The sequence below is a fragment of the Mus musculus genome, chromosome 1 (genome assembly GCF_000001635.26).
Source record: "Mus musculus strain C57BL/6J chromosome 1, GRCm38.p6 C57BL/6J".
Classification (NCBI taxonomy): domain Eukaryota; kingdom Metazoa; phylum Chordata; class Mammalia; order Rodentia; family Muridae; genus Mus; species Mus musculus.
In genome coordinates this window covers 107,394,466-107,466,554 of record NC_000067.6, presented here as the reverse complement: position 1 = coordinate 107,466,554, position 72,089 = coordinate 107,394,466, and the positions used below count along the sequence as shown (strand labels likewise).

Here is a 72,089-nt window from a genome sequence, read left to right as displayed (position 1 = left end):
TGAAAATGAAGAAGTAAAAATATCACTATTTGCAGTTGATATGATAGTATACTTAGGTGACCGCAAACATTTCACCAAAGAACTTCTAAACCTGACAAACAACTTCATCAAAGTGGCTGGATATAAAATTAATTCAAACTAATCAGTAGCCTTCCTAAATTCAAAGGATAAGGGGGCTAATTAGAAAATTAGGAAAATGACATCCTTCATAATAGTTACAAATAATATAAAATATCTTGGTGTGCCTATAACCAAACAAGTAAAACATCTGTACATGAACTTCAAGTTTGAAGGATGAAATTGAAGAAGACCTCAGAAGATGGAAAGATCTCCCATGCTCATTGATTGGCAGGATTAATATAGTAAAAATGGCCATCTTGCCCAAAGTAATCTACAGATTCAATGCAATTCCCATCAGAATTCCAAATCAATTCTTCATAGAGTTAGAAGAGCAATTTGCAAATTAATTTAGAGCAACAAAAAACCCAGAATAGCAAAAACTATTCTCAAAAATAAAATAATTTCTGGGGGAATCACCATCCCTGACCTCAAGCTGTATTATAAAGCAATAGTGATAAAAACTGCTTGGTACAGTGACAGGTAGGTAGATCAATGGAACAGAATTGAAGACCCAGAAATGAACCCACATAATCATGATAACTTCTATCTTTGACAAAGAGGCTAAAACCATCCAGTGGTGGGAAAAACAGCATTTTTATCAAATGGTGCTGTTTCAACTGGTGGTCAGCATGTGGAAGAATGCAAATTGATCCATTCTTACCTGCTTGTACAAAGCTCAAGTCCAAGCAGATCAAGGACCTCCATATAAAACCAGATGTACTGAATCTAATAGAAGTGAAAGTGGGAAAGAGCCTTGAACACAAGGACATGGGAGGAAATTTCCTGAACAGAACACCAACAGTATATGCTCTGAGATCAAGAATCAACAAATGGAACCTCATAAAATCGCAAAGCTTCTGTAAGGCAAAGGACACTGTCAATAGGACAAAATGGCAAACAACAGATTGGGAAAAGATTTTTACCAATCCCACATCCAATAGAGGTCTAATATCCAATATATAAAAAGAACGCAAAAAGTTAGACTTCAGAGAACCAAATAACTCTATTAAAAATGGGGTACAGAATGAAACATTTAATCCTCAACTGAGGAAATTCTAATGGTGGAGAAACACCTCCACCATTAAAAATGTTTACCATACTTAGTCATCAAGGAAAAGCAAATCAAAACAACCCTGAGATTCCACCTCACACCAGCCAGAATGGCTAAGATAAAAAACTCAGGTGACAGCAGATGCTGGTAAGGATGTGGAGAGAGAGGAACATTCCTCCATTGCTGGTGGGATTGTAAGCTGGTACTGTGAAAGTCAGTTTGGCGATTTCTCAAAAAATTGGGCATAGTAGTACCTGAGGACCCAGCTATACCACTCCTGGGCATATACCCAAAAGATGGTCCAACATGTAATAAGGACACATGCTCCACTATGTTCATAGCAGCCATATTTATAATACCCAGAACCTGGAAAGAATCCAGTGTGGGGTCCTCAATGGAGGAGTTAAAGAAAAGACTGAAGGAGCAGAAGGAGTTTGCAACCCCATAGTCAGAACTATATCAACCAACCAGACCATCCAGAGCTCCCAGGGACTAAGCCAACAACCAAGGAGTACACAGGGCTCCATCTGCATGTGTAGCAGAGTAGGGCATTATCAGGCATCAGTGGAAGGAGAGGTCCTTGGTCCTATGAAGGAAGGCTAGATACATGCACCAGTGTAGGAGAATCGAGGGTAGGGAGGTGGGAGTGCTTGGGTAGGTGGAGGAACACCCTCATAGAAGCAGGGGGAGGGGAGATGGGAGGGGTTTACGGGAGGGGGGAACTAGGTCAGGGAATAACACTTGAAATGTAAATAAAGTAAAAAATAAATAAATAAACAGTAATAAAAAAGAACCCAGATATTTCTCAACAGAGGAATGGATAGAGAAAATGTGGTACGTTTACATAATGGAATAGTAATCAGCTGTTAAAAACAATGACTTCCCCATAATCAGAATCCAAACGCTGACAACATTGCATACACTAGCAAGATTTTATCGAAAGGACCCAGATGTAGCTGTCTCTTGTGAGACTATGCCGGGGCCTAGCAAACACAGAAGTGGATGATCACAGTCAGCTATTGGATGGGTCACAGGGCTCCCAATGGAGGAGCTAGAGAAAGTACCCAAGGAGCTAAAGGGATCTGCAACCCTATAGGTGGAACAACATTATGAACTAACCAGTACCCCGGAGCTCTTGACTCTAGCTGCATATGTATCAAAAGATGGCCTAGTCGGCCATCACTGCAAAGAGAGGCCCATTGGACTTGCAAACTTTATATGCCCCAGTACAGGGGAACGCCAGGGCCAAAAAGGGGGAGTGGGTGGGTAGGGGAGTGGGAGTGGGTGGGTATGGGGGACTTTTGGTATAGCATTGGAAATGTAAATGAGCTAAATACCTAATAAAAAATGGAAAAAAAAAACAATGACTTCAATGAAATTTACAGGCAAATGGATGGAACTTGAAAATAATCATCCTGAGTGAGGTAACTCAGTCACAAAAGAACGCACATGGTATGCACTCAATGATAAGTGGATATTAACCATTCCCATATGCTGTCACCAAACCCAGAAGCTATTGTAGATACCGGGAAGTGATTGCTGACAGAAGCCTATTATAGCTGTCTCCTGAGAGCCTCTGCCAGAGCCTGACAAATACAAAAGTGGATGCTTGTGACCAACCATTGGACTGAGTGAGGGGTCCCCAGTGGAGGAGTTGGAGAAGGAACTGAAGGAACTGAGGGGGTCTGCAGCCCCATGGAGGTAGCAGCAGTGTCAACAGGCCATATCCCCATGAGCTCCCTGAGAGTGGACCACCAACCAAAGAGTACACATGGAGCCATAGGGCTCAGGCTGCATATGTGGCAGAGGATGGCCTTGTTGGGATCAGTAGGAAGAGAGGCCCTTGGGCCTGAGGGTATTCGATGTCCCGGTATAAGGGAATGACAGAGCAGGAAGACCAGAGTGGGTGGGTGGGGGAGAACCCTCATAAAGGCAGGGGAAGGGGAAATTTTATAGAATGTTTCTGAAAGGAAGACCTGGAAAGGAGAAAGTATTTGAACTGTAAATAAAGAAAAATATCCAATAAAAAAGTAAAGTTTGTTATTTTCACATATTATGTACATCTAATACATATTTACATGTATATAAAAACCAAAACCATATTAAAATGAAGAATGACCTTGCATTGTTGTGTGTGTGTGTGTGTGTGTGTGTAAAACCACATTGATTTCAATGCATCGCCATTGAATCTATTCTGTAACAAATGCAATTTTACTCAGTGAAAAAAAGCAATACTGATGTTGCTTACTGGGCATTTAGAACATGCAAATTTTCTCATTTTAGCTGTCGGCTATTCTTTCAGATTCACTATTAGACAATCGTACTCTACAAATGAAGACACTGAGTTAGAAGAGAGTATATCTTCCACATAGGATCACAGAACTCAGAAAGGAGAGGGGAAGGGGGAGAAGGCTGTCTCCTGTCTCAGAACACCAAGCCTTGACTGCACACTTCTAATGCTATACACTGTGCATTGGTGGACATCCAGTGCTGATTCCTCTTCATTCAAGTTCCCCATCCACTGCAGCCTCTTGTTTCACTCTCACTGAAAACAGACAAGGATTCAGTGAGTTGGGAACAGATGACCAGTTGAAACTATGAAAACAGGGCTCTGAACTAAAGGCAGCTAAGCTGTCAAGCCCAATTCAAAATGGAGGAATATATAGTTTGCTTAACAGCATAGAGGATTTTAACCTACCTCCTCTGTTTTTAAAGAATGACCTTTTCCACTCTTGCTACAGCTCTAACAAGGAGTCTCCAAGGACCAAGAGTCTGTGTTGCTGTCACTATTGCTTGATGTGACAAGTGTCTGCCAGTTCATCTTTTCTTTTTTTTTTTAAATTAGGTATTTTCCTCATTTACATTTTCAATGCTATCCCAAAGGTCACCCATACCCACCCCCCCCAATCTCCTACCCACCCACTCCCCCTTTTTGGCCCTGGCGTTCCCCTGTACTGGGGCATATAAAGTTTGCAAGTCCAATGGGCCTCTCTTTGCAGTGATGGCCGACTAGGCCATCTTTTGATACATATGCAGCTAAAGACAAGAGCTCCGGGGTACTGGTTAGTTCATATTGTTGTTCCACCTATAGAGTTGCAGTTCCCTATAGCTCCTTGGGTAATTTCTCTAGCTCCTCCATTAGGGGCCATGTGACCCATCCAATAGCTGACTGTGATCATCCACTTCTGTGTTTGCTAGGCCCCGGCATAATCTCACAAGAGACAGCTATATCTGGGTCCTTTCAGCGATATCTTGCTGGTGTATGCAATGGTGTCAGCATTTGGAAGCTGATTATGGGATGGATCCCTGCATATGGCAGTCACTAGATGGTCCATCCTTTCGTCACACTTCCAAATTTTGTCTCTGTAACTCCTTCTATGGGTGTTTTGTTCCCATTTCTAAGAAAGGGTAAAGTGTCCACACTTTGGTCTTCGTTCTTCTTGAATTTCATGCGTTTGGCAAGTTGTATCTTATATCTTGGGTATCCTAAGTTTCTGGGCTATTATCCACTTATCAGTGAGTACATATTGTGTGAGTTCCTTTGTGATTGGGTTACTTCACTCAGGATGATACCCTCCAGGTCCATCCATTTGCCTAGGAATTTCATAAATTCATTTTTTAATAGCTGAGTAGTATTCCATTGTGTAAATGTACCACATTTTCTGTATCCATTCCTCTGTTGAGGGGCATCTGGGTTCTTTCCAGCTTCTGGCTATTATAAACAAGGCTGCTATGAACATAGTGGAGCATGTGTTCTTCTTACCGGTACTGTGTTGCTGTCACTATTGCTTGATGTGACAAGTGTCTGCCAGTTCATCTTTTCTTGTTCTTTAAACCATGATATCATGAGGAATGGGTAGGTTAATTAGACCAGGGATTTTTGAAAAGAATAAAATAAGAAACAAGTATATAATAACAAGGAACCATAACAACGTAATCATTCCAGGAAACACATAGAATAGGAAAATTTCCCTAAGAAAATCTCACTTTTTTTAAAAACTGGAAATAGATTTTTTATACAATATAATCTGATTATGCTCCTAGGTGTTGCCCCAGGGGCATGGCCTTCCATGCACTGGCAGGCTATGGCCGACCTGTTTTTATCTTGTGGAGACTCTCTGGTCCAAAATGTTTCCACCCAGCTCACTAAATTCCCACTGGCGGCTCACTGCCATGCTAACCCTATGCTTCAAATTCTCCACGGCCTTTGTGGTACACCTCAGGCTAGTCTACACTTTGCTGCCATGCCTTTCTCTCTTAAACTCTGATGATCTGCCCCATGAAAGAAAACACAACACAAATTTAGTTCACAAATGACAGTAACTCAATCACTGGGCACAACAACTAAAATCCTAATCTTGTAAGCCTTATTAAATCTAAACCCTCTACCGGCAAATGACGGATCTGCCACTGAAACTGGGAGACACTAGTATCTACATCTTGCCCTGTCGCTATCTCTGTCCAAAAAAAAAAAAAATACCCAACTATCTCCAACTATCTCCTGCTTCCTCTCTTTCCCTCTCCAACCCGGAAGTCCCGCCTACTCACCCAGTGATTGCCTTCTTTGTTCATTAGGAGATTGGTTCACAAGAAGTAACCTGAGTATGACTCATTCAGTGTTGACAGCCCCTCCCAGGAGAGCAGAATTAGCATCAACATACAAACAGTACCAGGCCCATCCACAACAGTTTCCTTTAGTTACTTATTTTTATGTCCATGTCTACTTTTCCTAAGACTACACTGAAACTGTATCCTTTCTTTTCTTCTAGTTTGTTTCTCCTTCCAAGCACTTACACACATTGCTCCCTTACTCTCTCTTCAATTCTTGACTTTTTATGATATTTATTCTTGCTACACACTCAGTATGTTTAATGCTGTTTACATATATAATTTAGGGCTGACTACTTAGGGTTAGATAATACATCAGAAGCTTGTCCCTGAAAAGAATGGCTTCCTCCCAGCAGACATTAATTGTCCATAGCTTTTCATCTAGATGATACCTTATGAGATTCCCTCTCATCAAGGATAGTAAGTCACATGAGAACATTTTACCTGTTTTTCTAGCTCATAATATTTATTATCTTTAAGGATATTAATAGCTAGGAGTAATGTCTATTATCTATAAAGCCTAATTAATAGCTAATAGTGAGTGGGTGTATTCTTGCAACTAAGAGGTTATTTTATCTATTTATTCATTCATTCATTCACTTTACATCCTGATCACAGTAGCCCCTCTTCTTCTCCGAGTCTTACTCTCAGTGTATTACCAACACTTACCCCCTTCCCTTCTCATGAGAGAAAGGGAAGCCCCCTCCCCGAATACACCCTAGCACAGCAAGTCGCCTCAAGACAATGCATATCTTCACCCACTGAGGCAAGACAAGGCAGTCCAGCTGGGGAAGGGAATCCAAAGGCAGGCAATAGAGTAAGAGATAGCCCCTGATCCAATTGTTACAGGGCCCACACAAAGACCAAGCTGCACATCTGCTAGAAATGTGTAGGTGGCTTAGGTCCAGTCCATACTCCCTGGTTGGTGATTCAATCTCTGTAAGCCCCCATGGACACAGGTGAGTTGATTCTGTAGGTCTTCTTGTGGTGTCCTTGACCACTCTAGCTCCCTCAATCCTTCTCCCCCTCTTCCACAAGGCTCCCCAAACTCCACATAATGTTGGATGTGTTTCCATCAGCTGCTGGATGAAGCCTCTCTGAAGAAAATTATGCTAGGCTCCTGTCTGCAAGAATAGCAGAGTATCATTAAGAGTGTCGAGTGTTGACACTCTCCCATGGGATGGGTCTCAAGTTGGGCCAATCATTGGTTGGCCATTTCCTCAAACTCTGTTCTCTTTATACTTGCACATCTTGTAGGCCGGAAAATTGTGGGTCAGTGGTTTTGTGAGTGAGTTGGTATCCCCCTACTGGAAGTCCTACCAGTGACTACAAGAGGTGGCCACTTCGGTCTACAAATCCCTAGATGCTAGAAGTGTCAGGTAAGGTCACCCCCATATACTCTTGGAAGACTCCCCTGTCCCATGTTTCTGGCTCATCCTAGTGATCACTGCCCCCAACCCCACAACTGAGTTTTCTTCTCTCTCCTAACCCTCTTGCCACACCTCATTCACACCCCTGTTCCCCTCCCCACGCCCTCTACCACCCAATTCCCTTCCTCCATCCACCTCCAATGTCTGTTGTATTTCCCCTTCTGAGTGAAATTCAAGGAACCTCTCTTGGGCCCTCTGTGTTACTTAGCTTCTCTAGGTCTGGATAATAGCATGGTTATCCTGTACTTTATGGCTGATATCCACTTATAAGTAAGTACAGAATAGCTCCATTCAGTTGCCTGCAAATTTAATGATGTCCTTCTTTTTAATAGCTGAGTAGTTTTCCATTGTGTAGATGTACCACATTTTCTTTATCCATTGGTGATAATGGTGGTAATTAACCCTTTTTCTAGGGTTGAGAGACATCTAACTTGTTTTAGGTTTCTGTCAAAAAAAAAAAAAAAAAAAGCTGCTACGAACATAGTTGAACAAATGTCCTTATGGTTGGTGGAGCATGTTTTAGGTATATGGCCAGGAGCAGTATCTCTGGGTCTTTAGGTAGAAGTATGACCAGTTTTCTGAGAAACCACCAAATAGATTTCCAAAGGGGTTATGCAAATTTGCAACTTACTAGAAATGTAGTACTCTCCTTGCTCCACATTCTCACCAATACAGGCTGTCGCTTTAGGTTTTTGAACTTAGCCATTCTGATGAGTGTAAGATGGAATCTCAGAGTTGTTTTGTTTTTCATTTCTCTGATGACCAAGGATATTAGATATTTCTTTACGTGCTTCTTGGTCATTAGAGATTCCTATGTTGAACGTTTTCTGTTTAGATCTGTGCTTCAATTTTAAATTGGTTTATTTGAATGGTTGATGTCTAGTTTCTTGAGTTTTTAAATATGTTTTGAATATCTGCCCTCTGTTTGATATGGACTTAGTGTGTTAGGATATCCAGGGCTAGCTGTAGTACGATAGCTGAGGTCCGGTGTTGTCATATTGCCCTGTTCCTGTTGATTGTGTTCTTAAGCTGACCTTCAATAGGCAGGGGATTGATTGGGAAGGGGTCTAACCTGGATGTTCCTCAGGCCACAGAAGGTCTCCTTGAGAAGGCAGGCAGAGCCATGGTCCAGATAATCTGTCTGGGAGTTCTAATGGCACAGAGCAGTGCATATCATACCCCTAGAACTGGTATTCATCAAATGATCTCTAGCTTTTGCATCTGATTCTCTTCTGACTCCAATTGGTGACTTCTACTTACAATGCCCTAATTTATGCATTATAATAATTTTAAATGGTTTATTAACATATATTGATTATAAGTACTGAATTTCATTTTGACTTTCTGTGCATGGTCTTTTTTGGTAATTGTCAACCCCCATCGACCTGTCTTTTCCACCCTTACTGACCCTTTTCAACTACTTTCTTCTTCCCAATCAGTCTGCTTTATACTCTTTATACTTCCATTTCTTTTTCATTCTTTTACGCTTTTTATTTTCCTTTATGTTTTCTCTTTTTATTGTTTTCTTTTACTTTGTGTGTATTTGTTTCTGTTTAACTGGGGTTGTTTACAGGAACTATCATATTTAAAGATGCATGGGATTTAGATCTTCAAGATTGTTAATTATCTATATGAATTTTTATATATGTGCATCTCTTGATATTCTTAAAACTGATTCTCACTCTACTAAACCAGCATAATACCTAAATATATTCTAAATATTTGTCCTGTGGCCATGCTTCTTTTTCAAATCAGATCCAGGCTGAAAACTACTTCCACTGGGAAAGCATATAGTGACAGATTACTCTGGAGATGTGGGATGCAGAGGTGATCTGGACTCATATGTAGATGTTAGCAGCATGGAAACCAACAAAACGGACCTAGGATTTGTTCATACCATTCACCAATGAACCTTGATTATCCCAAGAGAGCCAGTGTGTTTGGACCAGGCTGAGACATTTCTTAGATATTTCATATATTCATATATTCTAGATGCTAAATCTCTCTCTTAGGTTTGCAACTGAAAAAGTTTCTTCCCCATTCAATGGGCTGCCCTTTCACTCAGTTGTTTCAGAAACTTTTTAGTTTTATGAAGTCTGTTTTTAACAACAACAAAAAAAATGTTGGAGTTAGCTCCTGAGAAAAGGTGGTCCTATTCAGGAAGTCCTCCCCACACCTGTATCAACTAGGACACTGCCTATCTTTTCTTCCACCTGTTTCAGTGTTTCCATTGAGGCCTTTGACCTACTTGGGGTTGATTTTTGTGAAGAGTGATAGATATTGTTCTAATTATATTCTTCTATATGTGGACATGCAGTTTTCCTAGCAGCATTAATGAAGATGCTGTTTCTCCAGTGTATGTATTTAGCAGCTTTATCAAATATTAGATGGCGATAGCTGTATGCACTTATGTTTAGGTGTTCTGGTCCATTTGTCTGTATGTCTATTTTTATGCCAATACTATTCTGTTTTTATTAGTATAGCTCTGTAATATACTTTAAAGTCTGGAACAATATTTTTTCCAACTTTGTTTTTTGGGCTTAGAGGTTGTTTTGGCTATGCCTGGTCTTTTGTGGTTCTATATAAATTTTATATATTTTTTCTATTTCTGTGAAAAATATTGTGGAGATTTTCTATTGCAAATGGACTTAATCTGTAAATAATGAATTTATTTGATATATATATAGAAAGGATGTTGATTTTGTGTCCTTCCAATTTGATGATTTGCTGATCATTTCTAGATATTTTCTCGTGGATTTGGTATACCTTTCTATATGGTCATTCAGGTTGTACACCAATGCAAGACTTGAGAATTAGATATTGTGATGATTTGTATATCCTTGGACCGGAGAGTGGCACCATCTGAAGGTGTGGCCTTGTTGGAATAGGTATGACCTGGTTGAAATGGGTGTGTCACTGTGGGTGTGGGTATAAGATCCTCACCCTAGTTGCCTGGAAGTCAGTCTTCCACTAGCAGCCTTTGGATGAAGATGTAGAACTCTCAGCTCTGCCTGCACCATGCCTGCCTGAATACTGCCATGCTCCCACCTTGATAATAATGGACTTAACCTCTGAACCTGTAAGCCAACCCCAATTAAATGTTATTTTTTATAAGACTTGCCTTGGTCATGGTGTCTGTTCACATTAAAACTCTAAATAAGACAGAAGTTGGTACCGGGAGTGGGGTATTGCTGTGATAGGCCTGACCATGCTTTTATTTGAAAGAATGTGGATATTTGGACTTTGGATTTAGAACTCAGTGGAATGCTTTAAATGGGGCTTAATGGGTCATCCTAGTAGGAATATGGAAGACTTTGTTGCTGGGAGTAATTTGAACTGTGTTGACCTGGCCCAAGGGATTTCAAAGGAGAAGAATTTCAGAATGTTGCATAAAGACTGTTTTTGTGGTATTTTGGTGAAGAATGTGGCTACTTTTTACGCTTGTCTGAAAAGTCTGCCTGAGGCTAAGGTGAAGAGACTTGGATTAATTGCATTAATTGCATTGACAAAGGAAGTTTCAAAAAAGCTCAACAGAGACTTTGTTCTCTGGTTAAGTCTCACAAAGAGAAGTTTGAACAAGCATAGCAAGCTTAGAAAGGCAAAATATAAAATATATGGTTCCAGTATTAAAGGCATACCAGGAAGTGAAATGGAACAAAATCCTGTGTTCTAGGAAATAACAGATTAAGGGAGTGGGACCTTGGGGCAAGATCCTACCCTGCTGAATTTAGAACCAGGCATGGTGATACACACCTTTATTCCCATGAGACAGGCATGCTGATCTCTGCATTCAAGGTCAATCTATAGAGCAAGAACCAGGATAGCCAAGATTAGGCAGTGAAGGATTTAGAAAACATAAAGCTAGTGATAATGTAATAGTACAAGGGGATCATGTTCTAGTTACTGTAAGCAGCAGAACGTGGCAGCTTCAGCCATGTGGCTCTGGCTCTAGAGTTAAGAATGGAAGGAACTACTGGGACAATTGATGCTGGTTAGCTGGAGCTAAGACATTAGCAATGATTAAGAAGAGACCAGCTATGATATAGCTGTCTCTTGTGAGACTAGTCCGGAGCCTAGCAAACACAGAAGTGGATGCTCACAGTCAACTATTGGATGGATCACAGGGCCCCCAATGGAGGAGCTAAAGAAAGTATCCAAGGAGCTAAAGAGATCTGCAACCCTGTAGGTGCAACATTATGAACTAACCAATACCCCAGAGCTCTTGACTCTAGCTGCATATGTATCAAAAGATGGCCTAGTTGGCCATCACTGGAAAGAGAGGCCCACTGGACAGGCAAACTTTATATGCCCCAGTACAGGGGAATGCCAGGGCCAAAAAATGGGAATTGGTGGGTAGGGGAGTGGGGGTGGGAGGGTGTGGGAGACTTTTGGGATAGCATTGGAAATGTAATTGAGGAAAATACGTAATAAAAAACATATATATATAAAGAAGAGACCAGCATCACTGAGTTGAAATCTGGGAGTTGTTTTCTGGGAGCACAAAGAAGCTGTTTTCCAGAGATAGCCAAGGTTGTACCCGGTGCTGCAGCTGGACTTGGTAATGTGTAAGAGTCACCCAGGTGGTACTGGTTTTGAAGGCATGAAGGTGTCATGAAGAACAGCTGAGGCTTGGCACTGTGAGAAGTCATGGAAGGCCATTGGAGAAGGTGTAGCCTCAGCTGCAGTTGATGGCCCAGATCTGAAGGGGTCAGGGAAAGGATTTGATGCTTGGCACCATGAAGAGAGCCTATGAGAGGCTATTGGTGAAGCCTGGTTGGAGTGGAACACCCCAGTGTATTGGAGATGTCAAGAACAGCAGCCAAAGTGGAGTGGATCAAACTGAGCTGAGAGTGCTACAGAGGGCAGAGATGGAGAAGTGATGCCAGCCCTTAGGAGGAATCCAAAAGATCAAGTGGAATCCCAGACACTGAAACAAGAAGCTGTAATATTGAAATTGCCTTGGAGACTTAAAGATGATAAAGATGCCAGAGCCATGGGATACATGCTGAGGAAAGCTGCTAACAGAGAGTGGAACCAGCCCAGGAGAAAGCAGTTTGTTGCAGTCAACAAAGATGAAAAAGGAGTGGAGAGCTGAAGACCACTTTGACATCAGCCATGGAGATGCAGAGTTTGGAGTTTGTCTAGCTGGTTTCCTGCCTTGCTTTGGGGATTACAGTTAATTAAGTTGAAGGAATCTCAGTAGAGACCTTGAACTTTGGACTTTTAACATTGTTGCAACTGCTATAGACTATGAGGACTTTGAAAGTTGGACTAAATGCATTTTGCATTATGCTATGTTTAAGTATGGCCCCCATAGACTCATGTTTTTAAACAAGTCTATGGGGATCAGTGAGTGGAATGTAATGATTTGTATATCCTTGGACCAGGGAGTGGCACCATCTGAAGGTGTGACCTGGTTGGAATGGGAGTGTCACTGTGGGTGTGGGTATAAAATCCTCACCCTAGTTGCCTGGACGTAAATCTTCCACTAGCAGCCTTTGGATGAAGATGTAGAACTCTCAGCTCTGCCTGCACCATGCCTGCCTGGATACTGCCATGATGATAATGGGCTTAACCTCTGAACCTGTAAGCCAGCCCCATTTAAATGTTGTTTTTATAAGACCTGCCTTGGTCATGGTGTCTGTTCACAACAGTAAAACCCTAACTAAGACAGATATGGTGCAGAATGTTGAGTTTTTAGAAACATACCAGACTGGATCCATGCACAGGTATATAACCTGGGCTATGCCTGGAGGTTAGATATGTTGCAAGTATGCTAAGGTCTGAGGGTCTTACCTGATTAATCTGACCAACAGAATATCTGATGGGGAAAACTGGATGTTGGGATGGCTCAGGTAGGATTGATCATACTGGGATGCTGTACAGAGTGTCCAGTTCAGGCTAGGTCTACAGATTTAAGAGGTTTCAATTGGGCTAGAGTTCAGGACTAGACATGAGTAGGGAGAATGGGACCTGGGAAAATACTGTAGGTTGGATGCAGCTCAAGCATCTGACATGCAAGAGGAGGGGAAGAAAGTGAAAGGGGCCTGCTTGCATCTGTGCAATGTGTGGTGAGTGCAGGATCTCTGGTAGTAAGTGGAGTAAGAATCAAGCAATGTTCTGAGGAAGGGAGACAGCCTCAGGGGAAGGACCTATCCCTGGTAAGCAGCTATAAGTATAGGACAACTAGAATGAAGGAAGAAACAGGGTACAGTATAGACAACCTACCTGGGTCTGCACTACCCACCGTAGTAGCTACGAAGTCTTTAGTAACAAGGAGGACTGGGAACAGGTGAGTCTCAAAAAATAAAAATAGAAATAGAAATTAAAAAATAAAAATAAAAATAAAAGCCAACTGACCAAGGAGACCAGATGGAATAGAAGAAGAGAGGAGGGAAAACATAGGTAGCCTACTTAGGGCTATCCCTGTTTCTCATTCTTAACTTTAAATCTTTTTACTCATAATTATCTCATTCAGTAGTATGCATGTAAAAGTAATATAATGTGTCATAGATAGGCATTATCGAACCAGATTAATTGTGTGCTACAAAAGCATTCTTTTCCTTCTTCACTTCCTCTTTCCATTACCTAAAAAATAAATACCTAAAAAAATAAAAGCTGGTATACTCAAAAAGAAGAGGTGAGCAGTCACACTGTGCAGGTGTTATACATCTTTATTATGAGAAACATGAGAAAATACTCAGGATCTCAAAAGAATACGAAATAATATTCTGCAAATAACAACTGCCAACATTTAAAAAATACTTAATATTTGAAAATTATGTACATATTAGGTCTTACCCAGGAATGCCAAAGGCTATAAATTTGAAGTTATTAATGAAATACTTTGGTTGCTTACCAATCTTAATTCTGTATTTTTGAGTCCCTGATTTTTACAGTGATTGTGAAGTCAAGCATACTGAAGGAAATACTAGCATCATCTTGTTTCTCAAGAATGAGTTAGCCTTCATTCTGGTTTCTGAGAAACAAATGGGCTTACTTTTTAGATTGTTGTATCATGAATCAGGAATGTCTCTGAAAACTCAGGAATTTAAATGTAAAAGTTTCTACAGGCAGCCCCTGCATTCTCTTTGTGAGTGGATCAAACCCCAGATGGGTCAATAGTATTAGACAAAGGGAAGTAAATGGAGTAGAAATGATGAGAGCAGGCATTTAGACTATCAACCAGGTATCGAAAAGAGTTAAGTCACCAGTATCATTTGCTGACCATCAATGCACTGAAACAAATCAAAGCAAACCCATGTATTTCCAATTACAATTCTATTCACTTATGATGCTTCTTGATGCCTGTTACTGTATAGGAAACCAAATCGAATTTCAAGGACAAGAGACTTTGCCAGTAAATAAGATGATGTCATTCTTCTTGATGACAAACAGAAAGGGGCGGTCGGCTCTGAACACTGTGGACTCAGGAAGCTGCTTTTCAACAATGTTATTTTCTGTGGCAGCAGTGGCTTCAGTGCCCTCCTCTGAGACCTCTATGAATGACTTGTGCATTAGCTTTGATACGTAGAGACGACCTCCAGAGGCAATTCCAGAGAGATCTGCACTGGACTCATCAAAGATATCTTTCAAGCCTAAGGATTTCAAGTGGTGCGTCATTTCATAATTCTTCTCTATCTTGAACTGGGGGAGAAACACGTTCACATACTGAGATTTCATTTTCCTCCTATTGGTCCAGTCCATCAGATTCTGGAAACTCAGCTTGCTTTCAATCTATAGAGATTTAAAAGTTTGGAAACATACTGTTAGGGGAAGAGTGCAATGAAACTACAATGACATCTGGTGTTCTGTGGTGACACCCTTCTGGGTTTTTCTACAGCAGTGCATGAAATGGATCTGGAGGAAATTACAGAGAGAACGTGAGTAAATGTTTTAAACAGGTTGCTTGTTTAACTCATGAAGCTATGACAAGCCATGGTTTGTGTGTACTAACTGACATGTCCAATCCCTGTGCATATTGGGAAAGACAGAGAAAGTGGAATAATAGGCAGGCATCCAGAACAAGGAGGGGTACATGGGACCATTTGGAGGGAGAAAGGGTAGGGAAAATGGCATAATTATACTCTCTACTCTCTAAACTTAAAAAAATAGTTAACATTAATAAAAATAAATATCATTTAAAATAGAATTAGGGATATTGGTTCTGTGAAGTATTTTAAAGATACTATAATGAGGTAGCAGTAGACATACAAGAAAAATAGGGAAGTGAGGGGTCACCAAAGGAAAAGAGAGCTTAGTTGTCATCTAATCATTGTCCTATCATGAAAGACTTATAAAGATTAAATGTTTATACAGCTTGAAAAATAAACCAGAGGAAAGCTGGAGAGTTGGCTTAACAGTTTGACTCTCAGCACGCATACATGGCTTATAACAATCTATAGTTAGTTTCAGGGAATCTGATGCCTTCTTATGCCAAGGACACCAGCCACACATGTGGCACAGACATTCAATCATGCAAAATACCCATACATATAAAATAAAAATTTAACGATAAAATAATAAATGAAAAATAAACCTAGATGGCCTGAAGTAAAGACCCAGAATCCCATCTTCTGGGAATGGAGTGACAGATCTCTCCCAGTATGATAATCACTCTCAGGAAGCATAGATTCACTATGCTTTTTTTTTTCATACTAAGAGATACATGGACATCTCTTAAACTAAAATGCCCTGAAATTTTAAAAATACTTCTCATATACATCAAACCTACCTTTTATAAAGGATCAGAACTTACATAGTCCAATGTTCATATGAAATTTCTATGTATAAATAATCTAGTTTGTTAGTAATCTTCTTATTCTGAATTCCCCCTTTTCTCCTTGATTCTAGCCTTCTATAGTGTCAATTCCCTTACTATGTAACACACATGTGCACATGAACGCACTCACGCGTGCGCATGCACACACACACACACACACACACACACACACACACGGAAAATAAACATAACCGAGAGTATTCTGCACACAATAGTCCATTGTAGGGCAACTGTGACTTACTTCACATAGGCCATCCTCAGGCAGCATAATGTACATGCTTATGCCACCATGATATTGGAGCTCAAGAACCTGCATTGGTGGCTGCTGAATGGTAGACAAATTGAACCGCCGTTCTTGATGCATCATATTAACTACTTTTCCAGGACACTGGAAGTCAGATCACAAAGAGGTGTTTACAAGCCTATATTAGCTTACTCATTGACCAAGTACACGTAAAAATATGGATTTGGTTAGAAGGCTTTGGACATTTTCTGATACATTGCAAGTGTTCGTTGTAAGATGCCTTCATCTTAATTAAGTTAGTCCTTTAGTTGAAACATTTCAGCTAGTTAACTTCAGCTAAGGTACCTCACATTTTTGCCTCCAGACCCTCATCTATATGATAGAGACAATCCATCGATGATGAATGGTCCTTACTGCATGCAATGGTGGGGACTCTGTGGGTTAATATAGAGTTACTAGGTGAAAGATTGCTTTGTGCTGCGTGTGTTAGCTGAAATGTTTCTATAAGTAATAATAAAAATAAAAATTAATTAATTATATAAATTAATAGAAATTAAATTAATTAAAAAATAAATTCTATACTACATGACAATACATAAATAATTCTGTAGGCTTCTTCTCACATCAAACCAAAGTAAGCACTAGAGCAATAACATCATGTAATTTAAGAATAAAGTCCTAGGAAAATTAAAATTTGCATAAAATGATAGATTACATCTGTTATTAATGTAAGAAGCAATCTATTTCTTATCTTGAAGATACCTTTCATAAATTTAGAAATATCATACGGGTGTAACAAGTTCTTTTTCCTTTTGACATTAAAATAGACAAACTTGTCGACAATTCTGTAATATCCATTTTTAGAACAAAATGTCTATACAAGAGGACAGTAAATTCTGTGTCTTTGAACCTAAGGACCCTATCCTTCTAGTAAAATTCTTCTTTTGGTCTTCAAAAGAACATACAGGAAACAACAAATAGTACAAAGACCCATTGAGAGAAATGAGAGTGTGCTTGCCCCTGGTCGGGGCTGGGATGGCTCAGCCACACAGTGCCATGGACTCAATGGGAGAGTCACACATCTTACAAAGGCATTTCACTAACGCCTTGTTTGTGTGTTACTTTTGTGACATGTGTACTACTATTCTCCTCTTTTCACTGTCTTGTACATTAACAGCACCAATTGTGAAATTGGCATTCAAGACTGAATAGCCTATGCAGTAAAAGCTATAATGTAAGGGGATGTGGCCAGCATGATGGGTTTTTTAAAGAAAGCCAAAATAATTTTTAAAAGCTCCAATAGAATCCCAAGACCATCTAGGAGACAAGAATGCTACACGGCCTACATTTATTGTTGAAAGTGAGGCAACTCACATAATGTGTGAGGTGGAGAGTGGGTGGACAAAAATGCAGAACAAGTATTTAGTTCTAAACCCGTCCATCTCAGCCATTGAAGGGCTGACATGACCTCTGGAAGTTTTTATACTGCAAGTGCAAGAGAGGACATGTCAAAGGTGTGTGCTACTATGATTTATTGTATTCACTTGTTGTTCGTATACAATTCTGAAAGTGTTTCTGTGCTTAACTTTTTCCCTCACAGAGTCACTAAGGTCAGGAATTTTCTCAATCAGATTTTGAATTCACCTCAGGATTAGTATGTAGGTCACCAAAGTCAAGCCACCAAAGATAAACCACTGCTGATTGTTACAGTACTTCCATGTTTAAAATTCCTGATGTGGAACGATATATAAAGAAGATGTCAATCTATTTTTGTAATATGTAAGAAATAAAAGTAAGACTTAATTTTAAACCTATGCAACAGTATTTCTCTGCAGTTAACATAAAATACTGACTGATTAAAATACAATTGGGATATCATTTGATTTAATAATAACTTCAAGGTATGGTGAGTCCAACCACATTTAAACATGTCCAAGACAATAATGCCACCTCTAGAAAGCAAGAGAGGGATCTTACCACATTTGGCAATACAGATAAAATGTGTGCAAAGACCACAGTTCTCACTAAGGAATAATTGGAGGTGGGTTCCTTAATAGTTATGTACATACCGTGGGAGACCTAAAACGGCAACTGAGGGTATCAGTCTTGGTGAAGGCCGATTTCCATTTGCCTTTGAAGTAAACAGCGTTCACCAGCACCATGACAGCCGACGAGCTGAGGCTGCTGTCGCCCAACACCTTCTTGATCTTTCCTTTTGAAAATAAGTTGAATGGAACAAGGCCCATCTATAGTGAAACACATTTTTAAATGTGCTCACAGACTGTTAATGAGCATGTTTTAAAATATCATTATTATTCAAATAACTGATGTCAGTAGCAACATTATAGTAATAAAATTGCCTGGTATTTTCTAAACCCTCTAAGGACATTATTTGGTTTAACTCTCTTGAATTCTTTACAAAAAATCTATGCTGCCGTTGTTTTGGTTTCCTGTTAGGGGAACTGAAACACAGGGACATGAGATAGTTGATACAGTCACTCAAGCAAGAAATCAAGTGTAATCATCACTGTGGCTGTGGTAGCCCCAGAGATGTTGACTCGCTATCCCAGATTCAACCTGTAACACAACCTCATACAGTGAGATGACATAATGAAGACATGAGCTTCCCATTATGAAGAAATCAAGCCTCAGAGAAGGCATTCAAGCAAAGTCTGGAGAATTGCATTTCCAGAAAGAAACAGAAACTCACATATCTCCAAAGCTGACTGAAAAGTATACTGAAAGAATAGGGCCACACAAACACCAAATGAGATGGAGCAATTTGAGAACTTTCCTGTAACTTAATAATAAACTTATAGAAGTCGACTTTTTGGTTGAGGTAAACACCACAAAAGAGAAGTGAAAGCCAAGAAGGTCCCCTGTTCAGAGTGCTGCTTACAGAAAACTTTTAGGTAACCCCAAAAATAACCATGAGATTTCAGAAATGTCATTTTGAGAACAAGGAAGTGCTGATAGCCAGAGCAGGACTCATCAGCCAACTGGAGAGAAGCCCTTGTGGGTGGGCTTCCATGGGACACTGCCACAGCAATTGCACAGGAAATGACAAGTTGTCAGAAGTCACAACTATCTGACAAATTGAAACAACTCAGTGTTTCCCAGAAAAAATAAATTATTATTAATAATCAATCAATTGCTGATCTGTGAAAATGATAAGTTCAACATTTGTCTCAAGATTGAGGTGTTTGGTCATCTTACCTAGAACAATAAACCAATGTTATCTATTTATGACCTAGTTTTAAACACAAAATTAGACTCAGTCATGTGGAAGAGATAAAAATATATTACTAAAAGAAAAAAAATGCAAATATCACTAAAGAACCAAAAGGCCATGACAGCATTATTCTTGTCTGGGAAGAAGTGCCCAAAGCCCCTTCATGGCACTGGCCAAACCACACTGAAACTGTGCAACTCCAAGTGGAATTTAATTCCATTCCATTAAAAAGGCTGATACCTCCCAATTCACATTAGCAAGACTTTTGTTAGTTATATCATTTATTCTCAGAGATTAAATCATATCTATGAAAGCTTCAAATGGGAGGGAAGTGCTTCAGAGACTGCCACTTAGTTTTCCTAAACCAAGTTATGTCATTTCTTTTGATTCATTAGTTATATACATATTATATTTGAGATTTGTAATAGGGAGTAAGCCAACACACAGTAATGACATAATGATAAATGAAGAAAGGAAATGGAGAAATTATCTTCTTATTCCCAAGAGAACATATGTGCTGCTAAATGGAGTGTAAGTCACATGGCTCATAGTTCTGAGGTGATCCAAAACTCACATAGGTGAATAATTTTACAGTTCAAATCAGAACCCACCATAAGTAAATAAGTAGTATTAACTTTAGCATCATTTGATTAGCAACACAAAAAATTAATAGGTTTTTGTGTTTTGTGTTCGAGGAGCACTTTGTCTAAAATTCAGATGAAGTATTGCAGTTTTTCAGAAAGTACTACCTTTGATAACTATGTTATTTGATAAAAAGGTTTTTTTAAATATTGAAATAAATCAAACAAATAGTCTAAAAAACCAACAATCATTTTTTGGACTAGGAGGTACTTCTTATATATATTTATATATATTTTAATATTTTTGCATAGAACTTTCCATGTTTCAAGTAACCTGACCTTAATATTTACATATAACCAACAAATAGTGTAAAACAAACAAACATATTTCACTTGCCATGTGTCTCATTTTCAATCCATTTATTAATTTTAAATCTGGTATCTTGTACATCATTTGTGAAGTCAACTCTTTCCACTTTAGCATTGTATAAGTTTTCAGCACACTCAATGTAGTTCTGCAAATAAGAATATCGATTTTGTATTAATAAATACCACTGACCAAGTACAAAGAAATGTGAAGTTGATTCTTGATTTCCACTGCCTCCAAAAAGTGAAAACATGACCAGCACTATCATACAGGCATGTTAAATATCAATTTGACTTTTTCTGGATTGGGTTGGGGGCTGCTGGCTAAAGTTCACTACCTCAGCTTCAACATGTCTTTCTCATCGTAATACCCCAGTGTCCTCATTATCTACCTTTCTAGCTAAAGGCTTTCAAGGCTACTTATTACACATAAGATCAGACCGCAAACTCTCTACACAGCCTAAATGGCTTCACACCTCATTTCCTCCTTTCTAGTTATCTCTCCACATCGGTGCTTTAATTATACTGGAGTCCTTATACTTCCTCTAGTGATTCATCCATGAGTCCCGCTTTGCTGCAAACTTTGTGCATCACTCCTTCCACTCCAATGCTCCTCGTAGTCAGCAAGTGTGCTACTTCTTTCCATGAGAGACACTTCCTTAGTCCTTCCAGTGGCTTATAACAATGCCTTCACTTTCATTTCAAAGAAAAATTAGTATCTGAACGCTTGTATAGAGCACATTGTGATAACTTGATACATACAATTAATTAACATATAACTGCCAAATCATGATAATGAGCACCCCTATCTTTTCAAACATAATTACATCAGTTGTCACAATGTGTTTTATCTGCATTTGAAATATTCCAAATCCTCCATACACATGAAATTCTGTGAAGTTGAGACCATGCATGCTTTGTTTACTATTGCACTCCTAATATAAAATGCACTGACTTTTTCTACTTTCTGAGTGTTCCAAAGTACATAAATTTAATTTTATTATGTTACTCAATTTATCAGCATTCTAGGAATGTAGCAAACATGTGCATAAATATCTTGTAACAAAGATTTTCATATTTGGAAGAAAAGTATTTAATATAAGTTTTATTGCTCTATATTTACCAGTAGTTTCCTAGTAAAGACTATACAATGTTCTATACCAATGCTGAGAATTGACTGGCAATCTCTGGTCTATCTGGATGATGAGATCAGACTATTCATTTACAGATAAACTTCAATCTATCAATCCATTCATCTATCCATCTACCAATCTACTCATAGACACAAATTAGAAAGATTAATTTTAAAACCCCATCCACATTTAGAGAAGTAATTATGGTCAGTGTAAGCTGTCAGCAAGAAGAAAGCCTAAGAAAGGCAGGGGTTGCAAAATTACATAGGCATTGCTATAGTCTACCACTTTTAGATAGTCCTGGAAGAGTTACAAGCCATTTGACACTTACACATTTTTCTTTAAATTCAATTAACATGCCATACCAATCTCTTTCTAAGATAGCATATTTTTAAAAGGAGTTATTTGTCTAAATAAATCCTTTCACAAGGTCTCTAACTCCTCTACATCTATCACTATGAGCTAATAGAATTATATTCTTCTATGCCACAAATCATTCCAGCATGTTTCCTTAGTCTCTGAAGAATGCTTGCTGAAGCACTCACTAGAATGAAACCCAGCTATTTAACCTTGTCTTTCCCAGCTCCTCTATCAGATCTTTCCACAGACAACAGGATTCCCACATTTTCTATTAGCAAAAAAAGATTGTAGACTTCTTTTACTTTCAGTTTATTTATTTTTTTGAAGGATGTTTTATAGATTCTTGGTTACTTTGCTACTTCTCCAGCAGCATGTCTGCCTGCATGGCTTTATACTTCCTATTTTAATAACAATGGACTAAATCTCTGAAACTATAAGCAAGCCCCCAATGAAATTTTGTTTTGTTTTTTTGTTTTTTTGATTATAGTTGCCTTGGTCACTGTGTCTGTTCAAAGCAATAAAACATTGATTAAGACAGAAGTTGATACCAGGTATGGGGTATTGCTCTGATAGTCAGGACAATGCTGCCTATTGACCAAATGTGGACTTTGGGCCTTGCAATTAGGAAATCAGTTGAATGCTTTAAGATGGGCCATATTAGTAGAGGCACGGAAGACTGGTGCTTAGAGCAATGTATAGTATGACAGCCTGACTCAAGAGGTTTCACAGGAGAAGAAATTAGTAAGTGGCCTAGAGACCATTCTTCTGATATTTTGGTGAAGAATGTTCCTGCTTTCTGCCCTTAGCCAAAAAAAAAAAAAAAATGCCTGAAGCTATTTTGAAGAGTTATAAATTAATAGCACTGGCAGAGAAGATCTAGTATCTACTAGGATGCTTGGTTATTAACGGCCACTCTTATGCAGGTATATAATGAAAAGGAGCACACTAAACAAGGAAAAAATACAAAATGTACAGTTTAAGGTGAAAAAGGGCACACCAAGTATATTGGAGGTATGACCAGTACTTGAGATAAAAGGTTTAAAGAAGAGCCTGAAACTAAATGGAATAAAGGAAGTGGTGATCTAGAGCCAGACCCCATGCAGCTAAGCTTCTAACTTAAGCAAAGCAAATGAAGAAAAGTTTAAGCAGTGAAGAAAACCATTCACAACAGAGCTGAGGCAAATGAAACTGAACATAGAGGCTAAGGCCCAGCCTCAGCAAGCCACAGAAGTTGGCAGCTTTAGCAGTGTGATTCTGGTCTTAATAGTTAAGAATACAAGAAATGGGTTATAAAATCTTTCTTCTCTGGTTAAAAAAAAAAAAAAAAAGAAAAGAAAAGAAAAAAGAAAAAGCTGGAGCCAGGCTTCCGTCATGGAAGACCAGTGACATGGAATAGATGGGAAGGAGACCTGCTATCAGCATGAGGAACAAGCCCAAATGTGTTACAGTCAACAAAGCTGAATGGGGTTGGAGATCTGAAGATCACTTTGATATCAGACATGGAGGTACAGAATTTGGAGTTTGCCAAGCTAGGTTTAGGTCTTTTATTTTGGTCCCATATTTTCTTGTGCTCTCTTCCCTTCCTTTTGTAATGCTGATGCATATTTTGTTCTATTGCAGGTTAGAAGTATGTGATCTGCTTTTTTATTTTGACTATTTCAGAGGGTAAGAGTTCAGAGATTGCCTTTAGTCTCAGAAGAGAGTTTGAACTTTAGATTTTGAACAGTATTGATGTTATAATAGATGGTAGAACTTTTTAACTTGGATAAAATACATATTTGCATTATGATATAGCTACAAGCCTACCGCAATCGGTGAGGGAAGGTGGTGGTTTGAATATAAATGGCCCTCATAGGTTTATATGCTTGAATTTTTATTCACAGGGAGCGTCACTACTTGGGAGGGATTAGGAGGTATGGCCTTGTTGGAGTAGGTGTGGTCTTATTGGAGTAAGTGGGCTACTGAGTGTGGTCTTTGAGGTTTCAGGCAGGCACCGTGGCTTTATTTCTTCCTGCGGCCTTCAGATCTAGATGTAGAACTCTCAGTTTCTTCTCCAGCTTCACGTCTACCTGCATTTTGCCATGGTTCCTGCCATGATGATAATATGTTTAAAACTCTGAAACTAAAACCTCTGACACTCTAAGCAAGCCCCCAATAGGCGTTTCCTCTGATTATAGTTGCTTTGGATATGGCATGTTTTCGCAGCAATAGAACCCTGACTAACACAGGTCAAGGATTGCACTTATTCCTAAATTTCCATTTAATAACTATTCATAAGTAGGACTGTTTGTGGAATTCCTTTACAGGTAGTTTGTGTGTAGTATTTAGGAATGATACTTTTGGTAAAATGACTTTCTAAACTGTAATTTTACTAAGAATTTAGGAGTTCAAGTAGATTTTTTATAGAACCTTTAGAGATAGATAACGATATGACAGAAAAATAAATATATATGTTAGATATATGGTAACATGATAGATAGATAGATAGATAGATAGATAGATAGATGATAGATAGATAGAGAGAGAGAGAGAGAGATAGATAGATAGATAGATAGATAGATAGATAGATAGATATGATTGACATGTAGGTATGTGATAGGTAATATGTATCACATCATCCTTTTGGACAGTCAAGTTTTCTCTTTTTTGTTATTTTGTCTTTTTTTTTTTTTTTTCAGAGTTGAGAATCAAACTCAGGGCCTTGTGCTTGCTAGGCCCTACTACTGAGCTAAATCACCAACCATTTAAGTTTCCTTTCTGAGAGGAGTATCTTTCACTTCTTTTTATCAACTAGACTTTTAATATTGTATTTAATGTCGCATATAAATAATGAGAGTGACCATGATTGTCTTATTACTGATTACAGACCAAATTTTTTCAATTGTCTTTGAGACAGCAATATACATTCTATCTCTACCTAGTTTATTAAGAATTATTACTGTGTGCTCAGTCCAATGGATGGCTGTGAGCATCCACTTATGTATTTGTCAGGTACTTGCAGAGCCTCTCAGGAGACAGCTATATTAGGCTCCTGTCAGCAAACACTTGTTGGTATCCACAACAGTGTCTGAGTTTGTATATGGGATGGATTCCCAGGTGGGGGAGTCTCTGGATGGTCTTCAGTCTCTGCTCCACACTTTATCTCTGTAACTCCTTCTATGGGTAATTTGTTACCCCTTCTAAGAAGGATACAAGAATGTACACTTTGGTCTTCCTTCTTGAGTTTCATGTGGTTTGTGAATTGTATTTTGGGTATTCCAAGTTTCTGGGCTAATAGCTACTTATCAGTAAGTGCATACCATGTGTGTTCTTTTGTGATTGGGTTACCTCACTCAGGATGATATTTACTAGTTCCATCCATTTTTCATGAAGTCATTGTTTTTAATAGTCGAGTAGTACTCCATTGTTTAAGTGTACCACATTTTCTGTAACCATTCCCCTGTTGAAGGACATCTGGGTTCTTTCCAGCTTCTGGCTATTATAAATAAGGCTGCTATGAACATAGTGGAGCATGTGTCTTTATTACAATGAAGGAGCTAGAGAAAGTATTCAAGGAGCTGAAGGGGTTTGCAGCCCCATAAGAGGAACAACAATATGAACTAACCAGTATCTCCAGAGCTCCCAGGGACTAAACTACCAACCAAAGAATACACATGGTGGGACTCATGGCTCTAGCTACATGTAGCAGAGGATGGCCTAGTCGTTCATCAGTGGGAAGAGAGGCCCTTGGCCCTGTGAAGGCTCTATGCCCCAGTGTTGGGCAATACCAGGGCCAGGAAGCAGGTGTGGGTAAGTTAATGAGCAGATGGAGGGGGGAGGGGATAGGGAGTTTTCATAGGGGAAACCAGGGAAAGGGATACCATTTGAAATGTAAATAAAGAAAATATCTAATAAAAATATTACTGTGTACATTTATTTTTAATACCCTTTTCTACACATATTGAGGTGATAATAGTCTCTTACATCTTAATTTTATTCATGTAGCATATAGTATTTATTGATTTATATGTACTGAAAATATCTTTGCATCCCTGACACAAGTCACACTTGGCCATTGTAAATGGTTCTTTTAATAGGCTGTTGAATTTTATTTGCAAGTGTTTTATTAAAAAATTTAAAAATCCATATTCCAGAGGTAAATTAGGCATTTATTTTCTTTTTGAGTAGTGTTCTGTATAGCTTGTCAGCACTGGCCTTTTAATAAAGGTTTGGAAGTGTTTACTCTTTAGGGTTTTTTGAAGTTTCTCAAAGCTTGACAGGTCTGTAAATATCTGGCGAGCTTGGACCTCCTGAGCTTTCCTTAAAAGGGCAACTTTTCATATATATAAATCAATGTATTCATTACAATTCTCTTCAAGTTTCCGGTTCTTTTGATTCAGCATTTATAGGTTGCATGTTTCCAAAAACACTCATGAGTACATATCCCCAGAAAGATACACATGTATAGACATGATTGAAAATAATAGAAGTCCTGCTTCTAGAGTTTTACAGGTGATGAGGCTGTATCCTATGTGCATCAATAGTTAACTGAGAGGGTAGAGGCCATGTCTATGCTCAGTGTTCTGACCTGTGAACAACTGAATGATTAGTAGCTTAACGTTCCCTGAAAAAGGAGAGCCAGAGATTACAGCCAGTCTGGCACCAGAGGTACAAGACAGGGAACAGGGCTGCCAGGGTGGAGACTTAGAAGAACCCACCCTAGCAACATGGACCCAGGAATAAGCCTAAGACAAATGACATTCACGTGGGGCCACTCAGGTGGGCCCAGACATGGAGCTAGCATAAGCTGACCACCAGTCGAGTGCCATGCAAGCCTAGAGGAGGGGGAAGAACATGCTTGAGATGATCCCTCACCAGTAACATAATGCATAAGTAGGGCATAATACTTCAGAGACTACTGAGATGACTCCAGACACTCAGAGACTGCAGGTGTCACTAAGAGGAGCAAGTAAGTAGTGGAGAAATGGAAGAGAAAGCGAAACAGAAGGCTGTGAGCACAACATAGAGAAGCAGAAATGCTGACTCGAGGGATTGAGGAACAGCCTGTTATGAGTAGATGGTTATGGCACCTGGGTCCATAGTGGGTCCTGGCCTGTGTTGCCACTGGGGTCCATATCTGGGTCCATTGTCTTGTATGATCCATGGCCTGTTACCAACAGAGGCCATGTAGACATCCCTGGTCCAGGCTTCAGCCCAGGGACATGTTGGTATCTGGGGGCTATACAGAATTGTCCCCACCCATCACATGTGCATGTTGGGAGTATTGGCCCTGAGAATATGAAATCAGGGGAGCTGACACTGTCCTTAGACAGCTGTACTACTTAGAAGAGTGGTACTTCACACTGTGGGACTTAAGGGTGATCCAACCCAATGATGTGAGTATCCTACCATGAGCCCTACCACTAATCTTCCTGACAATGGGGTGGAAAGAGAAAAGATAGCCTTCCTCCCCCTTACCCCTCACCACCTCCAGAAGACAGGAGACATTGCTCCTAGAGTTTGTGAGAGCTGAAAAGCTGACCCTACTTCTCACCTGTTTCAGCACTTGGGTGAGCAGGCCCTGCTCGTCACTTGGGTAGCACAATAGAGGTGACCCTGGGAGAGCTGGTTCCACAATTTGTCTGTTGTTAAGCAGCAAGAGCAATGGTCAGATACCCTACTGACCCTTGCTCCTTGCCACCTATGACAGTTGGGAGAACAGCCCTTTTCTTTACCTGCTGCAGTGTTTGGGAGAGGAAATCCTACTTTCCGATTGGACTGTACAGTAGACCTGACTCTGGATGTGGGGGTTTGCAAGTAAACCAGCCCCAAGGTGTTAGCATGAGCGAGCTGACCCCACAACTTGTCTGCTGTGCAGTGGCATGAGCAATATAGACACCTTTCTCCTTTACCTTGTCTCTCACCACCTATGGCAGCTGGAAGCACTGTCCCTGGGATCACTAGAGTGGGAGAACTAGCCATATCCTTCACCAGTTGCAACACTCAGGAGAGTAAATACTAAACCTCTCCTATGCCGAACTGTAGAGCTAGCCCAGGTTGCAAGGGTTGGTAGCACAAGGTCATAAAATCTGGAGAGCCAGTGGGTTGACCAGCTTAGATACCTCTCAGACCCAGATCCAGGTCTGTGAATTGGCCCAATCCAACATCAACACCAGATGAACTACTAGAGTGCACGAAGGGATCAGTCCTATACTTCTCTAACTTCAGGATCTCCATGACACAAGGAAACAACAGGATATCCAAGAGGAGTCCCAGTGAGGTTGCAGAATTGATAGAGTATCCGAAACCAGAGGCCTTGTACCAAACAAAGTCATTTCAAATGACTTTGAAGTATGGACAGAAAAGTATACTGTAGGGCACACTGTGATACACTACAGCTTCCACAGTGAAATTATTTATCTTTGTTGATGAAAAGGTTGCAAGGGTGGACAGAGGGTACAAGGGAAGGGAAAATGAGTGGGATTAGAGAGCATGATGTAAAATTAACAAAGAATCAATAAAAAGGTAAAAAATAAAAGGGGAAGCAGGAATAACTAACTATACTATGTTTGAGAGGTCAAATAACACTAAAGTTGCTTGATAAAGTCTCATGGAATCATTATCTTATATTTGCCTAAAATTATACAAAGTATGTGTATAATATATACATTGATACATATATCATACACACACACACACACATACATTAGAGGTAGTTAAGTCACTTGAGCTGACAATGCTCTCCATAAAAACTGTGGACTAACAAAAATCCCACAACCATGCATGAGAAACTGCCTTTTGAGTGGCCACTGAGAGTAATAAAAATGACTCCTAAAACTATATAAATTATTGATATAGTCCTGCTTGTCTCTCAGGAGTTGAGTGAGAGTTGCTATTGCTGAAGATATCACAGGCTTAGGACACAGGACTCAAATGACTTGAGCTGGATCTAAACTGGAAGCCTCTTTCCTAAAGTCTAACTTTCATCAATCCTGAATGTACTATGTAAGCTACCAAGGGAGAGAAAAATTAAGCAGTCTGAATGTTTGAAACACCTATGAGTCAAGCTAATCACCAAGAAGGCAATATATAAAGAGTGGTGCAATAAGTGGCACTCACATGTTGATGGTACCCAAGAGATTTCTAATTAGACTTAAGACCCCTCAGTAGGAGAGAAAAGTGAGGTCATTAACATTAGAAGCAGATATATTACTACCGCTTTCCTAGAGCAGCATATTTCAAACTACATTATAAATCATATCCTTATACCAACAGATACATGTAATTACCAACCCTCATCAAAGAAGCTCCTCTTTACAGCAACTGGAGACTATCACAGAAAACCACAACTAGATGCAATATAGAGATCACTAGATCATGGGAAGCCCAGCCCAACAGAAACATCTACACCACAGCTTCTGGATCGATGGCTTGGAGAAAATATAGAAGGACTGGATAGAAAGACTGTAAGAGCAAGAATACCAAGAAATCTTTTGAGAAACAGTCTCTTTCAGAAGTGACTACATAAAAAGATTAAAATACTGGCAATATTAGAAAATATGGTAACTTGAAAAGGGAAAATTTTTGAAGGGGTTAACCCCTAGGGGAAAAAATGGGTAATTAATGGTAGCTGAAGAGAGGGAAACCAACCTCTACCATGTATTAGCCTCTTTATTGGTTGTCCAATGTAAAAAGGCCAGCCCTGAAACCATTTACACACAAATAATATACATGTGTGTTTATATGTATATACTTTTTCTGTATTTTTTTGGTTCTTCAATTATTTGGTTTCAAATATATATTTGGTTACAAATGTGTGTGTGTGTGTGTGTGTGTGTGTGTGTGTGTGTCCATAATAACTAAAGAAAAAGATGCTATCAACTTGAAAGTAGGGGAAGCAAAGTAAGGGCAGGAGGGTGGTGACATGGAAAGGACCTAGAGGGAGGAAACTGTGGGAGGAAAGTGTCAGAATTACATTTTGATTTAAAGAGTGATCTCCCTATTTTCCATGTTCTTGATCAAATTTTGCTTTCACTGTGCCTCATGTAATTCTTGATGCGATATCTTTTCATGCTATGAGAGTCAGGAAAAAGAAGTACACACAAAACTGTTGTAAAAAGTATAGTAATAGCATAGTAGACAAATAGTAGACAAATGATTTAGCATTTCCTAAATGCTAAATGAGTTAGCAATCTGCATGGGAGTAAAAAAATAAAATATGATAAACACACAGAATGGTTCTCTTAAAACTTCATAGAAGCCTTTTGAAATGATGGAAAAATAAAAAGAGGCCTATTACTCCGTAATTGGCAGGATACCAAAGGATTTGGGAGTGGTTCTGGGGAGGGGCAAAGAATTTGAGTGGGTGACAGTCAGACGGAACAGTAATGGTTGGGTGGAAGACAGAAAGTTGGCAAAGATACAGGAGATTTACCCGGTGATGTCATAGAGACAGAGTTTTATGAATGGTTGATTGAAGAGAGGATAAATGGAAGGGAGATACATTCCCAGAGAAATATGGGAAGTGTGGCTGTTTACTAGTTCTAACCAAGTGAAGTTTCTGATCATCACAGTAATGAAGGTTCCAAAGTAAGCTTAGTGCTGTATTTTAGGGATTATAATTTGCACCTCATAGCCTTTCAGTAGGCAAGGTACTGTGATGATGCATTGATTCTCAATGCCATTCAGCAATATTAGTCAACTGACCTATATAACTCTTGTTAAATCTGAGCTTCTTCTCTGTCAGTGTCTGCAATGGCTGGCTTTATTTGGCTATACCTCCTTGGGAAGTACTTATGTAAAACAACATCACCAAGAACAAGCAACTAGAAGGAAAAGTGAGGAGACTCACTGAGAACAAACTGGCAAATGGGTTCAACTCATTGGGAGTCACACCTGTCCCAGGAGACCTGCTCAAAGGAAGCCGAAGCTCATCTCTACAGTAATGAACTCCCCTGTGTGCCCCATTACCACTTCCTGTTACAGCTCAGCTTCATTACACTAGCAATAGCTTTTGTCTTCATAGTATGTCCATCAGTTGAACTATCCTGAATATGGGAGTTCACTGGACGGGAAGGTGATATGTTGAACACCATAGCAGCATCAACAATAATAAAATAATATTTTATGCCTCATAGGAAGGTAAAAGACATTATTCATATGATAGATTGGACAAGGTTCAAGTCTAAAGTAGATGTAACTATCTGGGATATGCATTTTTCTCACCTTATGAAAGTCATAGACTTTTTCTGCAAAAACTCCAGTGGCAATGCTGAGTTCATAATCCTTATGAGATGAGTTTATGTCAGCAAGAACTCTTTTCAATTGATACTGAAGTCCTGGCTGTTATCAAACAGAAGCATACAAATTCAATTTCATACTGCATAGATGAATACTATCACTTAACATGAAATAAATCATATATATTATTCTATAAAAGAACTGGAAAACATTGCTTCAAAAACAGCAAGCAAATCCTCATACTTATCAGTGTTTTTACCCTTTCTTGTCATATTGTCTGCAATCAAACTGAAAAAAAGTTTAGTGAAATGAAGCTATTAATAGGATATTATCAATTAGTCCAAAACACATACCAATTAATTAGTCAAGAAGTTAATTTACCTATAAAGGACAGAAGAGAAAGGCTGATTGATCATCAATATTTTACTACAACCTAGCAAAAAACAGAATATTAGTAAATTAATAATTAAATTATCAAAATTATATTTGATATTCTTATGTAACTATATTTGAAGTTGGGGGAGTTGGAGTGGATTTATTTGCTTTAACAGACTAGAAAGCAATAAAACATATTCAAAATATAGAGTTATCTCCCATTTAGTTTCTAATTTTTTTTTTCTGTAAGGAATCTGTTTCCATTACCTGATTATTAGATGAGTTTCCTTGTCTTGATGGTATGTTAAAGTGCAGTGCCTGCAGATTTGACACAAAAAAATACTGTCAGAATCAGATCAGTTAGCAAGAGATTTTGAAAATAACCCTACTTTCTGAAAAAGTCATCTAGTGTCAGTTCAATATCAGTAGTGTCTTAGAGCTTACTTTTCTCACAATTCCAAATGAATGTCAATGTCTTAAGCAGAAAAATGGCCTCTACTTTTCATCTTTATCATTTTTTTCCTGTTCAACATACTAACTTAACTTAGATTACCCATGATTGATAGATTTGTGTTAATTTAGTAAATTCAGTGTAAACACAGTCTTTGAAATACTTTATCTCAAAAGTCCCCAAATTTTGTGTTTTGAAGTCTTAGTCTCCTGAGCTCTGTTTGGAGGTGAGAATTCTGAAAGTGCATTGGATTATTAGAGCTCTGAATCCCTCCATTGCTTAATCTCCTTCTGGATTTCTGGTTTCATGGATTCTTGGGAAAGGGATTTACTGATGTGAAGTGAATGACAGCCAAGCAAGTACAAATGGAAACCTCTGAAACCATGGAGCCAAATTACCTGTATACCTTAAAGGTCAATTTTCCCTGGTATTTTGTCACAGCAGCAGAAGGTTACTAACAGCGGTGCAAATAATACACAAGAGTTTTCAACCCAGTCCATTGAAATACTACCACAATGCTCTCTACAAGCATTGCACAATGCAAACCATATTGTTTGGGGGCTGATGCAACACCCGCACCTCACCTTGGTGGTTCATTGGAGCATTTGGGTCAGCATTTAGGTCAACAATTCATGGGTTTATGTAATGCTTCCTTAAATCTTGCCTACCAGAATCTGGCCCCCTCCCCATTTTTAAACTAATTTTGGAATCATGAACTCCATTTGCATTTTATACAGCTATAATCTCTACATATCTTCAAATTTCACTTTAAGAATTAATATTAAGTTTTACTTGAATTTGTCATGTCCTCAAAGAAAGTATTCTTCACCATGTCAGGGACTGAATCCTTCTCATCTTTCCTGGTCCCTGTCATGAGACCCTCTATGTACACTCTTCTCAAGTTATTAATAATATCAAACGTAAAATCACTTGGCTACATTCCTATTTTACCCATTAAGTTTCCTGTAGGTGCAGAAACTCAACCTTCTGTTCCCATTTTCCCTAGTCTTCATAGCTACATGCTCTCCTGCACCAGCAATGCACTACAAAGATTCACTTCAGGTATCTGTGTTGACCAAGTTTAATGTTCTCTTTTTGTATCAAATGTGATTTTGATTTTGTAAGGGGCATTTTAAACTGATGGAGAATCTTTCTGTGGTGGCAGGCATACATATGGTGATGACTGCCTCATCTCTGAAGCAGCTTTTCTTAAAGTCATCATCTTTACAACATCCATTCTCACCACAACCTACCTTCTGGATTATGGAGTCTTAATTCAAGGGTACATTTTGGTAGCTTCTGGCAGAAGAATGGGGATTTTTCAGAATTTCTTCCTGTAATTCAGGATTATATCTACAGAGCTTTCTAAATTCTTATGTGTCTAGGTTTAGAAATTTTAATATTAAGTGGCTTTATTTGGGATAGGAATCTTTTATATTTATAATTAAACAAAACTGGAAAATTACTATTTTATGCCTATTTGGAAACTTTGTTATGCTGTTAAATTGTTGCTGAATTACAATGTACACTTGATTATCCCTAATTCCCCACAAGAAGAAATTTGTTTCAATTGCGGGCAATCATACATCACACGCTCAGTTGTCAAATATTTCAAAATGTTTACTAGAACCTGCATGGCCTGTGAGCCACAGATCCTTGGACGATTCTGATTAAGTAGTTAGGTGGATTAGGGTTTCCTTGTCTTAATATCTATAGGTATGATAAACATCTATGGTAAAAGGTCAAGAGCATATACCTCAAGAGCATATACCATAAAAGTCTATCAGAAAATGTCTCCACTGGTGCTGTTGAAAACAACAACCGAATTTAGTGAAATGATGAATGTAGTAATTAGTCTGATTTAATCTTTCTATAATGTATGCATAGATCAATAAATCACATTGTGATCCATGAATATATTTACATATATAATTATTGTTTCTCAGTTAAAATTTTATTTTTAAGTTGAATTGAATTATTATACTTTTTATATCAAAGAACAATCAATCCAGATAAGATAGAATATGAAAGTGAAACTTTGTTGGGTTTGGTTGTTTATGCTTCTTTGTCTGAGAGGATGAGAGAGCTGTAGTGTTGGCTTGAATAAAACACAGATTGTAAAGCAAGAATACAAAATACTCTTTCTCCTCAGAGGTGGGAAAATGTCCTACATAGTAACTGGTCATGCGGTTTCAATGGACAGCACCGAGGCTGCTGGGGACTCTTCTGCTCTTCCAACAGCTGGAAGGAAAACATAGGTAGCTGCTAGGCCCTGATGGATCAGTTCTACAGACTCAGCTTAGGACCCCTGCAATCCTGACTGCAATGTGGGTCTCTGCAGATAGCAAGGTAGCTGCTTCTGCCTGACCCAGTAATTCTGGTATATTTTTCTCCCTAGCATTTCACAGCAAAGATGAGCAGCCTCAGACTCCCTTTCCCATTCAGACTTGTCCAAACACACAAATGTTCAGTGGCATAGAAAATACAGTAGTTGTCTCTTCCCACTAACAAAAAAAGTAAATTTAAAGACAGAATGTGCCAGGGTACTTTGTGGCTTTAAAATATGTCCTGCCTGTTTTCAACAAGGACTTACTAGTCCATGGAATAGTTTGTTTTTGCTACTTCCAAGGAGGAAAAAGAAAAGCACAGACTATCTTGTTTCATTATTAATGTTTTGTCCTCACAACTCTGTACCATTTGTGTGGGAAATTAAGTCAAGCTTGCTTCTCGGTGAAAAGGAAAAGTTGTGTAAGGAGAAGGACAGACTCCAGTGTGTGACTACTGATTTTGACCGTGAGGGATGTTTTTGTATCCTTTTTCTTAAAATGAGAAGTACAAGTCAGGGGAGGGTAGTTTTCTGCTCTGTGAAATGGTCCACGGAGAAGAGTTTGACCTTCAGAATATGAAGGTGAGTTACACTAGAAGTGACATCTGGTTTGGCCACCAGTGCTGCACTAAGAACACTGCTAATGGTGTGTTAGTCTCATGTGAGTGTAAATTGTAATATATAATTTGACAGGGTTTTTTTTTTGTTGTTGTTGTTGCTGTTTTAGGGCTTTAAACTTTTGGCTTTTAGATCATTCATTGATAAAAGAAGCTAGTCAACAAAGTGAAGAGGAGAAATAAGTCATCTGGTCAACACTCACTGTATAGCTGACTCAGCTCTTCTTAAAACTCCCCTTTGTAACAAAAGAGTCCTAAAGCCAGGGTATGTAGACTGTTATTTGGAAACATTGAAGTGTAAGAAAAAAAATAATAAAATTTCATGGTGAAATGCTAGAACTCAGTCTTGCTACTTACTAATAATGTATTCTTTGAGCTAAGCTTATGAAAATTATATAAACATTCAAAAGATACACCTCTTAAGTTTTGAAGAAAGTTTTAACAATTAAACTTATTTAATGTCATTATTTGCATTTTTACCCTGCTTTAGTTATACTGATTTAGTCCTAGTTGGCTTGTGAAGATCTGGAGCAGTGCAATTCTGACTAGATACACAGCAATTTTATCTGAACATACAAACACATTGGTTCAACAATAATACTACCATGTCTGGAGTGGCATGGGGATAAACAAAGAGAAATACTAGAATTTCAAAGGCTTTATCATAAGGCTATTTCTTCCTTTTTCCACTGGAAACATTGTTTTTCCACTTGAAATGCTACTTTTATGCTGCCATAGCCTCTTATGAACATGAAAGGAGATCAGTGATTCTTTGTCTTTTTATAAGTAGTCATCAAGTTAAATCCGATAATGACAAGGACTGAAAACTCTGCCAAGTGAGTTTCGTGATCCTCGTATTAGCTATGGGGCAGGAGGGAGCCTTGGATGTAGTTTCCCTGAGGCTCCTAAGTACTGATGCCAAATCACCACACTGCCATTCCCCTTACAGAGTGCTCCAATAGGAATGCACACTACAGTGCTTATTTTTAAATGCTGTTTGGGAAACCCAATGAGATCTTAGGAAACACAAGTTTGTACAACTTGTAAATAATATTATTGTCCAAGTTCATGGTTTAAGATAAATGCAAATCTGACATAGTGAATAGTAATTTAACTTGGGAGAGAAGAGCAAAGGGAAGAGAAATGCTTGTTCTTTCTGTGTTGGGGTAGATAGGAATGTTGTCAATATCAGAGCCAAGTGAAAACTATGAGGCAAAATATACGGCTTTATAAACAAAGTCAATCACAGCAAAACATATCAGGAAGCAAAGAGGCTTTAGGGTTTGGGGAAAAGATTTCCTAAAACCAAAGGATTGATTTTAGGCATTTCCACTGTTAGGGACAGTAGCAACACTGAGCCAGGGAGGTGGCTCACTGGGTAAGGCACTCATCACACTAACATGAGAACTCGAATGTGAATCTCCTGAACTCACATAAACTGGGGTCCAGAAACTGACAAGTCTAGAGTCCTAACACTTCCCCAGGGAGCTGGAACATAGAGACAGGAGGATTTCTGAAAGCTTGCATCTAGCTGGCCAAACATTGTATGGAGGAAACAAGCAAGAGATTCCATCTTAAACAAATGGAAAGTGAGGAGCAGTTTCTCAGATTATCCCCTGACCTCCATATACATGCTGTGGCTTATGTATACCTACACTTACATGCATGAACATACACAGGACAAGGATTTCAAAGAATAACAAAACAAAAGAATTAAGGTGAACATAACCAACTGTGATATTTTGAGCATCCAAAGAAAGATGATCGTTGGTTCCTTGAAAGTGCCTTTTGAAGACACATGCAAGGAAGTTGTAAATTGTGACTTCATTGATCAAACCCAAGTTCCCCTGAAACTTAAATGTGTGATTCATATTGCTAGGGAGCATATGCTCTACAGAGGAGCTAACAAGACTCATGTGGGAGCCTAATTTCCAAATTGCCATGTGACAAAGGACTAAAACTTTGCATGAATATTTATGACTGTAGTTGATGTTTTCTTCTCATGTTACTTGTGGGTTATCATGACAGCAGCAGCTATAGAAATTCATGCATGAGAGTGAAGGATGATGCTGTAGAAAGAAGTCTAAAGCCAGATGGTGGCTTTTTCAATTCACCAGGAAACAGTTCAAGAAAACTTACTTTCAAAGGCCAGGCAGAGTTTGAGTCACAAGTCTGTCACCCATCATTACACAGTTGGCTTGGTAATCCCACCATAAAAATCAAGATCATAATGCTACTTCAGCGAGTTATTGGAAATACCCAATAAAATTATGTTTTATAATAATAAAAGTGGGCTTGTTCCAGAGGTTTTAGTTAACAATGTCATCAACAGCTAGTTATCACTGATGTAGCCTTGTATGACCCTCTGCCACCTCAGCTGTCAATTCCTGTTTCCCAATAGACTGACACCACTTCACTCAGCTGCACACTTGCAGCAGACTCATTAAGTTATGCAGATATAGAGAAAATCATTACAGTTTAAAGACACACAGAGACAACCCTCAACAGTTCTCACCTAAAGTAATAAGTACAACTGGAATAAAAAAGAGATGGCTTCTGAGTCTGTGGAAACAGCTAGGCATGGCAAGATAGGTTCTGTTGAGTGGGTGAATTTCTCTGATAATTTCATGGGAGAAAAGAAGAAAACCTTGACTATAGCTCTTTAGAGCTGTGTACAAGGGTGCATTAATAAGCACTTTCTGAAAGTGGTGAAGAGGCGGTGATGAGGTAGCCTCTTGAGGTAGCCTTCCATTATCTAGATGCCTGTGACTGTCATTTGTGTCCACGTGACCTATGTTTAAACTAGGACATCAGGTTGTGGTTGAGCACTTGTCTAGCAGGTGTGAAGGTCCCATATCTAGCACTACAAACAAAACAAAACAAAACAAATCTGGGACATTCTGTCAAGTTCTATCAAAGCTGTGTCTATTAATCTGGTGGCTCTCAAACAGGGTATGCCTGAAGCTTTCTAAAACTATGACAGGTGATCCACACCCTTACCTATAATTCCTAATTCATCCTAAGAATTACATCCCCACCAAGTTGTCCAGACCCTGCTGTGGTTGCCATCAAAGCTAAAGGACTCTGGGAAGCAGTCTGTTGATTAAAAGCATCCCAAGATTTATTTCTTCTTACCCCCAGCTGAATAGCAAGGACTGGAGGTGAAGTCCAGTGCTTATCATGAAACATTTTCCTGGAGAAAACAGTTCATTCCTAGGATTGATTGGAAAAGGCAGCACTAACCTTGTCAATCTGACGTGCACAGTCACCTCGAGCACCCAGACGGATTAGGGTCAGGGCAGTGAAGATGCTCAGGGAAGAGAAGAATACATTTCCATTTCCTTGGCTACTATCCATCTCTCTGAATAAGTCGAAGCCAAATTCTGCATTTGCTGCAGCAAGGGAGGCCATTTTGAAACCAAGTATTGCCTGGAGGTCAATGGAGAATTAAATCAACTCAGAGCTCATTCGTATGTTTATTATGATTATTAACTCAAAGCTTCATTTTTCAACTTTGTGTGCAATCATCAAGCAGCTTGGGACAAAAGGGATGCTTCATTTGGACCTACATTCTTGGCTCTACTACTCTAAAACTTTCTTGGCAGTGATACAGAATACTTTCATTTTCCACACCCTGACACATCAACAAAACAGCTTACTCTATTCCCATTGGGAACATAGTCCTGATCTTCTTTGATGGGGTACTCTATCTTCAGTGGTCCTTGCTGACATGTTTTTAAGACGCACATTCATACATTTCCTCATTCTCAAATAGCCTCACATTTCTAAACTGAGGAAGAGCAAAAGTATAACTTCCTGAAAGGAAAGCTACATCATCATGCAGTCCACTCAATATAGCCTTTGTTTCCTAAACCATTGATACTTTATCACATCATTTCCTCACAGTGTCTCCATTATGGCTTTCATATTCATACATAGAGCCAGTGTTCACCATAATGTTTTTAGCACTCATCTTAATTTTAAACACTGTTCAACTTTGGTCCCATAAATATATTTATCATTGAGAGACCACTATCTGTTTTTTGTTTTTGTTTTTGTTTTCTGTTTGTTTTTTTTTTTTTTAGTATAAAATAAACTAATCATTATAGATATCATGAACATTCTGAAAACTTCCCAACACAGGTCTAGATTTTGCTAGAAGAGCCAATTAGGCTATAGTAGCAAATATAGAATCAAGGATGAAAATTATCTTTGAATTCTTACAACATTGTTACTGAGATACATAGCAATGAGACCAGCCTGGAATTCCCCAAGGACCCATTCAGTGTTTCTTTGTAGACTTTCTCCATAGCTTAGTGATTTCAACATTGCAGGGGACCTGGTGCAAACTAAATGAATTTGTATGGACAATCCAAACTACTGTCCTTGAGAACTATTTCATTGGTAACATGATAGCTATTCATGTGACTCAGCACTGTCCCAACCCTGTTGCTAATAGTTCCATGAACTGGAGCAAGTTTTTCATTCTTCAAAACTACCTTTTACCTTATTCCATGAGATGACCTTGAATAGAAACTATAGTAGTGACGTTCAATAGAAAATCATATGTACTTCTACCTGTCACTCCAGAAAAGAAGAAAATCTTCAGATCAGTCATTAGATGAAAGAAAACAGAAATGTGGGAGATAACGATCTCCCAGAGAATGATTCATGTAACCCAAAAGAATATTCTCAAACTGCCATTTTTACCAGTTATATTCCAGGAACATAGAAATAGGCAACATCCTTAGTCATCAGGAAAATGCAAACCAAAAGGACCCTGAGATTCCACTTGACACCAGTCAGAATGGCTAAGATCAAAGACTCACGTGACAGCAGGTACTGGCAAGGATGTGGAGAAAGAGGAACACTTCTCCATTGTTGGTGAAATTGCAAGCTGATACAACCACTCTAGAAATCAGTCAAAAAATTGGACATAGTACCTAAGGACCCAGCTTTACCACTCCTGGCCATATACCCTAAGAGTCTCCAACATATAACAAGGGCACATGCTCCAATATGTTCATAGCAACCTTATTTTTAATAGCCAGAAGCTTGGAAGAACCAGATGTCTTTCAATAGAGGAATGAATACAGAAAATATGGTACATTTACCCAATGGAATACTACTCAGCTATTAAAAACAATTACTTCATGAAATTCTTGGGCAGATGGATGGAACTAGAAAATATCCTGAGTGAGGTATCTCAATCGCAAAAGAACACACATGGTATGCACTCACTGATAAGTGGATATTAGTCCCAAAGCTTAGAATACCCATGATAAAATTCCCAGACTACAGGAAGCTCAAGAAGAAGAAAGAACGTGTGGATGCTTAAGTCCTTCTTAGAAAGGGGAATAAAATACTCACGAAAGCAGAAACGAAGAGAAAGTGTGGAGCAGAGACTGAAGGAAAGGCCATCCAGAGACTGCCTTACCTGGGAATCCATCCCTTATACAGTCACCAAACTCAGAAACTATCGTGGATGCCAAGAAGTGCATGCGACAGGAGCCTGATATAGCTAACTCCTAGAGGCTCTGCCAGAGGTGACAAATACAGAGGGGGATGTTTGCAGCCAAACATTGGACTGAGCACGGAGTCCCCAATGGAGGAGTTACATAAAGGACTGAAGGGGGTGAAGAGGTTTGCAACCCCATAGGAAGAACAATATCAACCAACCAGAGCCCCCAGAGCTCCCAGGGACTAAACCACCAACCAAGGAGTAGGCAAGGAAGGATCCATGGCTCCATCCTCATATGTAGCAGAGGATGGCTTTGTAGGGCATCAATTGGAGGAGAGGCCCTTGGTCCTGTGAAGGCTCAATGCCCCAGTGTAGGGGAGTGGGAAGGCAGGGAGGCAGGAGTGGGTGGGTGGGTGGGGGAACATCCTCATTGAAGCAGGGAGAGGGGGATGGGATAGGGAGTTTCCGGAGGAGAAACCTGGAAAGGGGGTAATGTTTTAAATGTAAATAAATAAACTATCCAATAAAACAAAAAAAAAAATCAGTCACACCACACACACACTTTATTCCAAGAAAGAATATCTGTGTTCTTTTATAAATTATTTAGGAAGCTGGATCCAGTAGCTCAGGTCTTTAAATCCCAGCACTCTGGAGGTAGAGGCAAGCAGACTTCTTTGAATTCAAGGCCAGCTTAGTCAATACAGTAAACTCCAGGCTAGCAAGTGCTACACCATGTGTCCCTATCTCAACATCAGCAACAACAACAAAAAGAAGAAGAGGAACAACAACAAAGGGTAAGTCAGGGAAGGAAGGAAAACATTATTTTGGTCTGATGGTGTAATTTAGTACACAAATCTTTGGGTTTTCTAGCAATGTCAAAATTGAAATTAGATAAAACTACCCAGAAATTATTTAACTGATTTCATATCTTATCCAATTCATCCAGGACAGAGAACACTGGTGATTCCAAGTGGCACTACAAATAAAACATTATAGCAAAAGAGAAACATGAAAATACAATTGGGGCTCTGGATGGGTTTGGTAGTGAGTGACGACAGGCCAGCCTTGCACACTGAGTGACACTGGTACTATCTATGGTCCCTAAGCCTTTATGTGACTGAATTGTATTTTGGCCTTAGGAATAAGTATTACAACTGTAACTTGAAAAATCATGAACCAAATTAATAAAAATATGAAGCAAAAAATTAAACACATACTGATAGGTTTTTTTTTCATTAATTTTAGAAGCATAAGGATTTCTTCTACAAGATGTGTTTAGAATCTCTGTCTTCAAAAGTTTCAGGACTCCCTGTTGGCAGTGGACACTCAGTGCAAATGAATGGGATTGCTCTTAGAAATCACCTTAACAGCAAACACATAGGAGCTCCATCCAGAGCTCACAGGAATATTGTGTCCGTGGGAACATTTTAACACACTGACATGGTGGCGGCTGAGCCATTAAAATGAAACTAAAAGGGTTTTAGGCCAGCGGAGGCTATCAGGTTAAATTTTACTTCAAGTTAAACCCCAATTCTCCCATTTGGTTACAAATGTCTTGCTAATTTACACTTTTTAGTTAAAAAAAGAGAGAATAATTTCTGAGTTTTCAACATTATTCTTTACATTCCAAACAATAAAAGCTTTTCTTTTCTAAACTTTTGGTCAACGTGGTAATGTTTCACAAAATGGTTATTATATCAAAAAGACAAGAAAACTAACACAGGAATTTTCTCATTTAAAAAAATTAGTGTAACTAATTTCATTGAATATGATGGATTTCATGGCATCCAAATCATACTGATAAAAAGTAATTACAGAAAACGATGAGCCAAGACATTCCCAGACAATAATAAATCTTGAAGTCTTAACTTATAAAATGATGGATAGCCCTAAATACATTTAATCACTCTTACATTAACAGGCTCACGCAGGTTGAAATAAATTCCAGAAAAATTATATTTTGCATAGTTGATTGGTGTACTGTATGTTCATTAAATGCAAGCCCCTCTCCTCTTTGTAGAGGAGACCTGCATTCCATAGGCAAACAGACAACTTTACTTAAGGCTGACTAGGGGAATAATGCTATGATGTCCCCTGCTGAGAGATGAATAAATATTAGCATCCAAAGATTTTTCCTTCTTCCTATAAAAACTTTGCAGCAACTTAAAAATAAATATGTAAATTGCCAATAAAAATAAACAATGTTTGGAAAATCATCAACATATGCCAAACACTTGGTCCTTAGTTATGTAACTAAGACAGTTGTAAAGGAAAGTAATTTGGGCTCAAGCCACATAAGATGCCACTACAGTGTCACCCATCATGTTGTGACAAAAAAAACTAAACAAAAACAAAAGCAAAAACAACAAACAACAAACTTTTTAATTACAAAAGAATTTGGCTACAGAGAGGAAAACTTAATGTAATCCCCAAACCATATTCTCTTGTTTCTTCCATAGACTAAGTTTTATATAAAATTACAAAATAGTAAGAAACGTTTTCTAATTTTAAACTTAATACAAAGTAGAAAATTCTCATGAACATTCTTAGTTCTGAAATTTCAGATGAAAAAATCACAGCTTTGGTTAGCTGTGAACTGTTTCAACACTAACAACATTTTCTGTCTCTCCTCTGGTGTCAATATATTTGTGTCAAAACAAGAGTAAAGCAACGACAAGAAAATACAGGTTTCACCAAAGCTTTCCTATAATAATCTAATTAAAGTATCAAGGAAATTATTTTTAAAATGAAGCACAAGAAAACTTACATATGTCACCTTCAATAATATATAGAATACAATGACTCTGATTTGTGGCCCTTGGTTGATAAAATATATGGTTTGGCTTCATGGTAAAAGCATATGTAATCTTAGAGTAATTTTTACTATGCAATAAAAATTAATTGCTCCTAATAATTAATTACTAGCAGAAAGCTTATATAATTACTGCATTAAATCATATATAAGAACAGCATAACTATTAAAGGAATTTAATTTTTGTCAACAGTACTCCAAATAATATATTATAAGACAACTACTGCTCTCCAGAATTATTCTCAAACCTTTCTATTTATTTTAAAAAGTGCTAACTTTGATGAAGTTTTATCCATATGACTGTCTTACATTATGATTGATTCTATTTTAAAGCATTGGTAAATTCCGACAAATAGTGAGTGACCTAAATAGGAACACACAAAATAAAAAAGCTAGATTCATACATATTTCCCCATTTATCTTTTGGAAAAAAAAATGAACATAAAATCTTGACTGATAGCTGATCTCCCACACTGTGGTGAATGTCATTCTCTGTGACGCTAGTCAAAGCGAATCGGGAGAAGCCATAAGCCAGAGAGCTGAAGACTTTTCGGAAAGCTTGATGCATTTAATGTCTCATGCACCAAAAAGAACTGAAGATTCACTCCACCCCCTCCCTCTCAGCTTTACACCGTGGACATCTGAAGCATTTACCTTACTCTCTTCATAGAGGAAGTTGCAGCTGGTTGGGTGAGTCTGGAAGAGTTCCCTGCATTACTCTGAAATATAAAGCCTCTGACTCAGACACTCCCTGTTTCCTATTGTGATGACCACAATAGTTTAAAGATAACTCCATTCAAGTGAAATTATGCTCAAGCAAATTGAAGAAAATTTGTAATGAGCTATAATTTCAATTCAAAGTTGTCAGGATATGTTCTCATGAAATTGAATGATTTTAATATTATTATAGCATATATATTTTAAATATGTATATAAATGACATGAAACTTAGTGGCTCGTCTGTGATATTGCTGACTTCTCTATTCCTCTCCCCTTTCAATTTTAGCAGACAACAAGGAAGACAGCAGAGTAACCCCCCTTCAAGGGCTCATTTTCTACAGAATTGGGAACCAGGGAATCTGTACCTGAGGATGAGGGAGCTGGCTCTTTCTGGAGAAGCAAGCTTATATTATTGATTCTGGTTGACCTCATACATTATTCCTTGTATTCTAGAATTCCTTTCATTTTAATTGTATGGCATAATGCAAATATTGAATACTTTTGATCATTCAAGATTCTCTAAAATGAATATCTTCTCTGACTAATACATTGAACATATGGGGAAAGGCAGCTGCCATCATCATAAGAGAAATAAGTCAGTGATAGGAAAACAGAAAACAAACAGAGATAAAGGTAATGTGTGTCATCATCATTGACATCATAAAACAAAGACATGCTGTGAAATGTGCCATAAGACAACTGCTAGAGCATCTGGGGATAGGTTGCTCTTGGTTGTGATAAATGCTGAACACTGAGGTAAATAAAAGGTAAGACATATTCCTCTAAAGGGAAAAAGATGGGGCTTTAGGGAGTGTTATGAAAAGCAGAATAGTCAAGAGATATACTATGATTTCATGAGAAGAGATATCTAAATATAGTCTCAAAAGCAAAAGACAAAGTTGAGTAATTTCATTCAAAGCTGAGTAGCATCAAAGCTGAATGATGGTTAGATATTCAGAGACAAGAAACATGGCTCAAAGCAGCTGAGTGCTGTTGCTGGCAGTGAGTGTGAGAAGAAGCAGGGGGTGAGCCAAGTATGAACTGCTGTTTCACATGACAAGTTTGCATCTGGGCTCCCATTGCTTGGACTATATGTAACCTGGAAATAAAATAAAGAATAATTTACTACATCTAGGGTTACATTCCAGCTGGGCAATTCTACTAGCTGTGACCTTGAACCAGGTTAAATTTTTGTGGCTAAATTTTGCATCGATTAAATAATAATTCAATTTGGTGATGTAATATAAAATAGCATCTTGCCTATAGTCTAAGCCCCAATAATTTTAATGTCCCCTTTCAACCTTCACCCCCACCACAACTTTGCCTTTTTAAATAGTATGCTCATTACAGTGACATAGTAGTGTATAAAAACACTGTATTATATAATATACTATACTAATAATTTATTGTATTATACTTATATTAATAACATAATAACATTAATAACATTGATATAACATATATTATATATTCTATAATATTATATATTATAGAATAATATATTATTACATTGAAAGTCTTGATGACTTCGTCCATTCTTAGATAGTACTTTATTTCACTACTAAAGCCCAAGTAAATAATATCCCTCTGCTGGATAGTTTAACAGAAGGAAAAAGAGGTGGCTGAGATGCACAGAAGATACTGTTGGAGAAAAGGATAAGGCTCACCAATCTAATACAGTGGTCCTTGGACTTCCTGGTCTCAGCATTCTGAATTTCATCATTCTAAGGCTGGACATTTACAAAGACTCATCCACATCTTTGAGGCATAAATCTTTTCAAAATACCTCAGCTTACCTATTATATTTCCAAACCATGCTAAAGATAGTCTAAGTTCCCCAATGATGCCATTATTTTGGTGACTAAACTCTCTTCAACAGGACACAAGGCTCCCATGGTACTAGTAGAATTGAGGCTTAAAAATTAAATGTTTGCCACTAAAATATGCATACAGTATGATGTCCTACAAAAGCCCAATCCATGAAGGGTATATGTATGAAAATATTTCTGTGAGTGGACCTGCTGTTCAGAAGAAACAGTTGCCTTAGTCTCCATGAGTGGGAAGGAGGTTTTCTTGAGTGCAGAGCTGGCACAGAAGTGTCAGGAACCCTGGAAGGGTTCTTTCTGGGGAGTTATGTGAATATATCGAGAGTAACATTATATTTTGAGTTATGACTCATAATGTTTAAAATTGCTACAAGAAAATAAGGAAATATATCCAACGTATGTCCACAACTCAATGTATGTAGCTGATTAAAATTCTCATTTGGATATAAAGTTTTATGAGAAGGTGAGCTGGCATCCTGGACTAAAAACAAAGAAATCGTAAGGAGGTTGCAAAATAAAGCTGAGAGGGCTGACAGCGATGGCCAGCTATGGAGACCCACAGAGCTCCTTTCTGACACCTCAAATCTGACACCTCAAGGGTAACTGCTACTCATACATGCTCACTGCACTACCAGAAGAGGGATCTTTCCAATGAAGCAACCTAGAGAGCTTTTATAACTCTGAAGATGGCCTCTGGCCATCTACAACTGGAGTGAGATTCAGTAGTGAAGTCATCTGCCACTCACAAGAACGAATAAGAGAGGCATACTTGAGTATGGAAAACAACAAGGTATTTACAACAGCATTCCTACACATAGAAGCTTTGATGATGATCACACTCATTCACAGGTAAAACATCTCCACCCTCTTCTGTACTCTCCTGTGCTAAATTTCTATGCCCTGAACTTAGGAAAAGAGCAAGAGGGCGGAGGTGACAACCTTATTTACCACTATTTGATAGATCAAAGTGACCATATATAACCAGGTTTGTTTTAAAAAAAAAATCGAAATAGGTCTTAAGGCTGTCCCTGGGTGCAGGCTCCATGCACCTGCTTACTGATGATTAGATGTCACTTCTGGGGTGGATCTTCCATGACTCAGAGCACACCACTGTCCTCACAGAAGTTTACGAGCATTAGTTTTCCACAAGGTTTCAAAATAGCCTGTGATTAAGATGATCATTATGTGGTTCATTCAGTTTGGGTGTGAATCAGATGTAAGAAGGTAATTTTTCCATCTCTACTCTTTATAGTAAAATGATTTAAATATAATAGTGCAAATAAATTAAGATAATGGTGTTCATTAACCCATGATTTAACATTCTCGTCTATAAGAAGGCAATATTGATACTAAAAACAGCTGTGATTCCGAGTTTAATTTTCAATTTTATTACATTTGGCATTGATTTCTTATGGCCCAATTTTTTTCTCACCCTATTTTGTACAAATTTGCCTGCGGTAATACTCTAGAACAGAATTTAGCACAGCATTTTTATCACTCATTAAACTAAAATATTCCTTTCTACTCCTAACTTGGTCTGGCTTCTTTTTGTATCATTTTCTATCTTCCTTACTCCTTTTTCTTTGCGACAGCCTGTAATTTTCCAGAGAAGTATCTGTTGAGTTTATTATTGCTCTTGACCTCTCTAGATACTTCCCTCAACTAAGAAAGTTTCATGTAGCCTGAAACTGGGTGAGTTAGTTCATTCTTGTCTTTCTGCCAGCCTGTCCTCCACCCTACTGACTGGCAATGGAAAGCCACACCACACCATCCAGACTTGCCCTGCCATCCTACAGACTGGAGTTCACTGAGAAGGATTTAGACCCTGAAAAGTGACCATATCTACCCAAAGTGTCCAGTCAACTGCTCACAGCTCTGCCTGTGGAACATGCCATACAGACAAGGATGGCAACCCATTCCAGGATCTCCCATCACAGTATTTAGGTTTGTGTTAAAACCACCACAGTCCACCATACACAGAAATCTAAACTCTTCCAGCTGAATGGTTTCCAAAGAACAGCTAATACATGCCAGAGTGACTAGTCCTTTATTGTAAAAGGTTATCAGAATTTGACAGTACAATCACCATAGAGGTGTTCTTCTATTTTCTTCAATTTTGCCACTTTCCAAAGGAAAAAAAAGAGAGAGCTTGCCTACTAAAATACAACTGTCTACTGATAGCTGCATGATGCTGTAATATCTTTGTAACAGTAGAGGCAAATAAAAAAATGAATAAACACTGAATTAGCTGTTGAAGTAAACTTTCTGATGGAGACTCTGTTAAGTTGGAAAAAATAAAGCTTATGAATGGATTTCCTGTTTTCTGTTCTAATTATAGTATAGTTGATTACAGTGATTCAAAATCCTCTAGGCCTTTACCCTTCTTTCTCCATTGTAGAGATAAAGTTATAAATGACTAGAAGATTGAATAGAGGCAAGCAACTCAAGTGATGGACAAACTGGGATTACCAGGTCAACTTTAATTAAAGGTCTTCTTGCTACTGTTTCTTCTCTACTGAACTCAGAAATCCCTCCCACTGTCTGCAACTGTGTGTTTGCAACCAACCAATCCCAAAGGGATATACGTCCAAGAAGGAAATTCAGTCATGGGAACACAACTGGAGTGTCATGTCAACTATTCTCTCTTGCAAGACAAATATAACCCAAATTTCCATTGATCTTGCCAGTTTCCAAGTACAGACGAGGTCACACGAATGATAATGATATAAGCTTTACAGCTGGTCATTCTCACTTACCAAAGGCTCACTATGACATGATGTGCGATACACACACCCCTGCAAAGGAGTTTCTCTTTTCGCTGAAACCACCTTGAGGGGTCTCCCATGTTTTTCTAGCCTTGTTCTTAATCTGCACTTCAATCCCGAAAAGCACTGTTATCTCTACCAAGAATACTATTTTAGTTACCCTCTCAGATGTTTACTGACTGGGGCTCAACAACATCAATATACAACCCATGAAGAAGTTGGGGGAAAAAAAAGGTGGATTTTTCCTAATCTTACCATGCTTGGTTGTCAAGCACCAAGATGAATCTTTATTGTACCTCTACCTTCTATCTGATATTCATTCTCACACTATCGCCAAATGAACCATTGACTATGAATTCTTTTAAAATTCTTTATATAAATATACCAAAGACCCACCTTTTTAAAAATAAAAAAGCTCATAAACAAAACAACAAAGTCTGTCTGAACCCAAAGTAATTCTTTTCTGCAAAATTAGAGAACAATTTAATAAACAACTAAGGAGACGTATACACATTTTAAGTCTATATGTAAAAGAAATGCTTAGTGGGAAATAAATGAATTTTTCAATTCTTGACACTTATAATTTAAACCATACAAAGGTCACAGGATCAAGAGAAGACAAAACATGTTGGCAAGAGACCTTGAAAAAAATCCCACATTTAAAGCATGGATTTAATGATGATTAACTAAGGATTAATGAATTATGGTGGAAAAGTAATTTAAGAGCTAAATTCTAAAAGCTAAATTGCAGGGTTAAGCGGGCTTTTGTATTTTTATGTATCAACAGTTGAAACCAGATAATAAAACAAAAAATTATGTTATGAACTATGAGTATAGAGTTATTTATTAGTTTAGTTTTAACAAGTGTACATTTAAAGTGGTGAACCACAAAGTTCAGATTAAACGCAGCAAAATTGAGAGAAGAAACTAATCTCTTCACTGTTTTCCAAAATTAGTGTTTGCTTCAGAACCATCCACATCAGCCCAATTACTTCCCACCTGTGAATTTCTTGCAGCTGGTAAAGATGGCAAGATCTTTAGGCTAGCAAAAGATAAGGTAAGAAAACTTTACAGACTAAAAGACTTCGGAAATTACTATAATGGAAGATAGGAAATTAAGTATGTTCAATGAGAACAGAGTACAAGGCTGGGAAGTTGTGGCACACGCCTTTAATACCAGCACTTGGGAGGCAGAGGCAGGCAGATTTCTGAGCTTGAGGCCAGCCTGGTCTACAGAGTGAGTTCCAGGGAAGCCAGGACTGCACAGAGAAACCCTGTCTCAAAAAAAAAAAAGATAAAACAAACAAACAACCCCCCCCCCCAAAAAAGAAGGGAGGTAGGGAAGGAGGAAGGAAGGAAGGGAGGAAGGGAGGGAGGGAGGGAGGGGGGAAGGAAGGAAGGGAGGGAAAAAGGAAGGAACAAAGGAAGGAAGGAAGAAAAGGAAAGAAAGAAAGAAAGAAAGAAAGAAAGAAAGAAAGAAAGAAAGAAGGACGGACGGACAGACAGACAGACAGACAGACAGAAAGAAAGAAAGAAAGAAAGAAAGAGTACATGAAAGCTAGTAACATACTTGAGGGGCTTGATGTATGTGCTTGCTAGCATGACGAAGAAGGTCCTGGATTCAGTTTCAAAGGTTAGGAAAAGGAGAATGAGGAGGAGGAAAAGAAGGATGGTGGGAAGGAGGAGGAAGAGAAGTATAAGGAAGACAAAGGAGAGAAGGAGAATTGTAATTAGGTTGAGAGTGTAAAATCTCTCTGGTAAGGAGGCTACAAAAAGGTAATAAAAAGGAAATGACTTTATTGAGACAGTTTTCCAAAACTAAGGAAAATCCTCTGCACATCATAAAATATACTAACACATTGCTTGGAAGACTGAGCTGTTTGTATTTTATTTATTTGCTTAACATACTACTTGTTCCAAATACCAAGCTTTGAGATTTCTTTTTATATAAACTGTGTTTGCTGTATCTAATCCTTTCAGTTGATCTGAGCTATTTATTTGAATAAAATCTTGTAGGAGCAAGTTTCAGGGCTTAATTACATGTTCCGGGACAGATTCATTTTAAGTGATTGCATGTTATGTCTATTTTTATTTCTTACTACATTTTTTGCAACTGGTTTGAGGGAAGGGCACAGATGAATCCAACTAGTCTACATAGCTTGTTTCATGTAAATATTTATTGTGCCTTCTTGTTCTGCTGTCTCCACCAATCCTTTCTTTCTTTTCTACTTTGAACAGTCTTAGCTTTCACTCAGCAAAAAGGAACATGACGGTCTCCTCAGACATTTAAATGAGTGTGATTGTGGAGACTTCTAATCTCCTCTTATCAGAAATTAAAACACTGAAGGCCATATGGATTTGCATTTATTTCTGTCACGTTATTTCATCATCTTGTCATAGTGACAGCCAAAAGAATAGTGTTGAACAACAAATGTAAATACCCCCAAACTGAGTCATCCTTAGGTAATTCTGCTGACATTTATGAATGTATTGATGGTGTATAAATAAAATCCAACTTATTTCTTTCTTCTTTTCTTATTTTAAGATTATATATATAAAATCTTTAAAATGTATGTGAGTACACTGTTGCTTTCTTCAGACACACCAGAAGAGGGCATTAGATCACATTGCAGATAGTTGTAAGCCACTATGTGGTGGCTGGGAATTGAATTTAGGATTTCTGGAAGAACAGTTGGCACTCTTAACTACTGAGCCATCTCTCCAGTCCCAACTCTTGTATCTTAAGAGAAAGACTGCTTTCAATTTTAGAATTTCGACTTCTCAAGTCAATGAATAATCAATCCATTTGGCTTACTGAATTATTTTATTGAGGTGTCAAGATCATTACCTATCAATCTTTCAAGTCCAGACGAAAAGTTCAATGTAAATATATATTTAGTTTATCTAATTGCTTCTCTTTGTGTATCCATTAAGAGTTTTGTTCTAGCTTCCAATGATAACCATAAACTCTAAAATCTTTCTTGCCTGAGTACAGAGTTTGAGAGCGACCACAAATATGTGGGGATGGAGAAAGGAATGCCTTAACAAAACATATGTAATTAAATTTATAATCACAAAATGTTAAGTTCTGTAAAATAATTTAGATAATGTTGCTTCCTGTATACTGGGTTTGTCTAAGGGAATTAATGATTAGTGAAATGGCTTGAATAAATTGTGGAGAGCTTTTGGTGGCACCTCCTAGGAATTTGGCAGAAATTTGATACTGGGCTAGGACAAGGAAGTAGGCTCAATCAAGGTAAATACAGACGAGGTATGTATGGTATTCCTTTAATCTTGGTCATCCTGATAAGTCCCTAGACACATTGACCACCAGACTTTGTTTATTGCCTTGTTTGATTACTTTGTCTTTGATCTATGAACCAACCCTATTCTTTACATATACCTAGAATGGTATGAAAGCTGACTGGGAAAAAAATAAACCCACTTCAGCTTCAGCAGTGGCTGAAGTCATGCTATAATGTTGTCTAATTGTCTTTTCTTTCTTTAATCCCCCCTGTCTCCCTCTCTCCCTCCCCGCCTTGGAGACCCTGTTGATTAACTGAGCTGGCTTGGTCAGATGATGCCTCAACATTGGAGCTCAAATATAAAAGATGCAATGAAGAACACTGTGAGAAAAGGAAGCACAGGCAAAGGAAAATAAAGATTTGGGTCAGCAGTGAGTAAACCCTGTGAGAATGGGACAGAGTAATGGTAGAATACTTTTTGTATATATGCTTAGAGATATGCTAAAATCTAGAGGAGTGAAGGTAATTCTCATAGATGCTCTTAGTCTTTGGACCCTAATTAGAGATAGTTTAGACTTTAGACATGAGAGGGAGGATGAATTCCAGAAAAAGCAGTCCTCCCTCCTGTCCAGGGATGCTTTGACAAAGAGAAGGAAAATGAAAGTAAACTGTTCCAGAGCTCTCCTAGGGATATGAGGGGATCAGGAGATGTCCTGCTTCCTCTCTGGCTCCCACTGGAGAAATGCCTAGTTCTGGTTCTGGGTACCTTAGGTAGGATATCTGGGTCCCTTTGGTGGAACATCTAGTTCTCTTCCCTCTCTGTCTATTGACTATCCTTGATGCACCAGTCTGTCCACATTTGTCAATTTATGTCTGTGGTTTCATCATTTCATTGCTTCATTCATTGTTGCTCTGTGTCTCATATTCAAAAGAAAAAAAATGGTTAGAACTTTATCTGATAGCCATTCATACCCTGATTTAGTTTTTAACTCATTTCCAAACAAACAAACAAACAAACAAAGTAGTCTCAATTGACAACAACAAAACCCAAAATTGATTAAACTGCTGTTGGCCCTCTGCACCTGTGGCTAGGAGTCTGGCACTGCTGGAGAAGCCCGGCAGGGGCTAGTTGTCCTAGTTGTCCGTACAAGCACTCTTAAAGAGGTCAGCAGCTTCTCAGCTTCTCTGGATGGGAAGCTGATACCTGTGTCTCCTACAAAAATGTCTGTGACTATGGTTATTGGGGTCAGCAGGTGGCAGGGTGCTCCTCTCTTGAAATTACAGCTGGAAAAAGCAAGAAAAATTTGTCCAGACTAAATAAGTAGATTTGGTAAATGTGTGCAGCCACTTTATTTTTGTTTCTGACTGGTCTTAAATGTAGCCCTTAGAGGATGCATTTACTGTATTTCCAGACAGCTCATGTAGTGGGAAGGGAGCATATCTAATTAGATCACATGTTTATTCTCTTGAGTTCTGCCCCCCTCCTGCCCTGACTTCAGCAGAAAGAATTGAACTACATGCTGTAGCTGCTGTTTTTGAAATGCTGAAAAATCAAGCTTTCAATTTGTATACTGATAGCTAATATATAGCTCATGGTTTGTAATTGCTGAAATTGTTCCTTTTAGATACTTCCATTTCTCAAATTTTGCAATTATGTATGCAAATACAACTCGATTTAAGAGAACGTAGTGTTCCTTACTTTACAGGACATTCAAGAGCTCATACTGGATTGTCCAGACCCCTCAGTGAGGGCAATGCCCAAGCAGATTGGTATACCAGGCAGATTATAGGCCTTACACAGGAACAATTAGCCAAACAGCCTCATTCTTTACATCATCAAGATAGTAATAGCTTGAGAAAACAATTTGGCATTTCTAGAGAATGTGCATGTCAAATTGTAAAGGCTCATCCTGAATGTCCTCAATTTCTTCCTGTATCACATAATGGTGTTAATCCTCAAGGACTCATACCTAATCAATTATGGCAAATAGATGTTTCTTGTTTCTCACTTCTGATTTTGGAAAACTAACATGTGTACATGTGACTATTGACACCTTTTCAGGCTTTCTTGTTGCAACTGCTTTAACAGAATAATCAACTAAAAATGCAATTAGTCATTGCCTATGTTGTTTTTCTATGCTGGGTGTTCCAAATCAGATTAAAACAGATAATGGAACTGGCTATGGCAGTCATGCATGGGAGACATTCTGTATGCAATTTAATGTTACCCACACTGCTGAGGTCCCTTATAATCCTCAAGGACAAGGGATTGTGGAATGGGCCCATGGAGCTTTAAAGCAATATCTTCGTAAAATGAAAAGGGGGAACCATATCCCCATACACCACAAAATTATTTAAATCATGTTCATTTTATTTAAATTTAAAAAAATTGGATGCCAGGAACTCTGCTGAATGTCTATGCTCTACAACTTGGCATACTTCTAGGTGAAATGGAAGGATCTACTTACTGACATATGGCATGGTCCCAATCAGGTATTAGTATGGGGAAGAGAACATGCTTGTGTTTCCCCCCCTCCCAGGATGCTGAAGAAGTGTGGTGGCTGCCAGAGCCATTGGTGAAACATGTTGGTGCTGGGGCAAAGAATGATGTTGACTGTGAGCTTGCTGAGTGCCCTGACAATGATGACAAGGATGATATATTAGGCGCATGTTCCTGACCCACCTTTCTTTGCCTATATTCCAGACTGGACAAGATGCTTTGCCTCATGCTTTTAGACTTTCTGGGACAGAAAACATGGAGACTGTGGAAACTACCTTCAAATTTTAATCAAATAGAGAAGTTATACTGACTCTTCTCTTTCTTTTAATGTGACCAGTTGTTCTGAATCAATCATGGACTGGTCCGGAAATCAGTCTCATATTGGATAGTATGCATTTGGAGGGCTGGACTGGACACTTTCAGAGACAAATTAGAAAACTGACACCTGTGTGGTATGAAGTTACATTTGCAGTGGATCAAATTGGAATAGGATCTGGATTTAAAACAATGACAGGATCCGGATTTCGAACAAGTGTTAGTGCATGTGTTAAGGCTCCTAATCTTTTATTAATAGGCCATGTTAAAATTACTTTTGTTTCTTCTACAGTATTTAATGTAAGTTTATTGTTTGTACATTTTCTAGTTGGGTTAGTGTATTGACATTTGACATGTCTGTTATGGTGGTCTATCAACCAGCTTTTATTTTATTGCCTGTGAGTATGACAGGACCTTGGTATTCTGAAAAAAGCTTACAGATACTGGAAGAAGTAAGTCAAGCTTTAAGTAGAAGCAAGAGGGTAATGGGATTGATGATTTAGTAGGGAAAATAATAAAGTAATTGTCTATGATTTGCTTCCTTTCAGGTAAGTAAAAAGGGAATATAAGAAAATACACACAAATCTACCCAGTTATCCAAAAGTCTATATTAAAACCAGAAACACTGATTTTAATATGTAGTGAACCATATCAAATATATCCATATAAATACATTTAGGCATATCTATATTCTTAAGTGAGATCTTGCTTTCTTAAATTTGTCCAATAAGGTCATAAGAGAAGCTAATACTAACTCTGTGATATTTCCTGACTTAAATCAGAAATAAATAGTACTATACTAACATTAAATTGTAATATTAAAATAATTGTTCCTATAAAACCAAAGAACAAAGTCAGATACAAGTGTATGCATGCTAGTGTATATATGCAGGATTTTATGAAAATATAATGCCTGTGAGTGTAGCAACCTGGAGTTGTGATGGTTAGCATTGTCAATAGAATCCAGAACCACTCTGAAGACAGACTTCTAGGCATTTCTGTAGGAGACAACATCTCTCTCTCTCTCTCTCTCTCTCTCTCTCTCTCTCTCTCTGTTTGACTTTTCTATTTATTTTATTTATTTATTTATTTATTTATTTATTTATTTATTTTGGTCTTCTTGAGACAGGGTTTCTCTGTATAGCCCCGGCTGCTGTCTTGGAACTCACTTTGTAGACCAGGCTGGCCTCAAACTCAGAAATCCACCAGCCTCTGCCTCCCAAGTGCTGGGATTAAAGCCGTGCACCACCATGCCCGATGACTTTTCTTTTCTTTTGAGATTTTAATATAATTTCATCATTTTTCCCATTTCCCTTCTCTTTCCTCCCTCTAAGACTTCCCATATACCACTCGTTGCTCTCCCTCAAATTTATGGCCCTTTCTTTCACTATTTGTTATTGCATGTCTATGTATGTACAGATATATTTATAGATAAAATCTGCTCAATCCATATAATGCTACTTGTATGTATATTTTTCAGAGCTGGCCATCTGGCAGTGGACAACCAGTTGCTGTGCTCTTTCTTGGGAGAGTATCTTGATTGCATTGATGTGGGTAGACCTTCCAAATGTGTGTGGTCCACCCCTAGCCAGACCCTGAGTTAAGTGGAGAAAGCTGAACAGCACATGTTCTCAGCCCTCATTAGTTCCCAACTACACATGTGATGAGGAGCTGCTTCACATTCCTATTGCCTTGACTTTCTCACCATGATGGACTAAACCTTGAGCTGTGAGCCAGAATTAACTCTCTCACCTTTCAGTTGCTTTTGGAAGTAAGTTTTATTACAACAACAGGAAAAGCAAATAAGACAAGAGGCTAGCATTTGCTTTAGCCAAATCAATCAAGGCCTCTGAACTCTGAGAACCAAAGCTCTGCAGAGTGGCTGGAGCAGCAATGGGAAATGAAGGACAGGGACAGACCATCACTAACAGAAGGACAAGGCCAATGTGAAGAACAATCTATGGAAGGATCAGAGAAAGTGTGGCAGAGACAGGCAATGATTTCAAAAGAATTGCAAATGTGGTATAAAAATGATAGAAGCTACACAGCATGGGGGGTTTAGACTTCTGAGGAACCTGGACATATTAATGTAGCATACCCTGCTGTAGTGCACAGGAAATGACACCCATGGTCACCAGAAAGGTTCTCTGACTCCACAACTTATTGAATGTTTTCATTTCTAGAGGGATAAAGCATAGTTCTTCCTTAAGGAACTCAGGACCTATCAAGAAATATAGGCATCAAACTACCATGCATGCTGTACCCATTTTTTTCTGATAGACAACATTCATTGTCTATTTGTATTCAAAATGAAATGACTTTGGAGGGGAACAACTGTTCTTCAATTATAAATCCCATTTCTCATCTCCTGTGAAGATAAGAAAGAACATGTATCAAGAGACTTACCAAGAGTTATTCAAGCAATGTCCTGGAAGATGTTTCCAAGAAAATTTAAAAACAAAACAAAACAAAAAAAATTGGTGATTTCTTTGTTATATGCCTGTTTTCTGGGGGTTTTATTTTTCTTATTATTTTTGCAAGTGGTGATTGCATGGCATTGTCATCTGGACATAATTCCAAAAGAAAGAACATAATAGTCAGTGCCATCTGTCCTGATAACTTAGAGCCACCAGATGAAATGCCAGCAACCATTCTTTTACATAATTGAACCTCTACACAGAAGATTGAAGGATATTTTGCAGTTGTGTAGAACTTTTCAAATGGGTTTCAAAATATGTTTAACATATTAAACATGCATATAAAATATATACTATAAACCATTAAGTATAATCAAGGAAAAGCTCACAGACTCCTAAAATTAACATAATGAAATAGAAATTATTAGTTTAGATTGTATAGTGAATGGAGGTTTTTTTTTTTTTTTTTTTTTTTTTTTTTTTTTTTTACAGGAAATAAGAGCATCCAAATTAAATCTGAAAGGTAAGTGTGAATCTCCAATGTGTGCAGAAGGACAGAGTATAGGTGATGGTTAGATTGGAGAGAGGGCTTTCAAGAAGGAATATCAGAAAAAGATCCACTGGGATTGGATTGTCCAGGGAGACTCCAACTATGAGTTGGACTGGACCTGAAATGGTCAGAGAAGCCAGTGAAAGGATAATATAGATAGAATAGATTCCACACTGACAAGAGGAGAAATCAAACAAGAACGATTATTTCTACAGTCAGCCTGTGAGCCCGGGGAAGACAGTGGTAAGGACCAGGGAGCAGTAGCAAGAAGCAGAAAAGGAAACTTCAGGAGGAGGTTCTTTCTAAAAAGAATTCTTTAATTTTTAAGATCATAATGACATTATTTTTCCTTCCCTTTCCTTCCTCAAGATACTCCTATATGCCCTGCCTTGTTTTCTTTTAATTTCATGGCCTCTTTGATCATTGGGTGTTGATATGTATATATATATATATATATATATATATATATATATATATATATACACACACACACAAGTATGTACATATATATTCTTAAATATAACCTGCTCAACCATCAGTGTAAATAAATTGATTTAACTTGAGAGGGGAAGAAAAATGGAAGATAATATAATTTGGCATTTTGATTTACAACTAAACACATATTTGCAATGCTAAGATGTTAATTTCTTTAGAGGATGCTGAGATTTGGGGCCCTGAGTCTGACACGCTTGTCAGCTGTTCACTTAAGAGCTGTATCCATAAGATTATGAGTGCCGGGAAGGAAAACAGAACTCACAAGACAGATCATAGAATAGAGAATGACAGGGTTTGTGGTTCTACTGAGCTTAGAAGAAGAGAACATTGAGAAATGATGGAGTTATCACTGGCAGTCTATGGAGACTGACTTCTGAAGCAGAAGGCAGTTCTGGGAACACAGCAAAGAAGAAACATCTGTTGCTCTTGGCACCATGGAAAAGTGAGACCCATAGCAGTGCACTTTGGATCCAGTGGGGAAGGTTAAAAACGGGTAAAACTTGAAGATACAAAGACGGTATTGCTCATTACTGTTTGAAAGGCTTTGTTACAGTGGTGAATATGGAGATTCAAAGCCCCCCTGGAAGAAGATATGGCTCAGTAGGTCACTGTGGAGTTTCTCAGATAACCAACACTACAGCAAAATAAACTGCAAAGGATATGGTTCATCTTGGAAGGAGTTGAGATGAGCCTACCTGGATGATGGCTCACCAGGTAAAAGTGTTTGCTTGAGCAAACCAAAGAACCTGAGTTCAAGTCTCTGAACCTGGTCAAGGAGAAGCACTACTGTCAAAAGTTGTTCTCTCCTCCACCACATGAACACTGGCAGTCAGGGGGAAGAGAGGGGAGGGGAAAGGATCATGTGACATGAAAATGTAGTGATGGTTAAGGGTGAGGGCCACTGCATTGGGGAAGGAGGGAGCAGGGTCACAGAGCAAGGTGAAAAGAATAAATATGAGAGAGGGCCTTGTAGGCAGGAGGGAGTGATGGGGTGCGGGGGCAGGGGGAGACAGGAGGAGAGTGACAGTGAGCAGAATGCACTACATACATGCACAAAACTTCCCAATAACAAATGTAAACCATTAAAAAAGGAAAAATCTGAATTTATCCAGTACTCAGAATCTTTCCCATAAGCCTTCTACTCCAGAGAGGTCTGGAGGCCACAAAACTTCAAAGAGGAATTAGAGAGCCCTGGATGTCCTCTTTCTTCATAGATGAGGTAGCATGAGAAAGCTAGCAGACTTCAAGTTTTCTTCATACTTCAAAGAAAATCTAAGTTCTATCTAATTTTTTATTTTATTTAAATAGAAAAATATTTAAGGTTCTAAAAAATAAAAATAAAAATTAAAATAATAATTTAAAAAAGCAACAAATAAAACCCCGTCATCCGAGCATACTGTGCTAGCCAACACTGCTCAGAATCCATATCCTGGGAGAAATCATTTCCTTTCCACTGAAGATTGCTTAAGTTTCACTCTAGAGATAACCCTCAACTTAGCACAAGGGCTGTGAGTGGCACGGTGATGAGTTTCTGCTTTCATAACTCGGGAAAGCTACTTCACAGCAATCATATTGCAGTACAGTTCTCACAGTGACCTATTTAGCAACACAGGCCAAACTTGTTCTTGTGTGTCTTCCATGGCTTGAAGTATGTTCTTTTTTTTTTTTAAGATTTATTTATTTATTTATCATATGTAAGTACACTGTAGCTGTCCTCAGACACACCAGAAGAGGGCATCAGATCTCATTACGGGTCGTTGTGAGCCACCATGTGGTTGCTGGGATTTGAACTTTGGACCTTCAGAAGAGCAGCCGGGTGCTCTTACCCACTGAGCCATCTCACCAGCCCTTGAAGTAACTTATGGAATTCTTAACTTATGGAATTCTCAAAACAGGACATGTGAAATGTGGGGATTCAGATGCCAGAAGTTAGCCATTTGACTTAGAGAATCAACAAAGGCATTATAAAGAATTAACCTGTAGGGAAAGTCTCTGAAATCTGGGCCAAAGCAGAAGACAAGACATGTTGTCTGGTGGCAATGACTTCTGCTTTGCTAAACACAGAAATGTTCACACTGAAGGCTGCAACCCATTAAAGTGATGTCTGTGTACCTTCCAGACTCATCCTCTAATATTTACAGTATTTTTAATGGATGCCTTATATTTTCATCTAACCTTAACATCAACTCTCTAAATTTTGGACCAGTGAGCCTCCTTTAGTAATATATACATATATATATATATATATATATATGTGTGTGTGTGTGTGTGTGTGTGTGTTATAATATATTATAGATATATATTCATTTTATATATATATATATATATATATATATATATATATATATATATACACACACATAATAAACTGAAATCCTATCCCATCATATAGCATCTTGTTATGACATGACTCACCAGGATTATCCTAAAACAAAACAAATGTATTTTTATATCTTCTCATACATGAAGATTATTTCCTAATTTTCTAAAGTTTTAAAGTATTTAGACCACTTAAACATGAAATGATCTTATGTTGAGATTTTTTTTTTTCAAATTAACCAGTAACAACAAAAGCACGAGCCTCTTGATGTCTCACAGGCATCTTAACTTTTTGTATTAAAACATATATTTTTTCTAATTATGTAAATCTATCCCAGCTTTCCTCACTGCAGGAAAGGGTCCTTCAACCCTCCTGGCTGTTTGGGTGTAAAATCTGAGTGGCCTCATTTCAAACAAAACATTTGGAGATTTGACTTAAGCATGGAACTAGATCATTGTGAAATACTCAAATAGAACCTAAATCCAATGCTAGTGCCCTGGGGTTGGGGGTAGTCAGAGAGAAAGAAAAAGAAAGCCACACAGAGAGACAGACAAACAGACAGAGACAGAGGAAAAGAAAAAGGCAGAGAGAGGCAGAGAAAGAGAGATAGAGTCAGAGACAGAGAGACAGAGAGAGAGAAAAAATGCTAAGACATAGATGAAGAGGACAAACTACAGTCACCAGAAGCTATGAAAACCCAATCAGGTTTGTATATAATTGTATAGTCTTCAGGTATAATAGTTTTGACACTTTAATTTCCATCTTTTTGCTACAGAAGACTAGGAAAACAGAAGTGTGTTGGGATACAAACACACACACACACACACACACACTCACAAGTGGAGTTAAATTCTTGATACACATAAGCTTTCACAACTTCCTATTGATACTTATTTATTTCTAAGAGGTTTCAGTACCTCCCAACTTTTAATACATATAACAGCCTAGTAATCAGACTCAGGAGTCCCAAAAAATCTTGTCAAGTGAATTCTGAATTATCACTCAAACACTAAAAGTCAAGAGATGAGAGAAAATAATGCACACCCGTATTTCTCAGTGTCATTTCTTACTTAGGGATTTTTGTAGACAACAATGACATTGTACATGAAACCAAGAACATGTGGTAAATGGCACCGCTCAGTAGGAAAGCACCTGTCAAAGATAGTTCTGGGTCCTAGGTTCAATCTCTAGTACACCAAAGAGAGTATGAACTATGGCAGAATTATCTTAATCAGTTTGGTCATTGAAAACCTTTGTCTACTAGCCTTCCTCCACTCTATTTATTATATGGACACAGTTTTACCATTAGCATAGGAGAGACTGGGCCTTGACTATGTTATAATATACTGAGAATAATGACTCCTTCTGGGCCTAAATCTACAAACACACATGTGACAAGCATCAGCAAGGCAAGATGAGAAGTGCCACAAAGCAATGTAACATGGAACCAGGAATGTGGAAATAATCAGCAGTGGAAGAATCAAGGTATGCCTTCTCTCTGTTTGCTTTATAATGTGACACAGAAGGATCTTGGAGGAAAAGAGGGACAGAAAACTATAATTAGGATATACTATTGAGAAAAATCTATTAAATAAAAAGGGAAAAAAAGTGAGAGAGAAGGAGTTCTGTGAAGACTTGGTCCTGAAGAGCAAGTAGAAGTGAGCAGAAGAGGAAAAAAATAAAGAAAGAAAAAAAAACAGAAATAAAGAAAAACAAACTAAGCAATATAATAAAATAGACACTAAAAAAATTATTGTTAAAGGAAAAAAAAAACTTGCATATACCCAGGGAGACCTGAATTCTCTTTCTTGCATCCCTGGATTACATCATGGTTTTGTGTGAAGAAAACAGTTTTAGTTAGGCAAGAATTAGTGATGGGGCTATTATCTAGAGCATATGTGATTTTTTTTTTCAAACTGAAGATTGTGGTTCACTGGAGAGATTAAAAATGTACTCAGAGATGTTCACCAACATTTAAAAACAATTTAATACAATCAATGTGAAAAGACAGGATGGGATGGGGTAGGATGAGGTGCAATGAGATGAGATGGAGTAGGATGGGATGGGATGGGGTAGGATGGGGTGGGACGGAACAGGATGGGATAGGATGGTATGAGATTGGGTAGGATGGGATGTGATGGAATGGATGGATGGGTGGATGGGGTGGGATGGGATGGGATGGGATGGGATGAGGTGGGTAGAATGGGATGGGATGGGATGGGATGAGGTGGGTAGAATGGGATGGGATGAGTGGGATGCAGTGAGATAGGATGGGATAGATAGACTCAAAATGGGAAGACAGAGTAAAATAGATTTTAAAGCTGCTAACAATAAGGGAAAGAAGTTTTTTTCTGAATGAATATGCACATATACAATTGCAATGTTATTGAAAGCCATGCATGAGTTAAGTTTCTTAAAAGCTAACTAAGACCTGGTTCCATATTCAGTGAGGAGTCACTAAAGTCTTGAAAACTCTTTAATTTTTTCTGAAATATTTAGAGATTGTGTTATTTAAATTCGTGGACTCTGGCTCCATAGTGGGTTCTTGGTCTTCCCGCCTCAGTGTGCTTGTGTTCTATGAAGACACTGATGGCAATTTGAGCTTTCTGACAAATAGGGACTGGGACTCTCATTATTTTTCTTCCTCCTAGGGAGAAGGGGAGGTGCTGGAGGAGTGGAAGCCCATTACACAAATCTCCAGGATCGCCACAATCAGGTAATATACTTCAGAAGACCTGGGTAGGACACCGAGAAGCAGTCCCTGAGAACCCTTTATATACCACTGACCCTGCAATATCTCTCTACCTTCAGCTATTACCTCTCCATGGTCTAGACACAGGTCAGAGAAAGGCTAGAAGTAGACATATTGTTGCTATCATAATTGAGTTTCTAGACCCAGCTGGATCCTGTGTATTATAGTGAAACAGAGGGCATCCTTAGGAACGGGCCTTGTAGCATTTTGTTTCATTCTCCATTAGATGATTGATCCTAAGGTTCATAAAGACAAGTGAGTCAGTCATCTGTAGCCACTAAGTTTTTTTGAGTTGTGACATCAAAACAAACATAAAAAAATAAGCAAATAAAGCATATCTCTAATCTATCAAAACTGTATTTACAAAATAAGATGTCAAGGGAGGCTTACCACAAGAGCCAGAGTTTGCCAGATCTACCATATAGCCCTAATTGACCCCATGGAAGTCAAATACGGTCTCAAATATTTGATGACCCACCATCAGTTTTGATAGACAGTAGGACTGGTACATAACTTTACAACTTACAACTTAAAAGTCTTCCATGCTTTGATCTAATAAATTTAGGTATCTACTGATCCTCAGAAGCATGGTCTCCTGACCCTCACAAGCATTGGCACGATTATAGCTACTTCATTTATGACTGTGCTTCTCATTTGTCCTCACATAATTGAAAAATTGAAGCTATTCCAAACAATCCCTTGTGTGGTAAACGTGGAAGAAAGCTGGTATATTATTTTGTAAAAATAATAAAATCAGATATTTTTTCTTTTGAAGCTGATGAGGCTCCTAGAGTACATTGGTCAGACCTAAATATAGGATCTAAGACCTCAGAGCACAGCATTCATGAAGACAAGAGGCCTGTATCTTCACTGTACTGTTTATCAGAAAGAAGGGGAGGCATGGGCCCCTGTGTCACTGGGAAATGGTTGTCAGAAGACTTTAAAGGGTATTTCAATGGTAACTGAGCTGGGCTCACAATTGCAGAGAAGTGCTTCACAGATCCTCTGCTGAGTCGTGCATGTGAGCCCCAAAAACTACCTCCTTACCTCTGGTGACAAGTCACGATATGGCATGGGAAAGACCATTCCAAACCAGCCCTTCTCAAATGTTTCACACAACCATGCAATGTGACGGTCATATTTGATCTTGTACAGTAGAAGTCAGGATTTCTCATAGGAACAGGAAGCAGAAAGCTGAAGAACACAGCCCTGGTTTCACTTTGTCACCCCCTCAGGCATGTTCTTGTTACACAACATCTGGGAGCTTAAGCATCCTACTTTCAGATTTCAAAAGTTGATTCATGTGAAAATCGTTAAATGTACAAATATCCTACCAAATTTGCAGGGTATGTGTTCTAGGGGAGCTTTAGCTGTTCAAACTCCTCTCCATAAAGCAGTTTAGGATTTGTGTGTAGTCTACCCTCACCCATCTCTGAAAGATAAATCATTTTAGATTACTTATAATACCTACTACAATGTAAACAATGTAAGAATAATTGTTCTTTTCTACTTTTTATGGAACAATGACAAGAAAAGTAATGTTATGTTTGTATTCAGCATTTTCTTCTCTCTGTTAATATTTTGGATCTGCTGTTGGTTGAGAGGAACCTGGAGAAACAGCTGTCCAACTTGGTATTTGGACACTATTGTGATTGTTTTCACCTTTCATGATAGATAGGGATGTGACAGTAATGTGATGGTTATGGCTTTATCAAGAGGAGAACTTACTCTTTTATTCATAGAGAGATACGACTGTTGAAACCTATTCAACAGATGTTAAAATGGTCTTCAAGTTGCAGGCTTGCTTATTGGGCACAGTTTGCCCTTCACTCAAATGATACAGTGCTTTTTTGCTAGTGAGTTTTGTTCAGCTCATCCATGATCTCTATCGCCCTCTAATATAATAGGTTTCCTTGATTAGTGTGAAGAAATCAGGATCAGTTTAATTTGTCTCTTTAAAGCCTTCTGCAGCCCCCAGGTTTCTCTCAACTTTTTGAGTGGAAAGTAGAGGTAAAAACCAGAGAAGACAGGAAGGAAACCAACACCAGTGTTTTACTATTTCAAAAGAAACTGGAAAAAATAAAGGGAAATGTTCTATGACCTGGATAAAATGTGCCTAAAAATTTAGAGCTTTTAAAGCTTCTAATACCTCAGCTTAAATCACTGTCAGTACCAAGAAACTAGTAAAACAGCATATCTTCTCCCGTTCCAGTAGTGTGAGACCTGTAATTCAATCTAGAAACTGAACACAACAGGGCAAGAACAATGGCATAGATTCTGTAAAGTGCTTGGAGAAGGGAGGAGGTTGCAGAAGGCTTCTTAATAGAAATTCTGCAAAGAGAAGGGAAGCCAGAGGTGATGGCAAGGCCAGAGGGAACTGCCCACCCAGTGCTCGCATCACTCCAGCGCTGTTACCACCTCTTATCCACCCCATAAGGAAAATGATGAAGCTCCAGGGCTTGTAGCTACTAAGTGTCACTTAGGAATGAGTGCTTTTCTGTCTGATGTCCTACTAAGTGACACTTAGGAATGAATGCTCTTCTGATTGATGTTCCACTTAGCATATCCAGGGGCAGCACAGCCAAAACCTAGCATTGCCCACCAAGCAGGAATAATAAAAACCCTGATGTGGGAACTGTTTTTTCCTGTGTCAACCATTTGCCTGTCTCTAAAGCACTCTGCAGACAAAGTGAGTAATTTACATTTGTTTTTTCAGATTAATTGAATAGTTTTACTAGATAGACCCCTCCCTGAAGAATATTTAATATGACTTAAATATTAGCATCTCCATTCATGGATTAACAGTGAAAACCCTGTCACAGACATGGAATCAAAATCTTTCTGATATGACAATGAATAATTATTAGATTTCCAATAATTAGTGTCTTAATCATTATAAATATACTTTTTTCATAGGAAGAGCATATTTTGAGTTGTTTGATGGGGGGCAAAACAAGATCAGGGGTGTGAGGCTAAACCTTGTAGAAGACAATTGTAGTTCAGAAATATTCCAAAGCTCGGCTGTATCAGCTCTGGATCTGTTGGAGAAATCAAGAACTCAAAAGCATTTTGTTGTTTTTAAATAAATGTCCCCAACTATACCATCAAAAGTTGCATAATATTTATGATGAGCAAAATTATATTCAGTAGGAACTGTCTAACTCCAGATAGATTGTAGAGGTAGTTATTGTGATTGTGTTAAGGTTTCTAGTTCTGGGATTGGCAAGTAACTTGTATGGTAGGATTTTCAACCCATTGATTTAAGAGGTATAAATGGGTATCTTATAAGCAACCATTTTTTACAGCTATTTACTCAATACTGCCATAATTCTCAGAGAATAAAGCCCAGACATTGGTATTTGGATAATCACGACATTTCTTGTGCAGGTTATCTTTTATAAATTTCAAGAACCATCAGTAGTGGCAGGCTTTTTCTTGAAAAGTGAAGAATGAAAGTGATTATTATACATAGAGTGTGTTGATCAACTTAGTTAAATATTGCCATCCACTGTCACTGTTAACCTGAATGTCCCTCTACCACAATTCTGTAGAATTGGCACAGGGGAGCTCAAGACACCCTCTGAAGAGTGAAGGGAACAATTGCCATCAAGCCATGAGGTGTGTGACTGCCAGGACATGAACATTCAGCTGTCACTTGGGCAGTAGACATAATTCTCATAACATACAGATTCTTGAGTACCAGCCACTCATACTTAGAAGCCCAGAATCAGCTAGCATGCATAAGAGTGCCACTCACCTCCTCCCAGTGCAGCTCTGGGGACTTCGCTGCTGGGCTCGAGTTCCTCCTGCCTCCTTCCTCCTAAGACTCTCTGCTCCTCCCTGCACACTTCTGCCAAAATGCTGGGAAGATTCTCCAGACTTCCCATTGGCTAAGGTCCCAAGGGTGAGGTTGGCTACATGAACCTAGCAGCAGTGACAGAAATGAATGAAGTCCCTCCTCCTTCCCAGGCTGCACTAAGAGGATAATCATGTTCATGGACAGGGCACTACGGACAGGCTCTATATGAGCTTCCCTGTCCTGCCCCACAGGAAGTTTATTTCAGGCCATGATGTCACATAATTTCTTCTTCCACTGATCTTGGAAAGTAAACTCAACAAACCAGAGAAGCAAAGGTTTCTAAAGGCTGTTCTTATACACACCCATCTAAGCCATTTGTACTTGGGCATAGGAAAGACTACAAATTAAACCAGCAATGACAAGAAGAAAAAGAATCCAGGAAATAAATTGAGACAAGCTAGTCTTCTACCTAGGACTAAGACCAGATGCCTGGGTTTTATTCATCTCTAATCTCATTGGCTCAAATTCATAGTGTTCCTAAAAACTTGTGGCTCAAATCCCAGATATCAGGATAAACTTGTAACATCTGGATGGCCTTTGCCACTAATAAGTAATGCACGTGAAGTTCAGAAGAAACATCAATATCTCACACCCATAGCAGAGACCATATATTCTTATCTAAACATCAGTACATACTTCCTGGGAAGAGTGCTTTTGATTGCAGAATATAAGCTATGGTTTGGAGCCAAAACTTTAGTGCCATATCTGGTTCAAGTTCAAGTCCCTCAATTTGAATCCATATGACTTTGAACAGATTATCTTATGGTTTTACATCTTGCTTTGCTTGTTTGAAAAATGTGGAGAATTTCAGCCATAACTTTATGGTTGAGGTGATTATAATTAATATGTAAAGTAATTCATGTAGACTAAGCTTTTAATGAATGTAGCTACTAGTATAATAATAGGTTTGAAACAGCCTTGGAAATTCCACAATATGTATAGGCTCCACCTATAACATGCCTTTATATATAAAAAACCACTCTGTGACTACCTCGTCTCATAACTTCCATTATATTCTTTATTATTATAAAAACATACTGATTTATTTATTTGTTAAAACATTTGAGTTTGTTTTGGAGTGTGTGTGTGTGTGTGTGTGTGTGTGTGTGTGTGTGTAGTTTGTCTGTAGATACTTGTTTGTGTGAGTGACCATAGGAAGATAACTCAGGTTGTCTGCATGAGCAGCAAATGCTACTGAATGCTGGGCCATCTCTTCAGCCCTCAATTTCTTTATCTCTATAATATGTTGTAATCATGTAACTTACTCAGTTTTCCAACTTATTACACATAATTTTATGTTATCATCCTGAAGCACTTCCATCTTATACTACTTAAATATCTCTATTGTTTTGTACATATTATACAAATCCAGTAAGTTTCAGTTAGAAAAGAAGATTGGGTCTCATTATTCTGGGCAGAGTAGACTACATAGTCTCTGGTTACATCTAATTACAAAGGATCATATATTTCAAAACTAGAAGATTTTGAATGTTCTCACCTCTGAGAAATGATAAGTATTTAAAGATGCACACATGGAACTGTTTTCTTTGATCATTACACAAGGTTTACACACACCAACACATTCTACTCCATAAATAGCTGAAACCTTCAAAAGGCTTATATAAGATTCAAATTCCTCAAGATGAAACATTGTTTTAAAAATGGAGTCCTACTATTCTCAAGATACTGATGTAGAAAGAGACGTAAGTGAGGCAGCCAACTTCCCTACCAGGTAGCATAGAATCTTTTAACAAATTTTGGAAACAATGAAAAAAAATCAAAAGAAAAAAAATGAAGCTCTTTAATTAGTACCCAAAGAACATTTCATTCTAATGGAAATCTATACTTTTGAGTTGAAACTGCATATAAACTATTTTATCATAAAGTTTCAAGAAGAGATTAACAAATACTGTACATCAACCACACCCTCTTCTCCTTCCTGAGACTGCAGCTGCCATCTACTGATTTGACTGAGAGCTTATACCCGTTGCTCAATGGTATCTGTGCAAAACTTTCCCAGAGACTTTAAGATGACATCATTCAACATATGGTCACCTCTTTAACATAATCTTTTAACAATTTCCCCCTTTCCCCCTTTTTTTCTCTCAAAACACTCTTGTATACTACTCCTTAATCTCTATTAAAGTCATGACAACATTTTTAATTCATTGTTGTTACATATCTATGCATATGTGTTTGCATATATATGTATATGTGTGTTTCTAATGCTTTTTGTCTTGTCAGATGTTCTCTACTTCTTTCAAATAACATCGTAATTTCTTTTTGTCCTTTTTTTATTAGGTATTTAGCTCATTTACATTTCCAATGCTATACCAAAAGTCCCCCATACCCACCCACCCCAACTCCCCTACCCACCCACTCCCCCTTTTTGGCCCTGGCGTTCCCCTGTACTGGGGCATATAAAGTTTGCGTGTCCAATGGGCCTCTCTTTCCAGTGATGGCCGACTAGGCCATCTTTTGATACATATGCAGCTAGAGTCAAGAGCTCCGGGGTACCGGTTAGTTCAAAATGTTGTTCCACCTATAGGGTTGCAGATCCCTTTAGCTCCTTGGCTACTTTCTCTAGCTCCTCCATTGGGAGCTCTGTGATCCATCCATTAGCTGACTGTGAGCATCCACTTCTGTGTTTGCTGGGCCCTGGCATAGTCTCACAAGAGACAGCTACATCTGGGTCCTTTCGATAAAATCTTGCTAGTTTATGCAATGGTGTCAGCGTTTGGATGCTGATTATGGGGTCGATCCCTGGATATGGCAGTCTCTACATGGTCCATCCTTTCACCTCAGCTCCAAACTTTGTCTCTGTAACTCCTTCCATGGGTGTTTTGTTCCCACTTCTAAGGAGGGGCATAGTGTCCATACTTCAGTCTTCATTTTTCTTGAGTTTCATGTGTTTAGCAAATTGTATCTTATATCTTGTGTATCCTAGGTTTTGAGCTAGTATCCACTTATCAGTGAGTACATATTTTGTGTGTTCCTTTGTGAATGTGTTACCTCACTCAGGATGATGCCCTCCAGGTCCATCCATTTGGCTAGGAATTTCATAAATTCATTCTTTTTAATAGCTGAGTAATACTCCATTGTGTAGATGTACCACATTTTCTGTATCCATTCCTCTGTTGAGGGGCATCTGGGTTCTTTCCAGCTTCTGGCTATTATAAATAAGGCTGCTATGAACATAGTGGAGCATGTGTCCTTCTTATCAGTTGGGGCATCTTCTGGATATATGCCCAGGAGAGGTATTGCTGGATCCTCCGGTAGTACTATGTCCAATTTTCTGAGGAACCGCCAGACGGATTTCCAGAGTGGTTGTACAAGCCTGCAATCCCACCAACAATGGAGGAGTGTTCCTCTTTCTCCACATCCACGCCAGCATCTGCTGTCACCTGAATTTTTGATCTTAGCCATCCTGACTGGTGTGAGGTGGAATCTCAGGGTTGTTTGGATTTGCATTTCCCTGATGACTAAGGATGTTGAAGATTTTTTCAGGTGCTTCTCTGCCATTCGGTATTCCACAGGTGAGAATTCTTTGTTCAGTTCTGAGCCCCATTTTTAATGGGGTTATTTGATTTTCTGAAGTCCACCTTCTTGAGTTCTTTATATATGTTGGATATTAGTCCCCTATCTGATTTAGGATAGGTAAAGATCCTTTCCCAATCTGTTGGTGGTCTTTTTGTCTTATTGACGGTGTCTTTTGCCTTGCAGAAACTTTGGAGTTTCATTAGGTCCCATTTGTCAATTCTCGATCTTACAGCACAAGCCATTGCTGTTCTGTTCAAGAATTTTTCTCCTTTGCCCATATCTTCAAGGCTTTTCCCCACTTTCTCCTCTATAAGTATCAGTGTTTCTGGTTTTATGTGAAGTTCCTTGATCCACTTAGATTTGACCTTAGTACAAGGAGATAAGTATGGATCGATTTGCATTCTTCCACATGATAACAACCAGTTGTGCCAGCACCAATGTTGAAAATGCTGTCTTTCTTCCACTGGATGGTTTTAGCTCCCTTGTTGAAGATCAAGTGACCATAGGTGTGTGGGTTCATTTCTGGGTCTTCAATTCTATTCCATTGACTTGTCTGTCTCTATACCAGTACCATGCAGTTTTTATCACAATTGCTCTGTAGTAAAGCTTTAGGTCAGGCATGGTGATTCCACCAGAGGTTCTTTTATCCTTGAGAAGAGTTTTTGCTATCCTAGGTTTTTTGTTATTCCAGATGAATTTGCAAATTGCTCCTTCTAATTCATGAAGAATTGAGTTGGAATTTTGATGGGGATTGCATTGAATCTGTAGATTGCTTTTGGCAGGATAGCCATTTTTACAATGTTGATCCTGCCAATCCATGAGCATGGGAGATCTTTCCATCTTCTGAGATCTTCTTTAATTTCTTTCTTCAGAGACTTGAAGTTTTTATCATACAGATCTTTCATTTCCTTAGTTAGAGTCACGCCGAGATATTTTATATTATTTGTGACTATTGAGAAGGGTGTTGTTTCCCTAAGTTCTTTCTCAGCCTGTTTATTCTTTGTGTCAAGAAAGGCCATTGACTTGTTTGAGTTTATTTTATATTCAGCTACTTCACCGAAGCTGTTTATCAGGTTTAGGATTTCTCTGGTGGAATTTTTAGGGTCACTTATATATACTATCATATCATCTGCAAAAAGTGATATTTTGACTTCATCTTCTCCAATATTTATCCCCTTGATCTCCTTTTGTTGTCGAATTGCTCTGGCTAATACTTCAAGTACTATGTTGAAAAGGTAGGGAGAAAGTGGGCAGCCTTGTCTAGTCCCTGATTTTAGTGGGATTGCTTCCAGCTTCTCTTCATTTACTTTGATGTTGGCTACTGGTTTGCTGTAGATTGCTTTTATCATGTTTAGGTATGGGTCTTGAATTCCTGATCTTTCCAAGACTTTTATCATGAATGGGTGTTGGATCTTGTCAAATTCTTTTTCTGCATCTAACGAGATGATCATGTGGTTTTTGTCTTTGAGTTTGTTTATATAATGGATTACATTGATGGATTTTCGTATATTAAACCATCCCTGCATCCCTGGAATAAAACCTACTTGGTCAGGATGGATGATTGCTTTAATGTGTTCTTGGATTCGGTTAGCAAGAATTTTATTGAGGATTTTTGCA

At 38.4% G+C, this 72,089-nt stretch overlaps 1 protein-coding gene and 1 non-coding gene across 2 annotated transcripts; one reads left to right on the top strand and one right to left on the bottom strand.

Annotated features, from left to right (window-relative positions):
- Positions 1–13,865: 13,865 nt before the first annotated feature.
- On the bottom strand, positions 13,866–43,866 carry Serpinb7 (serine (or cysteine) peptidase inhibitor, clade B, member 7). Its single transcript, NM_027548.3, has 8 exons — positions 43,823–43,866; positions 38,139–38,324; positions 31,769–31,819; positions 31,112–31,228; positions 20,446–20,563; positions 18,305–18,447; positions 16,233–16,379; positions 13,866–14,946 (listed from the first exon to the last, which is right to left on the bottom strand). The coding sequence occupies exons 2-8, from the start codon at positions 38,304–38,306 to the stop codon at positions 14,548–14,550; spliced, it is 1,143 nt and encodes a 380-aa protein (NP_081824.1). The 5' UTR covers positions 38,307–38,324; positions 43,823–43,866; the 3' UTR covers positions 13,866–14,547.
- Gm24553 lies at positions 26,378–26,508 on the top strand. Its single transcript, XR_003949298.1, has one exon. It is a non-coding gene; the product is annotated as a small nucleolar RNA SNORA17 (small nucleolar RNA).
- Positions 43,867–72,089: the final 28,223 nt, after the last annotated feature.

Coding starts and splice junctions, on each gene's coding strand:
- Serpinb7 (NM_027548.3), bottom strand. CDS start 38,306: ATGGCCTCCCTTGCTGCAGCAAATGCAGAATTTGGCTTCGACTTATTC. Junction 20,564..31,111: donor AAGTCTATGACTTTCATAAG/GTGAGAAAAATG, acceptor TCTTATTTGCAG/AACTACATTGAGTGTGCTGA. Junction 18,448..20,445: donor GATTGAAAATGAGACACATG/GCAAGTGAAATA, acceptor TATTTTCAAAAG/GAAAGATCAAGAAGGTGTTG.